General features: G+C 40.2%; 1 long non-coding RNA gene across 1 annotated transcript; it reads left to right on the top strand.

Moving 5' to 3' along the window:
• Positions 1-2,312: 2,312 nt before the first annotated feature.
• Positions 2,313-35,699, top strand: LOC141573855 (uncharacterized). Its single transcript, XR_012500183.1, has 3 exons — positions 2,313-2,407; positions 7,349-7,448; positions 35,056-35,699. It is a non-coding gene; the product is annotated as an uncharacterized LOC141573855 (long non-coding RNA).
• The last annotated feature ends 36,390 nt before the right edge of the window (positions 35,700-72,089 follow it).

The following is a 72,089-nucleotide window of genomic DNA, read 5'->3' on the forward strand; positions in this document are numbered from 1 at the left end:
ACAGTTTTAAAAAAAAAATTCAGGATTAACAGGCTTGTGAGCTTCGGGATCTGCAAGGCAGCTTTCCCTTCCCATGGTGTAAGTCAAATGGCAGAAATGAAATAAAGCACTTCATGTACCCTCCGGTGTTAACAGGAAAAGGTGAGTCTTCTTGACCTTGTTTCTTCCTGGGTAAAATGAAGATAATATGTCAGGAGTCGACAAGCCAATTTAGGGCAGGAACCATGTTGTCTTGTTCACTGCTGAATCCCAGGCACCAGGAAGGCTGAGTTTAACAAGTGAGTGAATGAATGAACTGTAGTTCCCCCAGAGTTACCATGTGGGGCAGTGTGGATTAGCAGCTAAGAGCATAGACTCGAGAGGTGAGGGTACAGCTCAAGTGATGGGGCGCATGCTTAGCACGCATAAAGTCCTGGGTTCAGCCCCCAACACCTCCTCTAAAGTAGACAAATAACCCTAATTACCTCCCCACCCCCCACCAGAATTACCTTATTATCTCCCTGCCACCAAAAAAAAAAAAAAAAAGGTAGAAGTGGCCAAGAGCGTAGACTCAGGCTGGAACACTTGTGCTGGTTTCTCGCTTTCTACCTTGTAAAAGTCATTTAGCCTCTGTGTTTATCAAGTTCCTCATCAATAAAATGGGGATAATAATAGTACCCACCTCGTAGAGATGCTATGGGGATTATTGAATCTGCTTGAATTTTAGAACAGCCCTGGCTAATAGTAAGTACTATGCATCTGCCAGCTCTTTTCATAATTACTGACAGATGTTATTATCAACCAAAGAAGTATTAGTTCTTTGTAAGGGAAATGCATGTTAGACCATTTCATTTATCATTTTCTGTAATTCAGGCTTTTTCCCTCTAAAATACCATTTTCTGTCTGTGCACTAGTAAATCACAGGGCTTTCCAAATTTCATCTGTCTGAGTTCTTGTCATGATGACAATACTGCAGAGTTTTGACATTTTTTAGGGACTCCATCTGAGATGACAGCAACCCTTCAAATTCAGAAGCACTTCTCTAACTGACAACATCTCGCATGAAATGAAGTTTGTAAAATGTAAGAGCTTCAGACGCTAAATGATGCCATAAATGCAAAGATGTTATATCTAAGCTCTTTAAATAAATCCTGTCATTGAAATAAAGGAAATACTATATTATAGCGCTCTATGACTTTGTTACCTTGCTATCCGTTTATCTGACTCTCTAAGACAAAAGAAAGCAAAGACTGAGATTGATCATTACTACTGTGTGGTACACGTATTTGTGGATGAAGACCATACTGAAATGCACTGTCTAAGATATTAAAATGGACACTAAACAGCTGCTTGATGCACATGCATGAACAGAACAGGGAGCTGGTTGCAGGGAGCAGACACTGAGCTTCCTCGATCAGAGACTCAGCATAGCAGTCCAGCCCAGCAGTCCACATGTTTTATATTTATATCCCAGCAAAATTAGCAGTGAGACTCTGAAATGAACTTTGGGGACACTTGCAAACAGCTGTCATGATTACTAATGTGGGACACCAGGATTCTACAGTGTTTAGTTGGCATCTGCACACAACCATTTCTTTTCCACTAAAGCCTGTTGTAATTGCTGGTTCCACATCCAGGCTGAGGAATCATCTCATGTGGTGTTTGGGAGGGAGGTAAGTGGAGTCAGGACCCATGCTAAGGCTGGGTGGGTAATAATCTAGTTCTAGTACAGGAGAAAGGAAAGTAGGTCAGGTGGGAAGGAGAATGACTGGATTTAAATTTTGTTTCTTGAGTAAGCTAAATATATAACATCATGTCAAGTTTCTTTATTGTTTATATTCCATGTGCTGTCACCGAATATCTACTGAATTGTGGGGACAAAAAAGCCTGGGTTTTAGAATTGACCCTGCCCCTAAACAGCCAGACTCCAGGTTCCTCTGGGTGTCCAAGGAGGGGGCTGCTGCCTCCACTGAAGCAGTTTGGGCACTTGGGTGGCCTAGTTTTTTTTGCTGTGGAAGACTGGCCCGGTTGTAGGACATTAAGCATCTGCAAGGCCCTCACCAGGTACCCACGGTGGTCCCAGGACTGTAACATCCAAGTGTTCCTTTCCAGCCACGTATGCAAATGACCCTCAAGGGGTTAGTATTAATCCTCGGTGAGAATTATGAAAAATTATATGGTACCTCCATCCCTTCTGGCAAAGGAGGGCCCCTTATTTACAAATGACCACAAAGTGTTAGCACCGCATTTTATTAGCAGAACATGTGAACACGTGGTGACAGTGACGCTCACCTGTTTGCTTCTGCTTCCCAGTGCAACTTCAGCCTCCATCAGAGGACCTCAGCTGCTCCAGCGAACAGGGCCTTCTGTACAGGGAATGTGCTCCTCCTCGAAGCATAGACAAGAAGCAGCCCTTAGATCTCATCAGGTGAGCTGTTGTGGAGAGCACTCCAGTGGGAAGGGCTCAGGGTTGCCCTCATGGCTTCTGAGTGTGACAGTCCTCCAAGAGTGTTACCAACCAGGAAGCTCACAGGAGCTCTGAGCTTTGTTGCCCCAAGGTTTACTGGAGGCTTTATTACAAAGACATGATTTATTGGGTCACTACTGACATGGCTACCCCAAACACTAACTGTAAGTCAAAGCCCTAACATTTGATGGTCTCTCCTGATGGTCAGTCACTTGTCACAAAGCTCAAAGCCCCACTCCTCTAATCACATGGTTGGTGTCTCTGGCTGGCCAGTCCCCATCCTGAGTCATCTCATGAACACAAGCCATCCAAGGGTCCACCATGAATAGTAAAGAGACTCCTATCTTGGGAAATTTCAAGGCTTTAGGGGTTGCCGTCCAGGAACTGGGAACAAAGACCTACCAAATTCTTCATTAAACAGGAGTAAATGTTAGGTTTCACTTAAATTATAAAATAAGAGAAGTATTCTCACTGCTTAGCTGTATCTGCTGTTCGACACCGTTTCACTACACCACGTGACTGTAATGTCGCTCTCAGCATGTGTATTCTCAGAGCATCAGCGCCGGCTGCTCCCCGGGAGCTTATGCTGTTTGTGCAAGGCTGCTGGGAGGAGGGAGGCCAAGGAAAACTGAGCAAACAAAAATAATCGGGCTAATAAGGAAACAATTTCAGATTGAAATGAAGGAAATAATACAGTATTGAGATGGGAGACTTGGGGGGAAGTGAGTCAAGAAAGCGATCTTTGAGTAGGTTACATGTGAGCTGAGATGGTGATAAGGAGGCTGGACTTTGAGGATCTGGGATAAGTCACCCCAGGAATAGAGGCAGCTTGTCCATTGCCCCGAGGCACAAATGTGCTCAGCAGGTTTGAGGAGATACTGGAGCCAGCGCTGGTGAGAGTGATGAGACGCGAGGTTTAGAAGGGCATCAGGAGCACAGAAAGTAGTGTAGACTCTAAGTGCAGTGAGAAGCAGTCATGATAGTTTAAGCACTAAGGTAATTTTCTCTCATGTTTTGCAAAGATAATGTGGAGAATGAATTGCAGGGACCCAGGAAGCAGGGAGGCCTGGTAGGAGGCTCTTGGAGTGGGCCAGATGAGAGATGGTGGGAGCCAGGGAGAATGCGTTTGGGGAGTGGAGCTGACAGGATGCAGTTATGGGCTGGCTGTGGATGGTGAGGAGAAGAGAAGGGTCAAGGTAGCCCCAGGTCGGCCTGGAGCCAGGTGCCTGATCTTCCTAATCTCAGTGCCCCATTCAGATGCCCACCTACTTGGGCAAACCTCTTAACCTTCCAAGTGAGGGTTTTAAATCATTGAAGTCTTTTTGTTTGTTTCACATTTTATGGAAAGATTCAAACACGTACAGAAGTAGAGAGAACAGCACAGCCAGCCTGTCTGTATCAGTCACCCAGCTCCAGAATTATCAACTCAGAGTCACTGTTGTTGCATCTTTCATCTCCACCTCCTCCCCTCCTCCACTTCGTGATCATTTTGAAGGCAATCCTACATAGCTTAACCTTTCATTAGTGAAATGACAAGGTCTCTTTCAAATACAATTGGAATATTCATTTTTTTTTAGGGTTACAAAATAATTCCCTGATTGTCACAAAAATACACTTTTAAGCAGTTTTGGGGTTGAAATCAGGATCCAGACTAAGTTCACACATTGCAGCTAGCATATCTCTCAAGTGGGTTCTAATCTATAATTTTCCTGTTTCTCATTTTCCTTGAAATTGCTGAGGGATTTCTCTATTTCCTGTTTGGTTGATTTCATTTTCCCCTGTGGTTAGACTTATTTCTCCATCCTATGTATTGGCTTTAGCTAAGTGATTTGATCCTCCCCTAAAAGCTTGATCTGATTGAGGTTCAACTCTGTGCAAGAATATTTGTTATATGAAGTTTTGTACTCCTGTCATAAGGTACATAATGTCCAGTTGATTCTCTTTTTTGTGATGACAGCAGCCAATAATGATTGTCACCCGGGATCATTATTTCATAAGGGATTTTATTTCATGTGGTCATATTCTAATTTCCTCCCACAATTATCAGCAGGATCACAGTCATGAAGAGGCACTTTCTCATTAACCCGGATTATCCTGTAGAACAGTTTTAAAAGAGGAAGTTTATATATTTGTAAATATTTAAAGTTGATACATTTTTCTATTGTTTCTAATGTTTTTTTCTAATGGAGGTACTGAAGATTGAATCTAGGACCTTATGCTTGCTGAGCACACACTCTGCCACTGAGTGTACCCCATCCCCCTTGAGATTCATATTTATATGATATATTCCTTCTGTTATTTTTGTTTTATGTTATACAGAATTTGATGGCAGGGCAATGGGTTTGATGGCTATTTAATCATTCTTTATGGGCTTTTGGGGTTGGTGTGTGTGTTTGTGTTTGTAAAGAAAACAATTTTCCCACTATTTTAAGTATGTTTTGTAAAGGAAATTATGTTGATCTGTTCCCTTCTCCTGGTCCATGTATTCCCTTGTTGCTTCCCACTAGTGGCCCCTTGAGCTCTGTGACAAGACTAGCATGTCGTTAATCCAGGTTGAAGGAGATCTGAAGAGATTTATTCAAGGAGATGAAATTTGTAGACAATGAATTGGAAAGTATTGAGAAAGTTATTCATTAGGAGAAGGTATGGGGTTGAATTGTTAAGCGCAGAGAAATCTAAGCTATGAACCACCAAGACAATTATTAACTCCAGGAAAAACAAAGTAGGGAATAAAAAAGTAAGCCTAGCAGACAACTTGCTACAGCTGTGAACAGTCTGTACAGAGTCCTAATAATGTAAAGCAAGGATACTGAGCTGATCAAAATTATAATGTATTTGTATCAAAAGGTTGGAAGAATGAAGGTTTGGGTGTGTAGAGGAGATGTGGTTTGAAAGAGAGCTTAATATTCATTTTCCAAAATAGAAAGTTAAATAGGTGATACATAAAGCTGAAAAAGTCAGTAGGCTGTGTTACAAGGATATTAGTCAGAGATAGGGAGTTTTTATTCCAAGAGTCAGCAGTAGGAGCTGAACATTGTTGCTTCTGACCAGGAAATGGGGCGGTTGTTGGGAACTGCTCCTTTTTACAATCGGTGTTCGAGAACTGTTTGAGTCTTTAATGAATGTATGGTATAAGTTTGATAAAAAGAAATCAAAGCTGAATTTTGAAAAATTGATGTTAAGAATTGGGGTGTTTTTGACAGAGAGAGATAACAATCAGACAAAACTACATTTGAAGGGATCCTCATTATTTCTAGCCTTTCAGGAAGGACTAGGGGGCAGACATCTGTTTAAGGTTCAAAAGTTCTTTCTGACATTCTTGCCGACATGTAACCTTTGGAAGTAATGAACTCTCCGTCATTGTAAATATGCAGGCAGAGGCTGCCTGACCAGCTCTCTAACTGTAGCAGGGTGTGTTTACCATTGGCCAGTTGGAGCAAGTAACTTCTAACATTCTTTCAGTTTTGAATGTGGCATTTTCAGGATGGATAGTTGATAAGAATGTATTACAAAAAGCTTAACAAGAAAGAGTCCAAGACATCTCAAACCCATTGCCAGGGTTTTCTCTGCCAGACACCATCCTGAGCCTGCCATCTGTGAGCCAGGCCACAAAGACCAGTCACATGAGAATGAACACACTTTGTCCCTCCTATCTGATTTGGCATCGGGCTCAGCCATTTTCCCCATGGAATGGTCCACGCCCAGGTCTCTGACGATGGAGCTGGTCTCACAGCAGCCCTGTGAGCGCTGGTCCAGCCCTAGGGGTTCCTGCGTGAAGTTTCTCAGGACTCCAGGCTGTTCTCAGAGCTGAGTCCCCCCTAGGCTAAGCCCTCGGAGCTCATCTCAGCTCCAGACTGAGCCGGAAGCTTCCGAGAGAACTCAGAGCTGAGGAAAGTCACAGGTTTTACCCAGCACTGCCGCGTCAGCAGTGCTCCAGCTGAGGGAAGTATCAGCAGCAGCAAACACACCTGAGCCGCCGCCTCATTGTTCCGCCTCATCCCTAAGCCCTCTGTGTCTGCCTGTCTGTGTCTGTCTCCCTTTCAGGACCAGCCTGGCACCGCTTCGTGCCCTGCCTCCTTTCTTCTAATCTTGCCTCCCTGGCCTGTTCCGTCTACTCCAGATTAACTGAGTAACATTGAAGGGTTTTTGAAACCTAGGAACAGCCGACGTGCTAGATACAAAGAATACAGGGCAGTTCCTTACTCAGCCACATCCCTCCTGCCCTCTTCCGTTCCCACATGAGTTTTATAAATATTTTGTCAGAGAGACATTGCAGTCCCAGTTGTTATCATTATCAGCCATTTCCTTATTATCTGTGGTTTACGATGCATTTGCTCCAGGGAAGTTCCCGAGATAAGGCAGACGCAGATGACTGAGCCAGTAGTTGAAGTCCACTTGTGTCAAGCCTGTTAAGAATGATTTTTGGTGGGATTTGTTGAATGTGCCAGACTGTCCAGTGAGTGGTGATGATCCCCTGCATCTGCTCCGGAGTCGGCCTCGTCCCCTCCTTTGCTCTGTTCTCATTTATCTCTCTTCAGCAGGTGAACCAGTGATCTGTGTTTCTATGATACGTAAAATACTTCTTATTTCACGGTAGAATTTGGGGGCTGCTGTGAAAACGCATATGTTTTAAGTGTGAATTGAGTCAGAGGTTTAAACTTAAAGCCCCCTTGATTTAGAATCAGAAATTAGTATGATGGAAGGAGGGTATAACTCAGTGGTAGAGTGAATGCCTAGCATGCATGAGGTACTGGGTTCAATCCCCAATGCCTCCATTTAAAAAACAAATAAATAAACCTAATTATGCCCCACCAAAAAACAAAGAAAAAAGAAATTAACATGAGGATGAAGCTACAGACTGAATATGTGTGTCTTCTGAAACTACCTTCTGTCTTTCTGCAGGAAATTCTACGGAGAGAAGGTCGGAATCTACTTTGCTTGGGCTGGGCTATTACATTCAGATGCTCCTCCTGGCAGCAGTCGTGAGGGTGACTTGCTTTCTGTATGTATATTTTAATCAAAATAACTGTACTTAGAGGTAACTTCTCTTTATTCCTTGTTACGGTGCTTACTTAACTTAGAATGACATTCTCCAGGAGCATCCACGTTGCTGCAAATGGCCCTATATTGTCAGTTTTTATAGCCGAGTAGTTTTCCATTGTATAAATATACCACTTCTTTAGCCAGTCATCCGTTGATGGACATTTAGGCTATCTCCATGTCTTGGCTAATGTAAATAGTGCTGCTATGTATATTGGGGTGCAGCTGTCATCCTGAAGTAGGGTTCCTTCAGGATATATGCACAGGAGTGGGATTCCTGTGTCATATGGCAATTTTATTCCTAGTCTTTTGAGGAAACTCAATACTGTTTCCACAGTGGCTGCACCAAACTGCATTCCCACCAGAAGTGTCGGAGGTTTCCCTTTGTCCACAGCCTCTCTAGCATATGTCATTTGTGGATTTTTGAATGATGGCCATTCTGACTGGTTTGAGGTGATACCTCATTGTACTTTTGATTTGCATTTCTCTGATAATTAGTGATATTGAGCATTTTTTCATGTGCCCATTGATCATTTGTATGTCTTCCTTGGAGAATTGCTTGTTTTGGTCTTCTGCCCATGTTTGGATTGGGTTATTTGGTTGTTTCTTAGTAAGTCATATGAGCTGCTTATATATTCTGGAGATCAAGCCTTTGTTAGTTTCATTTGCAAAAATATTCTCCCATTCTGTAGGTTGTCTTTTTGTTTTACTTAAGGTGTCCTTTGCTGTGCAGAAGCTTGTAAGTTTCATTAGGTCCCATTTGTTTATTCTTGCTTTTATTTCTATTGCTTGGGTAGACTGCCCTAGGGGAAGATTTCTGAGATGTATGTCAGATATTTTGCCTGTATTTTCTCCTAGGAGGTTTATTGTATCTTGTCTTATGTTTATCTTGCTGAAGAGACTATCTTAATTCCATTGTATATTCTTGCCTCCTTTGTTGAATATTAGTTGACCAAAAGTATTTGGGCTCATTTCTGGGCTCTCTATTCTGTTCCATTTGGCTGTATGTCTGTTTTTGTACTAATACCATGCTGTCTTGACGACTGTAACTCTGTAGTATTGTCTCAAGTCTGGGACAGTTATTTTTCCAGCCTCTTTCTTTTTTTCTTCAGTAATGCCCTGGAAATTCTATGTCTTTGATGGTTCCATATAAATTTTATTGTGATTTGTTCTAGTTCTATGGAATATGTCCAGGATAATTTGGTAGGGATTGCATTAAATCTGTAGATTGCCTTGGGCAGTGTGACCATTTTAACAATATTGATTCTTGCAATCCAAGAGCATGGGATACCTTTCCATTTTTTAAAGTCTTCTTTAATTTCCTTCACCAATGGTTTATAGTTTTCTGTGTATAATTCTCTCACGTCTGTGGTTAGATTTATTCCTAGATATTTTATTACTTTGGGTGCTATTTTAAAGGGGATTGTTTCTTTACTTTCTTTTTCTGTTGACTCATCATTTGTGTAAAGAAATGCAACTGATTTTTGAACATTAATCTTGTAACCTGCTACTTTGCTAAATTCTTCGATCAGCTCTAGTAGTTTTTGTGTGGACCTTTTAGGGTTTTCTATATATATTGTCGTGTCATCTGCATATAGTGACACTTTTACCTCTTCTTTTCCAATTTAGACCCCTTTTACTTCTGTTACTTTCCTGATTGCTGTGGCCAGGACTTCCAAGACTATGTTGAATAGGAGTGGTGATAGTGGTCATCCTTGACTTGTCCCAGATTTTAGTGGGAATCTTTTGAGGTTTTCACCGTTGAGTGCTATGCTGGCTGTAGGTTTGTCATATATAGCTTTTATGATGTTGAGATACGTTCCCTCAATACCCACTTTGGTGAGAATTTTTATATAAATGGGTGTTGAATTTTATCAAAAGTTTTCTGCATCTATTGAGATGATCATGTGGTTTTTGTCCTTTCTCTTGTTGATGTGAAGTATTACATTGATTGATTTTCATATGTTGAACCACCCTTGTGTCCCTGAGATGAACCCCACTTGAGCATGATATATTATCTTTTTTATGTGCTGTTGGATTTTATTTACTAGTATTTTGGTAAGGACTTTTTTCATCTGTGTTCATCAGTGATATTGGTCTGTAATTCTCTTTTTTGGTGGTGTCTTTGCCTGGTTTTGGTATCAGGGTAATAGTGGCTTCATAGAATGAGTTTGGGAATATTCCTTCTTTTCAATCTTCTGGAAGAGTTTGAGAAGGACTGGTATGAGTTCTTCTTTGTATGTGTGGTAGAACTCCCCGGTGAAGCTGTCCAGTCCTGGACTTTTATTTGTAGGGAGGTTTTTTATTGTTAATTCAATTTCATTCCTAGTGATCCATTTGTTCAAGTGGATAGTTTCTTCTTGATTCAGTCTTAGTGGACTGTATGTTTCCAGAAACTTGTCCATCTCCACAAGGTTATCCATTTTTTTTCCATGTAGTTCGTCATGATATTCTCATATGATATTCTGTATTTCTGTTATTTGTTGTAATTTCTCCATTTTCCTTTCTTATTTTGCAAATTTGTGCTCTCTCTTTGTTCTTCTATGTGAGTTTGGCCAGAGGATTGTCGATTTTATTTATTCTTTCAAAAAACTAGCTTTTGGTTTGATTGATTATTTTCTCTATTTTTTTAATCTTTATTTTATTTATTTCCTCCATGATCTTTATTATTTCCTTCCTTCTGTTGAATTTTGTGTGTTTTTGCTCTTCTGTTTCTAGTTCTTTCAGCTGGTGGGTTAGATTGTTTATTTGGTATTGTTCTTCTTTTTTGAGGAAAGACTGCATTACCCTAAACTTTCCTCTTAGCACTGCTTTTGCTGTGTCCCATATGTTTTGTGTGGTTGTGTTTTCATTTTCATTTGTCTCAAGGTATTCTTTAGTTTCAACTTTGATTACATCATTGACCCATTGGTTTTCTAATAGCATGTTGTTTAATCTCAATGCTTTCCTTTCTTTCTCCTTTGTTTCTCTGAAGTTGATTTGTAGTTTCCATGGCATTGTGGTCAGTAAAGATGCTTGAGATAATTTCTATCTTCTTAAAATTGTTGAGGCTTCTTTTGTGACTAAGTACATGATCAATCCTAGAAAATGTTCCACACACATTTTAAGAGATTGTTTATTCTGTTATGGGGGATTGTAATGCTCTGAAAATATCCACTAAATCCAATTATTCTCTTGTATCATTTAATTTCTCTGTTGCCTTATTTATTTTCTGTCTGGAAGATTTGTCTAGTGATGTTAATGTGGTGTTAAAATTTCTGACAATGTTTGTATTCCCATCAATTTCCCACTTTATCTCTGTTAGTAGTTGTTTAATGTACTTAGGTGCTCATGTTGGGTGCATATATATTAATGATTGTAATATCTTCATCTTGTATTGATCTTTAATCATTACAAAATGTCTTTATTTATCTTTCTTTATGGCCCTTGTTTTAAAGTCTATTTTGTCTGAAATCAATACTGCTACACCTGCTTTTATGGCATTTCCATTTGCATGGAATATCCTTTTCCGTCCATTCACTCTCAATCAATATGTGTCCTTCTCCCTAAAGTGTGTCTCTTGTATGCAGTGTATTGAAGTTTCTTGTTTTATTATCCAGTCTGTTACTCTGCCTTTTGACTGGAGCATTTAGACCATTAACATTTACAGTAATTAATGATAGATGAGAGTTTATTGCTATTTTGAACTTATTTTTGCAGTTGATTTGGTATTTCTTATTGGTTCCTTTCTTCTTCCTTTTGTGGTATGGTAATTTTCCTTTGTATTGTATTTAGTTTTTGTGACTCACTTGTAAGATTTTGGCTTGTGATTACACTTTTTTGTAAGTCTGTTAACCAATTACTGTAACTGTGTGTACTAAACAGATATTAATGTAATCTCAAACCCATCCTACTGAGAACAAGATTTAAAAAAAAAAAGAAGAAAGGAAAAATACTCTCACAGTCATGAATTCTCATTTCTGTAGCATCCTGCTTCTTTCCTATTTAGAGTAGACCTTTCAATATTTCTTTTAGCATGGGTTTAGTGTTGCTAAATTCTTTTAGTATTTCCTTCTCTGTGAAATTCTTTCTCTCTCCTTCTATTCTAAAGGATAGCCTTGCTGGAGCAAGTATCCTAGGCTGCATCTTTTTTTTTTCATTCAGGACTTTGAATATATCTTGCCACTCCCTTCTGGCCTGTAGTGTTTCTGTAGAGAAATCAGCTGAGAGCCTTCTCTTGTAACTCACTCTTTGTTTTTCTCTTGCTGCCTTTAGGATCATTTCTTTATCCTTCAGTCTGGCCATCTTGATTTATGATATATCTTGGCGTGTTTCTCTTTGGGCTCTTCCTGTTTGGGACCCTCTGAGCCTCCTGTGCTTGGGTGTCTGATTCCTTCTTTAGGTTTGGGAAGTTTTCAGTCATGATTTCTTTAATTCCCTTTTCCATCCCCTTTGTTCTTTCTTCCCCTTCTGGAACCCCTATTATGCATAGATTGGCATGCTTTATATTATCCCATAGGTTCCTTATATTGTTTTCATTGTTTTATATTTGTTTTTCTCTCAGCTGTTCTGATTGGGTGCTTTCTGTTGTCCTGTCTTCTAGGTCACTTATTCATTCTGCTGCATTATCTAGCCTGCTTTGTACAGCCTTTAGGTCAGATCTCATTTCAGCCAATGAATTTACCAATTCTACTTGGCTCTTCTTTATAGCTTCTATTTTGTTTTTGATATATTTTATGTCTCTAAAGACTATCTCTTTTAGTTCCTTCAGTAATTTGATCACTTCTTTTTTGAAATCTTGATCAAGTAGGCCATCAATGTCTATTTTATTGATCGTTCTTTGAGGGGATTTCTCTTGCTATTTTAATTGGCAGGACTTCCTATGCTTCTTCATTCTGCTCATATCTCTCTGGCCCTGTGGCTTAAGGAGTATCAGTTATCTATTGTGGTCCTTAAAGGAGTTTATTTATTTATCTAAAGCCTATGTGGGAATAAAACTTAAAAGAGAGAGAGAGAGAATTTTAAAAGAATGGAGGAAAAGAAGGTTTGAAAACAGTGTATAATCAATAATAGAAGAGCAAGTTGAAGCAGAATAGGAATCGAGTTGAGATATCTTTTAAGAATCTTAATAAAAAGAAGAGAAAATTCAAAATACAGTATTTGAAACCTGTGACTAATAAATAACAGATCAAAACCAAGAGAATTAAAAATGAAATGAGAATTGTAAACATATAGAACTGTTTAAAAATAAAGATTAAAAATTTAATAGGAATAAAACAGATATAAAAAGATTTTAAAAACAAAGATGTGTTCTCCTAGAGACTGTGTGCTCTTAATGGTTTTATTGAGAGGCCTTTGTGTCTTCGCCCTGTTTCACAAACTCACCTTGCTCTGTTTGCCCCCTTGTCTGTGCTGCTCACAGTGTCTGTCGGCAAGAAGATTGCACCCCTCCAACACTGGGTCAGGTGATCCTCCCCTTTGTGGTGGGTGGGTGGGTCACTCCCCCTCCAGATGCTGCAGTCAGTGCTGGGCCAGTTGCTCCATATGTGGGCTCAGCTTCAAAAGTAACAGCTTTATGGAGATATAATTCACATACCATAAAATGCAGCCTTTGAAATTGTGCATTAGTGTTTTAAGTACATTTCAGGGTTTTGTAGCCATCACTCCCAAAAGGAACCAGTACCCTTTAGTAAGTCACTCCCTAAACTTCCATTCCCTTAGACCCCAGCAGCCACCACTCTACTTTCTGTCTCTACGGATTTGCCTGTTCTGGACATTTCATATAATAGAACCATACAGTATGCTGCCTTTTTTGATTGTCGTCTTTCATTTAATGTGACGTTGTCAAGGCTCATCCATGGTGTAGCATATATTAGTACCCAAAGTCCTTTTTGTGTTCAAATAATATGCCATTGTTATAAATACACCACTTTGCTTATCCATCCATCAGTTGATGATGAATAATTCTGCTGTAAATGCTCATGGACAAGTTTTTGTGTGAACACATATTTTCAGTTCTTCTCAGGATATATCAAAAAGTGGAATTGCTGGGATGTATTCTACTTTTAACATTTTGAGGAATTGCTAAAGTAGTTTTTAAAGTGACTGCACCATTTTATATTTCCAGTAGTAATGTATGAGGAGTACAGTTTCTCCACATCCTCATCAACACTTTTTATTACCGGGTTTATAGATACATATTTATATATCATATATCATATATATTTGTCATCCTATTTGGTATGAAGTGGCATGTCATTGTGCTTTTGATTTCTGTTTCCCTAATGCCTACTGATGTTGAAAATCTTTTTATGTGCTTATTTCCCATTCGTATGTGTTCTTTGGAGAAACATCTATTCAAACTCTTTGCCCATTTTAATTGTATTTGTCTTTGTATTGTCATGTTTTAAGTCTCCTTTGTCTATTCTGGATAAAAAGTCCCTTATCAGGGAAAATATTGGAAATATTTTCACCCATTCTGTGGATTGTCTTCTTACTTTCTTGATGAAGTCCTTTGAAGCACAGAAGTGTTTAATTTTACTGAAGTACAGTTTACTTGATATATTTTCTTTTGTTGTTTGTGCTTTTGCTGTCATATCTTAGAAGTATTTGTACTTCAAAATCCTGAAGATTTTCTCATTGTTCATTTTCTAAAAGTTTTATAATTTCAGGTCTGTGATTTATTTTGAGTTAATTTTCATAAATGGTGTTAAGATAAAAGTTCAGTTTTCTTTCTTTCAGGTGTATGTTCAGGTGTCCCAGCATCATTTTTGTAAAAATTACTTTTTCCCCATTGGATTGTCATGGAACCTTTATGAAAAATTAACTGGCTACATGTAAGAGTTTGTTTATGGACTCTCAGTTCTTTTCTCTCAATCTGTTTGTGTGTCCTTTATGCAAGTACCACACTGTATGGATTACCATTTTGTTACTGAGTTTTGAATTTGGAAACTTCAAAACTTTGTTCTATTTCAAGATTGTTTTGACTATTCTGGGTATCTTGCATTTCCATAGTTTTAGGAACAGTTTGCTCATTTCTCCCAAAAAGCCAGATTTGCATTGAATCTATAGGTCATTTTGAGGACAAATGCCATCTTAACAATAATAAGGCTTCTGATCCATGAACACAGAAGAGCTTTCCATTTATTTTAGGTCATTTTTAACTTCCATCACTAGTATTTTAGTTTTCAATATACAAGTTTCAGACATTTTCCTCAGTTTTCACATATTTTTCTTAATATTCCTAAGTATTTTATTCTTTTTGATGCTATTGTAAATGAAAATGTTTCCTACATTTTATTTTTAGATTATTCACTGCTGTTGTATAGAAATATAATTACTTTTTTATATATTGATTTGTGTCTTACAATTTTGGTCAAACTATGTTGTTAATTCTAATAGTTTTTTTTTCTCTCTCTCTCTTTTTTCTTTGTGGATTCCTTGTGATTTCAATGTATAATATCATGTCATCTGGAATTGAAATAGTTTTATTTCTTTCTTTCTAATCTAGAGGCTTTATTTTCTTTGTCTATTTGCTTTGACTAGAACCTCTAGTGCAATGTTGATTTGGGGAGGAAATAATTCAGCCTTTCACCATTATGTATGATCTTTGCTCCAGGTTTTTCATAGATATTCTCTGTCAAGTTGAGGAACATCTCTTCTATTCCTAGTTTTTATCTATTATTCTATTAATATGGCATATTACATGAATTGACTTTTGTATGTTGAAGTGCCTTTGCATACCTGGATACATCCCACTGAATTGTGGTCTATTTTATATGTTACTGGATTGGATTTGCTTGTATTCTGTTGAGGACTTTTGCATTTATATCCATAAGAGTTAGTCTTTAGTTTTCTTGTGATGCCTTTGTCTGGTTTTGGTATCAGTGTGATACTCGTGTCATTGAATTAATTGGGAAGTGTGCCCACCTCTTTATTTTTAGACGAGTTTGTGAAGCATTTTTTTGTTTGTTTGTTTTTTGTTTTTGTTTTTTCTTTAAGTAGTTGATGGAATTCACCAGCAAAGCCATACGGGCCTAGCATTTCCTTGTGGGAATGTTTTGGATTACTATTTCAGTCACTACTTATTGTAGGATTATTTGAGATTTCTATCTCTCCTTGAATTAGATTTAGTCACATATCCTTCTAGGAATTTATCCATTTCATCTAGATTATCTCATTTATTGGCTATACAAGTATTCATGGTATTCCCTTATATTCCTTGTTATTTTTGTAAGGGCAGTAGTGACATCCTTCCTTTCATTTCTCATCTTAGTAATTTGAACCTTCTCTCTTTTTTTGTTCAGTACTAGCTAAAAATTTGTCAATTTTCTTGATCTTTTCAAAGAACCAACTTTTCTTTTTGTTGATTATTATCTGTTCTTCATCTATTCTCTATTCCATTTATTTCTGCCTTTACTATTTTGATTAGAATATTTAATTCATTTACATTAATGTAATTTCTAATCAGGTTGAAGTTACATCTGCTATCTGCTTTCTATATGTCTTTTTATTTCCCCAATGCTCTATTACTACACTTTTTTGTACAAAGTAGGCATTTTCAAGTGTGCCATTTTAATTTGTTGTTTATTTTATCTTTTTCTTCTCCTTCTCCTCCTCCTCTTCCTCCTCCTCCTTCTCCTCCATTGCCCTGGAAATTATTATTAACATCTTGTTTTAAACAATCTAGTTCACATGAATGCCAACTTAATTTCAATAGTACACAAAAACTTTGCTTTGGTATCAATCTTTTCCCTCCCCCTCCTCATGCTGTCACTGTCATACAAGTTACACCTTTATGCATTTATAAGTGCATTTACACTGTTTCATAAGTATTGTTTTATGTAGTTGTCTTTTACATCAAATAGAAGAAAACACGTACATGTAATACTGTATTTATACTGTTTTATTTTCTTACTCATGTAGTAGTGCTCTTTATTTTTCAGGTGAGTGTCTTTTCATTTACACCTGCTGGACTATCCTTAGTATTTCTTGTAGGGCAGGCCTGCTAGCAATGGATCCTTTCAGATTTTGTAGGAGTGTGTTAATTTCTTCTTTTTTTTTTTTTGAAGAATCATTTTGCTGGCTATAAAATACTTGGTGACAGTATTTTCCTTTTATCACTTTGACGATACCATCCCACTGCCTTCTGGTCTCCATGGTTTTTGATGAGAAATCAACTGTCTTACTGAGGAGCCTTTGAATATGTTGAGCCTCTTTTCTCTTTCTGCTGTCAAGATTCTTTCTTCTTCTCTTTTGACACTCTTAGTCTGATATGCCTATTTTCGATGTCTCTATGTTTATACCACGTGGAGTTTGTTGAGCTGCTGGGATGTACAAATTAATGTTTTCATCAAATTTGGGAAGTTTTCAGCCATTATTTCTTTATATACTTTTTCTACCCCTTTTTTTCTCTCCTTCCTTCTGGCGCTCACATTATATGTGTATTGGTATTGTTGATGGTGTCCAACCTATCTCTGACACAGTGTTCATTTTTTTTCATTCCTTTTTCTTTCTGTTCCACAGACTGGATAATCTCAGTAGTTTTAAATTAACTGACTTTTTCTTCAACAAGTTCATATCTACAGAGAAATCTCTTATTGAATTTTTCATTTTAGTCATTATATTTGTATCTCTAGAATGTCCAGTTGGTTTTTAATGTAAATTTTATCTATTGATATTTTCTGTACAATGAGATGTTCACATACTTAAATTCTTTAGGCATGGTTTTGATTAGCTCTTTGATCATATGTGTAATTCCTTATTTATGTCTTTGTCTAGTAAGTCCAGTGCCTGGGTTTCCTCAGGGAGTTTCTATTGACTACTTTCTCCCCTGTGTTATGGCCAAACTTTTCTGTTTCTTTGTACATCTTGTAATTTTCTGTTGAAAAGTGGACATTTAAAATATTACAATATGGCAGATCTGAAAGCCAGATTTTCCTCATCTCCAGGGTTTATCGTTGTTTCCATTGTCATTGCTGCTGCAGCTATTTATTTAGTTACTTTCCTGAACAAATTCTGTAAAGTCTGTATTCTTTATCATGCATGGCCATGAGATCTGTATGTGTGCAGAAAGCCTAGTTGTCATCACTGTAATAATGATTGGACAGTGAATTCTTTCAATGCCTGGAGCCAATCGTTTGAGCTGTTGCCAGGTGGCTGTGTGCCTGTGTGCTGAGGGATGCCCTAAGCACCGGCAGGCAGTCTGCAGCTATTCTGTAGCCTTTAGTTCTTGCTTATGCAGAACCTCAAGTTCAGCCAGAGTTGAAGGCTTAAGATTTTCTCAGATCTTTCCTTGCCATGTGCCACACATGTGTACGGCCTTCTACAATTCTCAGAATTTTCTGGAGCTATTTAACCCTACCTCCACCCCCAGAAAGTCTCAAAACTCAATTTTGCCTTCTAAGTTTCCTAGTCAGCATCTAATTAGCCTGTACTGGTACCACTGCATCAGGCAGTTGTAAAGTTACTCACTGCTGATTGTTTTCCACAAACACTCTGGGGACAGGCTGTTTGCACAGCATGAGTTTGAGATAGGTGAATTAGTGACAGCTCTCTGGGGGCGGATTTTTTGGGTAACTTCAAATCACTTCTGCCCCTTCCTTGATTGTGAGACTGTTGCTTTTAAAGGCCACCATTTAGGTGAGGATACGGGGATGGGGGTAGATCAAGTTACGATATGACAAAACTGACTATCTTTATGGAGATTTAGCTGTTATTTTTTCTCAAATAAACATTCCCCGTATTGCTGGAAGCCTTGGTTAAATTTCCAGAGTTCTGCAGAGGTTAATTTTGACAAATTTTGCCATTGTCATTGCTTAACAGAGGAGTAAGTTTTCCAAGATTTTTACTCAGATATTGTAGAAGTGTATCCCATTTGCATTTGTTTTTAACTGAGTTACTTGCAAGAGTAACTAATTCTACAGCTCCAGCCCCATTCACATAAGAGTCCATCTGCATGGCTTCTCCTACAGGGAGAAGTGTGCAACCTGTTGTCCGTTTGTTGTTTTACTTATTAAAGTGTAGGGGTTTTTAAGAATATGCTCATGAATAGCCCTTTGTCATTTTTACACTTACAAATCTTCCACTAGTCTGTGGCTATTTTTTTCCCTTTCTTTTAGTTGTTTTAATGAAGTTCTCAGTTTTAAGGATTTTCAGTATAGCAATATGTGGATGCTGATTACACGGGTGAGGCATTTAACTACTGTCTAAACCTCAGTCTTTGCTCTGATTCACTGTCTAGAACATCTGAACATATCTACTGAACCCCATATACCAATGGACACTGACAGTCCTAATTAAAAAAATGCTTTTTAAGTAAAGCAAAAAATATTATCTTTGACACTGGAAAAGACAAATTTCAAATTTACTAGCTGATCTTGTTTTCTGTGATCATTAGCTACATCATGTTTATAGAGCCGAGAGGCATATTGAGCTACTGATTTTATTTCATTGGATTTTAGAATGTAGAACACATTTCAGGACCACTTATAGCACCATATGTGTATCTTTAAGGATATGTACATATGATGATGTCTTTATTATAAGTACCTTATTTTATTTTAAGTACCAACTGCTGTGAACCTCATTAAGGAAACCTTGGAACTGCGGGACTGAAATTTTTCACACCACCACCATCCAGTAGCATCTCTTTTGCACTTAGATGTTGTGTGGCAGAGTATTTTTCTGCTCCCTAGAAATGATCAATGTTGAAGGGGGAAAAAAATCCCTCTTCTAATAAATAAAGTCCAAATCACATATTTATCTGAACAATGGCCACCATTTTAGTCCACACCAATCCATCTACTCATACTGACTCAGAATCCTTAACACAGACAATCCACAACTGTAGTCAGGGTCCTCAGCCCACGTTGTATCCCCTCCCCATTCTTTGTTGATTCTGACCTACTTTTGTCCAACACGTCCTGCCAGCCTCTTCGCTACCTTACTGCAGTTTATAATTTTTACCTTTGAGTCCCAGGCTGTGCCTAGTGATTTCCAGAGAAACGCGAGACACCTGGCTCATCAGGAGGGGTGGGGAGGATTTCAGGAATCTATTACCCAAACTCACTTGCAGATCAGTAAGTGGCTGTTGTGAGCATTCCTTCTAGATCTCTGCCATGCCCGCTGCATCCACCCCAGCAAAATAACGTAGCTCCTCCACCCACCTTTGCCTCCATTCATCTGGGTTTCTGCTTTAAGTGACACTCAGAAGCTGCTGATGGGCATTATATATATATATTTTTTTTTATTTGAAGTATAGTCAGTTACAATGTGTCAATTTCCGATGTACAGCACGATGTTCCAGTCATTCATATACACATATATATGTATGAATTCCTTTCCATATTATTTTTCATTAAAAGTTATTACAAGATATTAAATATAGTTCCCTGTGCTATACAGAAGAAATTTATTTTTTTAGCTATTTTTATATATAGTAGTTAATATTTGCAAATCTCAATCTCTGATGGGCATTTTTAAAGCCACATCTGGAACCCTTGTTGCAGAAGAGTCTGAGAAATATATTTTCAACCTCATAGCATTTTGGTTAGGAAGTTGGAATAAAGGCTGAGCTGGCTCACCTAACTTGTCTGCCTTTGTGAGTAAAGAGGTCTGGAGATTCAAGGCCCAATGAAATGTCCCAGCCCTTCAGTAGCAAACTCTTAAAACAACCAAAATGCTCCCATCTGCCAGAGTATGACTTGTCCTTAGATACTGCTGGCCATAACCACCAACGCTGTCTAATGTATCGTCTTCGTCTGGTGCACACTTTCTTTAGATGTCTAATATCCTGATTAAGAGGACAAGCTGGTTTGGATTCCCAAGGTCACAGGCAGCCTTCTGCCTGACTTTGGTGTATATATGTTCATTGAAGAGTCCTCTCTCAGATCAGCTAGAGCTGCCTGGTGTGTGGCTTGCCAGAGAATGTGGGTATATTGCTCCCCACCAGAGTCCTACCAGTTGTTTTATTGCAGGAAGAGAGAGAGCAAAAGAGACAGAACAGAAAGTTCTTGTCCAGCCTCAAGCACAGTCACCCCTGCCCAGGGCTCTTGCTCTGGGACACGAAGAAGTACAGGTCAGCATCAATGTGGCCCTGGTGTACTCCAAAACATGGTGTGGTTTTACTGGGCTATCTGTGTCTTTCATGGACCCTGCAAAGTTCTCCCCATTTGTGAAATGGGGTACTAAGGAACTCCCACCCATGCCTGTAGCTCCCAGGGTTTCCACCCTTATGGGTTTTGAGGATTTGCTGGCAACTCATTCTTTTTCACCAGGTCATTTCTCGGTTACACGGCAGTCCTGTGACTTCCTCATCAGAACTACTCCTTAAGTTTGGGATTCAGTGAAAGATGCCATTCATGTTCAGGGAGGAGGAGGAAGACAGCACAGATCAGAATTGCTGTTTTGCTTTTTTTGTTGTTGTTGTTTTCATAAGCCGTCTCCAGTTGTCGAATAGACCCTGAGCAAATGAATGACTGTTACACTCCCATTTGAAGGATGAGGAAAATGACAATCAGGGAGAGGAGGCAAATATCCTGAGGTCCCAAAGACAAAAAGGGATGAGCACAGAATAAGATCCCTGCAAATTTCTTGGCTGTCATCAGCCTTTAAGTCAGTGACAGAGTGCAGTGTGTAGTAGTAAAGTTGTAGCGTGCATTTAGAAGGGTGCAGATATTCTTGTTTTAGTTGATACAATCACACTGTTTTGTCTGGGACTCTGAAAAAGAGAAATGGGTTAGAAAATGTTGGTTTCTCATCCTTGGTCCTTCCTCACCCTCACAGATATGGACCCTTCCATCTGTAGCTGGAATAATACAGCCCCAGCCTTCCTGTCTCATGAGATCAGTACTCATTCATTTCATCCCTGCCCACCTGTAGGTGATAAAGCACAGCATGATTTTCATGTCCTGCTTCACTGATTCTTGTGAAATTAGGTGTTTGAAGATAGGAAGTCATGAAAGGAAGCTGCTTTTTTTAAATAATGTGCAGTAATTTTCTTAGCAGTGTAGGAAATTGAGGATTTTCTTCATTGAAAATCAATAGAGATTTCAAGAATATCTGTATTTCTGATGTGTAGATTAAAATGACAAAATCTAGAGGGATTACAGAAACACAAGGAAGATACAAAAAGTATCTTTAAAGAGCTTTCCTAAGACTGGGCTTGTAAAGAGACTGTTAGTTGACAGAGACCCTCTTCTCACCCATAGTCCCTCTCCTTAGGTTGCAAAGGGCCAGCGTTTCCCCTGTGTGCAGTCCTGGTGCTTCAAGTGAGTTGTGGGGTAGGGCGGTGCACATGGTGCTGCCTTCAGTTTGACCATCCTAAGTAACCTCTAACAGTCAAGGGGCGAGTGTGATGCAACGGCATGAACCATGTGCCATGCTCTCCGGGGTGTGTGCCCATCTCAGCTCATCCCGGCTCAGGTGACGGCAGAGCAGAGAGTGGTGGCAAGAGGTCAGCCATGAGTAGCAGGGAGCACCTGTAGTCAGCTGGGACCCAAGAGGCTAGGAGTTCCAGGTGGAAATCCCAGGACTTCCCACAGCTCATTCATGCAGCTTATACTTCTCCAGCACCTGTGATGTGCTGGTGCTTCCTTTGTGAACAGAACCAAATCCCTGTCCTCCTGAAGTTGATGTTCTAGTGGAAATAAGAAATGATACACACAGGAGCAGATCCTGGTCAGGACACATGAGTGCTGTCTATTTTGGAGTGCACAAGGTGAGATCCTTTGGGAGGGAATGTATGATACAGGAAAATGTGGGGGAGAGGATGGCCATATCCCAGGTCATATTTGGGTCCCTGGGATGCACCTCACCAAGTGTGGGTCCTTGGTTTGCCCAGCAACGAATTCGAGAGCCACAGTTCAGTAAAAGTAGATTTATTCAGAGAGATATATACATCATAGACAGAGTGGGCTGTTTCAGAAGGCAACAGAAAGGCCATGAGGCATGGGGGTTGGGTGCTCCAGTTTAAAGTAAAAGTAGATACACGCTCCACAGACAGTGTGTGGGCTGTCTATCTCAGCAGAGAGAGCAACCACGAGGTGTGGGATTGTTAGATTTTATGCACTCAGTATCTTCATATGCTAATAAGTGGGAGGAATATTCCAACTGCTTTGGGAAAGGTGTTGGGATTCCCAGAAATTGGGCCACCACTCACCCTTTGACATTTTATGGTCAGCCTTGAACCTGTCCTGGGACCTGTGGGAGTGCCATTTAACATCCTGCTGTATTTCGGTGAGTGTGTATTGAAGCTCAAGATCTACTGGGAGTTGACTTTTCCACCATCTTGGTGCTAAAGGCTGTGCCATTCCTTTATTGGATTTGCCCGTCCCCTTCCTTCCTTTCTCATGAGGGAACTCTGGACTGATTGCACAATTGCAGAGCAGGGGACACAGCGGAAAGAACTTCATAAGTGGAAGGTGGAAGGCAGTGTTGGCAGTAGAATTCTCAAGTCAATTACAAAGTAACGGTCTTCTTTTTGCTGGGGGTACATGGTGTCACATGAGGGAACTGTGAGCCTTGGATACTGTAGTGAGTGGGTGGCTCACTGTGTATACTGTGTTGCTTCTTAGGCGGCCGGAGGACAGTTGGCTTATAGGTGACCCATTCCCTCAAGCAGGGGTCTCTTTGGGGATTTTCTGCATGTGAGGGTAACATGGGTCACTTGGGGGGCAGGACCAGCCATTCACAGCTTGGTCCACAGTCACCTAGTGCCCTCAAGGCTTTCACCCCATGGATGCGTCACCTCCCCCTGGATGGGGACAAGGGCACAAGTGGTGGGGCAGCTTCTCAGTGGTGGAGGCATTGCTCTCCAGACCCAACACTCAACAGCGTGGACCCCTGGTGTTGGCCACAGTCTTGGCTAGATGAGGCTGTTCGGTAGCTGAGCTCATGAGACGCGGGTGCCATACTTCCATTCTCAACAAGAGCTCTAGTTTTGAAGGTTCTGGTTAGACAGCCACAAATACTCCATAGCCCATAAACAAAGAACTGTCTCCTTCACTCGGGGAAGGGCACACAGAAGGAGAACGGATCATCCCGAGAGCAGGAGAGGCCAAATCCGTCCTGCCATCAGGGATCTGACAGACGAGCCAGCTCAGTTCCTCTTTCTAGTTGTTTACTTGGAGGATCTGGGGTATTTGGGTGACCTGCAAGTGTCAGGAATTAGTACACGAGGGCTTTGTAGATTTTCTGGTCCGGTGTTAACTCACCCCTTTGTAGCTGTTGTGCAAGGAAACAAAACTTGGTGGACCACAGGCCATGGCCTCTGCTCCCTGGTGGAGCCAGGGGATTACAATGTTAACTACGACTGCAGGGGCATCATTTCTATGTTGAGAGGCCAGATGGCCTTACATAACTCTCATGCTGGATGTCTAAGTTGCAGAGGGAAACTGGATTCCATCCAGCTCTCCAGCCAAGGAGGATACCAGAAGTGGCCTCCGCCAACCACTGTGAGCTCTTTGCCTCCACTGACAGCAGCATCTATAGCAAAAAGCTGGGCTGCCACCTGCGTTTCCGAGTAGACATCTGAGTACCCACAGCAATGGCCTCGTGAGGGTTGGTGTGCCCAAGGAAGCTGTGTGTGAGATGGAGGGAGCAGTGCCTTGGTCAGACAACGGGCCGGCAGGCAGGCAGTGACATCTGTGCAGCGCAGGCCCCATGGATATGAGCCAAAGGGAGGCGGGTTTTGGAGCAGGGAGCCTGGGCAGTGCCGTGTTATTCGTAAGAAGATCCTGGGCTCGGGATCCACGAAGTCATTGGCTTGATTCCTGACCTAACCTTCATCTTGGGCAAATGTTTGAAGCTTTCTGTGACTCTGTTTCTTGGTGTCCCAAATGGGGACAATAGTAGCAATTACCTCTGAGAGTCAGGATTGCCTTTATAGTTGTCATTTCATTACACTCACAGCAGCCCACGAGCACTGTTCTAGGTCCCCCAGTTTACACGTGCCAGACGGGTAACCTTTTAATCAGTAATCACGCAGCTAAGAATGGTCAGAACCAGCATTGGAATTTGATCCCTGTGTCCAGATTATTTCTATTCTCACCCAGTATTACTGGAAAAGTAGTAAAGTCAGAACAAACACTGCTGGGAAGTGGGTGCTTGAAACATGCTTGTCATTGGGGAGTGTTGAGTTCACGTTCCTCACAGCCCATCCGAGGCTCCCTGCATCTCCGGCTGCCCCTGGTGGAGTCTGCAGGGCTCTGGGCAGCTTCTCCTTGATCTCTACCCCCAAGGCTCTCTGCTCTCTACAGGTTAATTCTCAACACTGACTGCTCAGTAGAGCCAATGTCTAAAAACAAAAAAAAGGTGGGGAGTGTATGGCTTAGTGGTTGAGCACTTGCTTAGCATGCAAGAGGTCCTGGGTTCATTTCCAAGTACCTCCATTAAAATAAATAAAGCTAACTACCCACCCAAAAAAGGAAAGTATTTAAAAAACAAAAAACAGTACAAAGGCCCCACTCCAAGCTGGGGCACACTATGTTATAAAGGCTCCCAGATGCTTCCCATGTGCAGGAGGGTGAAAGCTAGCCCTCTACAACTCTTCTCGTGAGCTTGTCCACTCACACCCATTAGCCTCTTGAAGCAGGGAAATTACTTGGCTCAGGCTAGAACTTTCTCCCGATTTCTAGACTTTTATTTGCCTACTGGACATCTCTCCTGGAGCCCACAGGCACCCAGCCAGAACTGAATCAGTTGTCTCCTCTCACGACTTGCCCCTCTTCCTGCCCTTCTTGTTTTAGGAAATGGCACTATAACTTAGGACACTGCCAAAGCCAGAAAGCTGGCCGGCATCTTTGACCTCTTCCTGCCCTTCCATCACACCTGTGGCCAATCCGTCCACCTGCTGAAATGTTTTCTTCTCTCTCCTCCTGGCAGGGCCTCAGCAGGCCTTCACATGAACCTGCCAATAGGTCTCCCTGCCCCTATCTTGTCTCTTTCTAGATCACTTTGCATGTCTCCTCTACCTTGGAGGCACACAGAGTCCTGTGTGATGTGCACCTGTGATCTCTCCACCTGGTTGCCTCACCTGCCTCCCACACCCTGTGATCACTTCTAGACTATTTGCAGTTCCTGGAAGTGACCTGGCTCTCTTTGGCCTCCCTCCTTTGCATGTGCAGCTCCCCAGGGAGAAATGGCCTTAACATTATACCTTCACCTGATCACTTCTAGGGCATCTCAGAACTCACCACAGTGTTTCCCTCCTCTGGGAGAGCCTTGGATACAGTTCCGGCTCTCTGCCCCGAGCACCAACTGCTGAATGTTATCCAAGCCCTCTTAACACGCCTCCTCAGCCATCATTTCATGATGAGTCCTGTGCACCTAGAAGCTCCCAGAAGCAGGGACTGTGTCTTTTTTCTCTTTATTCTCAGAGCATGGTAGAGACTCAGATATAATGGTGGAGGGAACAGTGGTTATTCTGGAATTTCTCTAGAGTTAGGGCCTAGGGGTAACAGTCTGGTTGGAAGAAGGGCTTAGGGGATTTACCCTGAGGCCACATTTTTCAATAAACATTTCATGTTGTTTTTGTCTACTATTTGAAGTTACGAGTCTTAAAACAGATTGACGATTTCTAAAAATTACTTTACCGAAGATTGAGGAAAATGGCAGTTTTCCATATTTAAGAATATTATTTTAATTTTGTGTGACTGGGGTGGTGGAAAATAGAAATGCAAGGGTTATTAAAGCATTGTTATCCCCTTCCCCACCCTCAGGTCCTTTGGACAGAAGAGACAGGGATGTGAGGAGAAGGCTTGGAGGGTGGACCGTGCACTGCTTTTAAATTGTGACAGTTACTTTTACTTTTTTTAATTTTCTTTTTTAATGGAGGTACTGGGGTTGAACCCAGGACCTTGTACATGCTTAGCACGTGCTCTACCACTAAGCTATACCCATCCCCCTGATATTTGTGTTTTTAGTGGGCATAATGTGCAGGTAGCAGGTACTTTAGCATCAGACACAGTCACCTGCGTCTGACCATCACGTTAATACCTTTTTCATGAGCTAGAGAGCTAGTCTGTTTCCAGAAGTTCAATAAATAATCTACATTTTCTTTTTTCTTAAAAAAAAGGCATTAACTCATGTTTCTCTTTAGTATCGCCTATAAATAAATGTGATTTTATTAACCGTTTACCAAAGTGTTAAAGGTAATAAATATTAAGTACAGGTTTCTGAAGCATCAGTCATCACTGAAGATCCACATTCTGCTGTTCTCTCTCTCTGTTAGTCACCTTACTTCTGGAGTTCTGGAAGCGGCGCCAGGCAGAACTTGAGTACAAATGGGACACGGTTGAGCAGGAAGAACAAGTCCAGCCAGAATAGGAGGCGCGGTGTCCCCACGTGGAAACAGATGAGATTACCCAGGAAAAGCGGGCGCTGTTTAGATGCACTTTAGTCTGTTTACTTCTGGGCTTGTCAGCCTTGGCTGCATGTTGGAATCACCAGGGGACCTTAAAAAATGTTGGTGCCTGGATTCCATCACTGCTAACTCGGATGGTACTTAGTGGCCAGGGGTGCATTCTGGCATAGGGAAGTTTTTAAAGCTCCTCTGGTTATTCTAATGTGCAGCCAAGTTGAAGGAGCACTGCCTGGAATGGTGTACACAGAAGAGAAGTGTGGTCCTTCATTCATAGTAACAGTAAAAAGGGGGAAAAGAAAAAGTCTGGTATAAGTGTATAAGAAAAGAGGCATTGACTTTTATCCTTTCATAACACCAATAAATAAATGCAAAATATAAATTAGCTGCTATGACATAGATGTAGGAGGAAAGACACATTGGTTTTTATAGTTGACTCCCATTTTTTCACATGTGCCTTCATTATTGCCGCCTCCTTTTCATCGTAGTCTAGGTGCCCTATTGTCTTTAACTAAGTCCCGGTCACTGCTCCCACTTCCGGTTGGGATGTGCACAAAGCAGCATGGCTCTCATCCTAAAGTCAGAGAAAGGGTAGGAGAAGCAGGGAAACATTTGTTGAGATGCCATCAGAGTTTGAGCAGTGTTTGAGCTAGGCATTTTATATAATTGGAAATGTAAATTTATTGCCGCCACTCCTGCTGCAAAATTAAAAATATAAAACTATATATCTTTGTATCAACATTCCAGAGCTATGAAAAGATGATTTTTTGAGTCATCTGTATGATTGCTTCTTTCCATCAGCTGAGATAATTTAGAGCTGATGGTACTTGCAGTCAGCAGCAGCAGGACAGTATGTTGTGAACATGAATAACTCTTGGAAAGAAAATGCTTTTACTAGGAGCATCTGAAAATGTCTCCAACTATAGATTTAATAAATTGAATCACAGATCTACAGAATGTTGGCACTGAAAAGTTCTGGAGGGAGCAGGTAAAACTCCTCTTTTTATAAATGGAAAAAAATGAGGTTCAGCTACCAATAGAAAGTGACATTTGTCTTTTACAATGTAATAAGCTTCTAATAATCCCCATTATGAATATTTCCCATTGTTTACAACTGAAGATGGGGGTCAAAGCATATGTTGGTAAAAGACTGTACATTCAGAGTTGAAAGCTGAAACTTAGACAAAATTAGATGTTCATAATGCTTTTGAGTCCTGAAAAACAAAAACGTATCATATTGGCAGCATACAAAAAATACTGAAGAAAAGTTTTTTGGTCATTTAAACTGCCAATTTTAAATTTAAAATTGCCAGCTAATAAGTTTAAATTTTCATTAGAACATGCTTGTTGAAAAATTGAAGATGAAAACTCATTTCACTTTATCGTTCTTCCTTATTTAAAAAATTGCCTAATATTTTTTTGTTTAGTTTTTTAATTGAAGCATTTTACTTTACTTGCAAAAGTATGCTCCATTGTTTAGAGAGGCCAGCGTTGTGGTAGTGAGAGCTTGGGAATGAAGATGCCTAAATTCATATTTGAACACAGCAGCTTGCTTCCTGAGTGATCTTGGACAACTTAACTTCTCTGTGCCATAGTTTCCTATAAAATAAAAATAAGAGTGTTGCTTCTTCATGACTGTGGCAATGACTGGTCGAAGTAATGTACAGAATCTACTTGGAAGACTTCCTGGCACAGAGGAAGGGCCATGTAATTAGGGACAGCTATTAGTATACTATATCTGTTTTTATAATCCAGGTAAACCTTGATTCTTACTGATTTCATCTCTTAAAAAAATTCGAAATATAAACTCTAAAATGTAAACTCTAAAACTTCATAGTTGTAGCTAATTAACACATAAAGCTCAACCAAGAAACACACAGTGGAGACCAGTTAGCTGCCGACACCTGTGAAACATTCTGTCCTGCACGGACTCTATGCTGTCACTACCGTCACTTCTGAAATCTAAGGCAAGCTCAGGAGTAGAGCTTTACAGCTTGGCCTCGTCAGGTACCCAGACCCCCAATCTCAGACCATGGCAGGGAAACAGTTTACTGTTCACATATGCATTTTCAAAAAACAGTATTAAAATGAACACTGTACGTATTTTGTTGTTTGTTTGACATCGTTAACAGAAAAGAAAAGAACAAAAAAAGGAAAAAAACCCATGCAATTACAAATAATGAGGCTATGTCTGAAAATTATTTTTTTTAAATTATATTTAGGATTTATTGACCAATTAGGAGAAAAGTCATTTCATTGATGTAATCCCTTGATTGACTTAACTTGTTTTTTTAATTAGGAAGAAGAGAGTTTTCCATTTACCACCTGGGGAAAGTTTATACATATAACCCTTTGTGCAAGTGCTCTTTTTCTGGGTAAGAACCTGCCACAGACTTTTTAAAATCTAATGTGAAATCCTGAGAAAACTGAAAAGCTGGGAACTATGAAGTCTCATAGAGAAAACTTTTTCCAGAGAACATCTGAGCCAATGCAGGGCGCCACTCTGTAGGTTCCACAGTCTCTTCTGCTCACAGTGCTTCCCCCAATTCTTTTCACCTCATTTGTTCAAATCAGATCAGTGGTTTAGGATTCTCCAGGGTCTGATTAAGAGACCAGATGGAGGCATTAAGATTTCTAAAATTTTCCAAGAGTAAATTCCAAGGTAAAATATCTAAGAATAACCTAAGAATAGGATAGTAGGAACTATCAAAAAATAAAAGTAAAAACTACTGAAAGATATAAAAGATGCTTTAATCACATGATTCTAGATTAAAAGATCATATCTCCAAAATATCAGAAGTTATAAAATTGATTTGGGGTTTATTGTGAATAAAATCATATTAGTAATATAATAATTAATAAGATAATGAGACTTTTAGTAGTTCAAGAATAACCAGATTAGAAAATAGGACATGAAGTCCAGATATGGGCTCTGATATCAATATTAATTTAATATAAGAGATGGAAGGCATTACAAATCAGGGAGATAAATAAAGGTTATTCAGTGAATGGAACACTCGTTAGCTACTTGGGGGGAAAAGAAAAGATTGAAATCATACAGTGAACCATATATTGTGATAAATTCCAGAAACACTTAAAAAGTAACACAATTAGAAAAAAACTAGAAATAAATATGGATGTTTACACAAACTCTAGGTGAACAGCAAGTTTCTGAGGAAAGTATACAAAGATTTCCATGCATCAGTAGCATCCTAATTTTAAACAAAACACCAGAGGATGTTATTTGTTTACAAATCCAACAAGGGGCTAATTCCTTCAATACATAGAGAGTTCAGATTACTTCAAAGGTAACATCAAAAAATCTCAGGAGAGTAGAAGGCAGAGAAAATGGACACACATTCACAAAGGAAAAATAGATGTCACACTCCAATGATAATTCACTCAGTGCACATCAAAATGATGTAGTTTTCCACCTCTCAAGTGACACAGCTCTGTTTATGAGGATGAAATGCCAGTGATCACCAATCCCATGCCTAGGTTACTGGATATTTTTTGTGAAGTATGGTTGATTTACAATGCTGTGTTAATTTCTGGTGTACTCCTCAAGCTTTCTTAGAAAGCAGTCTGGCAGTTGATATCAAGAGTCAAAAATATTCATATGCTTTAATCAACTAATTCAGCTTTGAAAAACTTTTAATCAGGAAGTATTTCAAAATGGCAGGGAAAATTCAGTACGGATGCAAGTCACAGACATACTTTTATATGTATATATATATATAAAATCTCAGCCAAAATATTCTTCCAAACGTTCACAAAGTAGAATAGTTTGCAGCCATGAAAAAGTGTGTCCATGAAAATATTTTATGACATGTCAAACTGTTATGCTTACAATAGGCTTGAGAATAAAATTAATATATAAAATGATTTGTAATATACAAACAATGTACCCTTCTGAAGGAATTATGTCTATAGGTAGAAGCATTTTTCTTATTTTATTTTTTATTCATTTTCAGAGTTGGAGTCCTTTCATTGTAGGTGACAAAATCAATTTCCAATGTGTTTAAACAACACCCAAAAAATGGGGATGCATGGGATTTATTGGTTCCTGTAAATGAAAACCTCAGATCTGAGGTCTGGCTTCAGTCAAGGAGAGATACTGTAGCCCAGATGATGTCAAGGGCTGGTCTTGTCCTGTCTTCATTCTGTGTCCAATGATGTCTCAGCATGCTGCTTCTAGGCACTCAGCATCCCAGATCATCCATCCAAACCAAGAGAGGTCTCTTTGGCAGCTTCCTCTCTTGATAGAGGAAGCTTATCATTCACATGGGCACAAGCACGTATCTCCTCACGTAATAGTGGCTCTTACTGGGTTATTTGCCAATTCTCCAATCATGTGCGAGGCCAATACAATGAGGGGTATTATTTGTCTTAAACCAACTGAGATCTACCTCTGGTGCTTCAGAAAGAGTGGGTTAATCGAGCTTAAATCACAGGACTAAAAACAAAAGGGAGGTTATTTATCCTAAAGCAAATTCTGGGCCCTCTTCTAAGACTGGGGACAGATCCAGGACAACAGTTCTGTCCAGTACTGAGTACTTTCAAATTTTCTTTAATGAGCAAATGTTAAAATTATGATCAGAAAAGATGATAAATAAGAAGAAACTTGAGGAAGGAGAATGGAAAGCTTTCCTGTTTCATAAGAAATATTGAACCCATTAAGTGCTTGGAAGAAAAATGGAAATGTGTCAAGTTTGTAAAAGTTCTGAAATGAATTACAATTGATTTCACAGACCATGTAGTAGACAGTGCTCTACAGTTAGTGTGTCTTTGGGCTCTTTGAGTATTTCAGTTCTTTCACTTAATAGTTGCTTCATTTGGGGCAAATTGCATCATCTCCATGTGGCTCTATTTCCTCATCTGTAAAAGAGATATAATATTACCTTCCCAACAGGGTGATTGTGAGGATTTAGAAAAATAGATGTGTGCTGAAGCAATAGTAAGCATTTAAAGAATCTTAACTATTAAGATTACTTAATACATAATTAAAAAATTATTATGCAGACTTTTTAAAAATGCATAGTATTTAAATGGCCTATATGTGCTGTACAAGAGAGGAAGGCTTAATATACCTTCTATAATACATTTTTCACAGCCTTAACTAATTTTCACATTTAATCACACACACACCAAAAAGTTATTCCTTTCACAATCATGAAGACTTACTGTGAAGAAAAGGATGATGAAAGAGAGTAGAGGAGAAAATAAAATGCTTTCTCTACAAACTGATGGCTTAAAAACTAAGAAAAACACCTTTTTAAGACTTTGGTCACCATATTCATAGCTAATACTTAGGTAGAGTTTTTCACATGCCTGTGGTTAATGTTCTAATTGTTTTCACAATTAGTAAATCATTGACTCATCACAATAGTCCTATAAATTGCTATTATTATCCCCCCATTATATGGGTGAGGAGATTGAAGCCCCTAGAAGTTTAAGAAATTTGCACAAGGCCCCACAGCTAGCATCGGAGCTGGGATCCAGATGCAGGATTGTGGCTCCAGGAGGGGCTTGTAAACACTTCCTCTGCTCTCCCTTGCAGGTGCAAGCCAGCCTCCCGCTGTTACTGTAAATAACATGATGTGGTTCACCTAGTCTTGAAATTCACATTCTTTGTAGCTTTCTCTCTGGGGCAGCCATCAGGAGCAGCCAGGGACCATGAGTACATGCTTCTGGACTATGACCAAGAAGGTAGATGGAAGGAAAACAGTTTAAAAATGGGACCTTTAATGTGCATTCTTCAGTGGGCAGAAAAATACCTGCCTAGTGAGGAACTGAAGCCTTACCAGCCACGTGCAAATTATGCTTCAGACACTCCCGTTGCCCTTGAGTCCACACAGTCAGAACTACAATGGATCAGGGACATGAATCTTGTGCAAATGCAGGGAGTAGGAGTACCTGCCATTTTAAGATCTCAAGGAGTATGAAAAGCATGTGAAGCTTTCATCAGCAGAGACCTGCTGTCACTTCCACTATTTCCCTCAGGGCATGTCCACAGCTTCACTGGTCCTATTCAGAATGAAGATGACAGCTAGCACCCGCTGACCCCTGAATCAGTGATAGGTTCTCCCTTGAAAGGAAGCATATCCCCTTCTTGGGTTACAACTAGTTCATAACCTAAGTAATTCTATAGATGTAGAAGGGATACTTTCATTGGTTCTGCTATCACAGACTTGTCTCCAAAAGAACATGCCACCAGTTACTCCATTTTCAGCCATTTAAAGATATACTTAACAGGCTTCCTTCTTTAGTGCAGTTTTAGGTTTACAGAAAAATTCACAGAAAGTGGAGTTCCCATATATTCCTTATGCCCTGCACACAGCTGCTCCTGCTGTCAGCATGTTACATTAGTGGATGCACTCATTCTTTTTGACATCCTTCATTCCTCCTCCCCTAAAATTTAACATGCCTGATATTCACGTCTCTTGTGGCATTTACATGCGATTTACATCACTTCTCAGGTTTATGTGAGGTTTACAGCACGTGCATGTTGTCTGTTTAAGCATAGATTGGGGGCAAGTTTTCTGTGTAAAAATACGATCATTAGTGAGCCTTATGCTGCTGGGCTTTTGGGTTGTCAGGTCCTGTTGACCATTGCTTCAGTTATTGGGATCATTGTCTACGGACTTTCAGTGTTCATTGTATTTTCAGCAGAACTTCCCAAGAACCTGAATGGAAGAGACCCAATCCAGAAGTACCTGACTGTGCAGGTGGGCCACGCCCATCACTGCTTCCCTCATCAGTTTTATCATCATCGTGACCCTGAACGCCATATATGAGAAAGTGGCAATCAAGATGACTGAGTCTGTTAAGCTCCTTCTGCAGCTGAGGTCATTTCTACACCAGTTTTAGAACCAGGTCAAAACAGAGACTTTATCTTTTAGGCACTTCAATTCCAGTACATTACAGTCTTTAGAAAACTTCAAGTGTAAACGTATTTTCTCTAGCCTATATGAGAAGTGAATTAGCTGCAGCTTTGCATTAGTAAAAGGGACAAAGAAAGCTTTAGAATGTCCAAGCTCTGTGTAAATATGTCAGTGCTTAATAATAATTTCAATTACATTAGATCATGTACCCTATTGTTGAAAGTAAATAGTCTCTTTATTGCAAATAAGTGGAAGATGGTCGTGGTTCCAGTGGCAGATTTGCTTGTGCGTTACGGAGAGGGCAAGTAATCACAATGTTATGTGTCCTCCCCCCATGCTGTTCCTGTTAGCGTAGCTCCATTCTCATCAGCTGTGGCTTCTATAACAAATGTTTCTTCTCTCTGGCTTGTATCCCAGCCAGCGGCTTAGCGGCCCTAGTTAACTGCTTCCCACACAATGCATGTGGCTGGGTCGTTCTCCCAGTTGTCTGCTCAGTGGTCATCTTCTGAAAACACTAAGACCAATTCAAATTTTGAACTAGGAGGATGTTTTATGTTCCCCAAATGCTTCTAGCAAGTTGCCCCGTGTTTTGTTTGTTTTCTTCAATAGTCCTACCTTCCTGCCGTTCAGGGAGACAAGAGAATTTCATTTAGCAGGATGTTTAGAAGTAGCTTTCTTTCAACTTACACCTGACAGAGGACAGTTCTTGCCCATTGGATACTGTTGTGCTTATAAATTTTAAGGAACAGGTGACTTTGTTTTTTTTTTTGCCTTGTGTGATATTGCATTCATAGTGGGAGAAACTCTTACAACAGTGTGTACAGTTGGAATTAACATAGTAGCTATGTTAAGGAATTCAAAACAGCTTATATGAAAAAAGTGTGAATTGTGTATATATAATATACATATTTAGCGTGTTAACTCATGTGTCCGTGGCTTTGATTATGGTCTCAAAGCTGTTCACAGTTTTACAGACTTAACTTTTCTTATTCTAGCTGCAGAGATCCCAAGGACCAGACTGACTGTGGGAACAACCTAGCCATGAAGGTGTTCTTCTTCCAGTTTTTCAACTACTACTCCTCGTGTTTCTATATCACATTCTTTAAGGGCAGATTTGTGACTTATCCTGGAGATCTGGTGTATTGGCTGTGAAAATACAGAAATGAAGACGTGTGAATACAGCTTTGTGTTCGGACAGTCTAACCTGTTTCATGTTTTCTCTTAGTTGCCCAATGAAGAGTGTCTTTACTCTCTGTTCCTTAGATTTTTTTAGGCATAAAATAATGACTTTATTTCATGTTAGAGCTATCTAAAATTTAAATGAGATTTTCTTTCTAATATTCCAGTGTGACCCAGGTGGCTGTCTCCTTGAACTGATGATGCAGCTGACAATAATCATGGGAGGACAGTCCATCTGGAATAACATACAAGAGGTGTTACTTCCGTGAGTACTAAGTCATGTGATCTTGGGGTGAGAACGGCCCACCCATCCAAGTAATTTTCCTGCATGCCCATCTCTAAAACAGGGGAGACTCTCTGCTTATTAAAGCTCTCCAGATAAGATGATCCAGCCAACAGTGTAAACATACCTCCTGTTTAATAATTATGTTTAAATATCTTCCTTTTTATGTTTAAATTAAATCCTCAAGTGCTATAGTTTCTGCTTATTAGCCCATCACTGGGGACTGACTGATCAGAGCCCGTTGAGAGATGGCCCTTTTTGGGGCCGTGAACTAAGTTTTCCCACAACTTCCTGCAACTTTCTCCTCCTTTTATACATGCATTTAAAAATCCATAACAGGAATTTGTTGAGTGCCTAGTATGTGTTAGTCACTGTATTAAATGTTGTACATATATGTGTGTGTGTGTGTACAATTTAATCACCCAAACAATCCTTATTCTTATCTTCCTTTTCAAATGAAGATCCTGTGGCTTAAAGAGGGTAAATGATTTGCCCAAGTTCTCATTGCCAATAAGAGACCACTGTGGGACTCAGATGTAAGACCCTATCTCACGGAATTCATGTTCTTCTAAGAACAGAGACTCTCTTGGTGTCCTAAGGCACAGGGCTACATAATGTTTTAAGAGACTCTTGTCTAAAATAATAACTACAGAGGTTTTGACTTACTGTTCTCTTCCTAAAAATGAGAAAAGCAGATGTTAGCAAAGGTCACACTGTCCTTTGGATTTTCACATAAACCCAATCCCATATCAAAGTGGACAGTCCAGTGTTATCTGCAATTTCTGAACATTTCAAGGAGCTTAGTGTATTTGCTTTCTGTTGTAACAAGTATCCCCAAATGACATGGTAGTAGGAAGAAAAAAGAAATAGTCTCCACTAAACAACACAAATTTAACCTTGTAGGGTTCTTGAACGCAGGAGCCTGCTGAAGTCAAAATATTGGCACGGCTGTTTCTGAAGGCCTCAGGGGAAACTGTATCTTTGACTTTTCTGGCTTCCAGAGGCCACCTACGTCTCTTGGCCTGTGACCTCTTTTCCTTCTCTCAAGGTCAGCATGGTTGTGTGCCTCTGACTCTGATCCTGTGGTCAAATCTCCTCTCCTCTCTCCCCTCTTCTGTCTCCCTCTTCCTACTTTAATGACCCTGGTGATTACAATGGGCTCACCTCTATAATCCAGCTCGTCTCTCTTAGAGTAGGCTGGTTAGCAACGTTAACCGCATCTGAAACCATAGACCCCCTTTGCCAGGGAAACTGACCTCTTCCTATTTTCTGGTGATAAGGACATAGACATATTGGGGGGGAACATTTTTCTGCCTACCACACTAAGCTTTTTAAGATAATTTCTGGCTTTGAGTTTCTGTCCTCATGAAACTGTTGATATCTCTTCTGTCTTGCCTTCCACAAAAGCATTCTGCTCCTGGCCAACCTAACTGCATTGCTCACCACTCTCTGTGGTGTCCCTCAAAACCAATTACACAAGCAGGTCTTACTGTTGTTTGGAGCATGGAGGAGAAACTCAAACAACTTGAATTTTGAAATAAAAAACCTCCATCATTTTAAAATCTTCCATGCCACTATAAAAATAATTATTTTTTAACTTCATTTTTTAATTTTTAAACTATTTTAAACTTTGTAACTTTTTTTAAACTTTACTTTTTTTCTTATCATCCTTCATTGTAAGCTCCAGAAACCTGCTATTCTGCCCAGCACATCCAACTTCCCTTTCATTGTTTCTCCTCCCTTCCCTAAACCTTCCTTCTCTCTCCCTTATTACCAAGTTTCTGTCCATTCTCTTTATAGGGCAGTTAAATTATTTTTTCTTTCTTTCTTTCTGTTTTTGCAGAGTGAACAACTTTGTGTGTCAGTGTGTCCTTCCACATTTCTTCACAAGGGCTTCATCTTTCAGGTTCAGTATGGATTACTGGGGCCTGTCTCTAAACAAAGGCATTTCCCTTGTCCCCCAGCTCACCACACCCCTCAAAAAAAAGATTCTGATCTTTGCTGTGAAATGAATCTTTTTTTCCCTACTGTGCAGTGCACAGCTCTTACACTGAGCCCACAGTCAGATTTTTCCAGAGGAGTAAATGTAGCTCATGTGCAAATAATACTATTTTTCTCTGTGAAAAGAAATAGATCAGATAGAGGAAATACTAAACTCAGGTTACTCAAAAGCATTTCCTTAAGGAAATAGGTTAATTATTTAACACTAAATTTTGTTGAATCTGGTTGTCAGTGAGCTATTTTAACCAATCAAGGAGAAGGATATATTTCCTAAATTGGTACTGAGAAATTCATGTGAAATGAAACTTGCTCACATGAACTAGTTTAAAGTAAAGGATGCATTATAGTATCTGTGGTCTGTTTATTCTTTTGCTTAAGTAAGCTCATTGTTGTAGGTTCCAGTGAGCTGAACTTTGCCTCCATGTATTTCTACTATGGGCTAAAATATTTAGGGAATATGTTTTGAATTATAATTCCCTTGTTTGAAAACCAGGAATGCTGAGTGGTAGCCAAGTTCGAGGGTGGCTTGTGTTTTCCTCACTGCCTCTTCTCTTTGTATAAGGTGCCAGTCTCCTTCTTAATTTTTCATATTAAATCCTAACATACCAAATATCTATCAGTAATTCTTGCTATGCCAAAACTACACCCATCATCAGAAATACATAGGAAGGGAAAAGAAAACTTATCAAAGTTAGCGACTATTTTCATGCTATTTAAATATGTCCAAAGGAACATAATGAAATGAAATAACTCACCTGCCTACACCCTCCAATTCCATGTGGGGCTCTTGAGTAGGATTCTGGGAGCAAATGAAGAAGGACAGTGAAGCCATGATCCAGGCTCCCACTGGGGTCTCCCCAGCACTTGGATCAGCACCTGGTATATAGTAGGTCTCAGTCCAAGCCAGCTGATGAGTGAGTGACTCACAGGCATCGAATGCATAATATCAGTGAATTAACAGCATTATTTGTAGGACTCAGAGAATAAGCTGAGAGCCCTGTGGCCTTCCCAGCCTCACATACTATTTTGATATTGGGATCATTTCTGGGAATGTTATTCTGTACTTGACAAAAGGCTAGTATGACTCCAGGGTTAAGCAACTTGCCCTGGATAAATTTTAGGATAAAATATTAAGAAAAATAGTTAAATGCCCAAAATGGCATAGCATTGTCCTTTGACGTTTAGATAATGTATGGCTGTAATTTTCTTACTTTATGTTTTCTACATTTTCCACCGCGGGTATGCACTACTATATAATAAGAAAATCTCTCTTCTCCAGATATGATTTGGTTAGAGGATGAGGCAGAGACATATAATAAGAGAATCTTAAATACATGTGTCTGTAATTCACTCTTTAAATTCAGGAACAGGAAACTCAGGAATGAAATAGATTCAGAGAATCAAAGATACTTGTATTCAAGATTAGCAAGTGGGAGTGTCCTCAACAGAAATGGTGATTATCTATAATGCAGAGATTAAATGTGATAATGAAGGTACAAAAACAACATGAAGTAGAAAGTGCCACGTGGCAAGCACTGAGTAAAGGGAAATTTACTATGATTATGCTAATCTGTGGTCAATTCCCAAGCAAATGATTTTGTAACCCCTGCTAGAGGGAGAAAGCCTCCAGCCTTGGCCAGAGAGGGGGGAGGATCCAGTGCCTGTATTTTTTAAAATGTCTACAGGAGCTTCGCATGTGCAAATTGATATCCCTGCACAAGAACCATAACCCAACAGAAAACCTAAAAGACCGAGGACAATGATGGGTAGACGACAGCCCAAGGTTTTCTGCAACAGATGAGTGATTCCACTCAGGAAGACTGAGAAAGAGGGTCAGAGTCTTAGCTAAGGACAAGCAAGTCGGGACTTCTAATATGACCTAATACCATCGGCGGGGGAGAGCATTTCAGCACAAGAAGATATTGCCAGATGAGTTAGCATGGAAGTTTCATCCTGGATCCAAACCGTGATGGATTTAGGTCCTGGAGGGTAAAAGCCCTGTTTCCGTGGGACATGGACCGGATTCCACAAGAGGCTGAGACAGGAATTATGAGGCAGAGAAAAATTCCCCCAGGGGACTCCTGAGTCTGGGTGCCTGGAAGGGTGATGGACGAGCGCGGTCCCAGCTCCACCCGCACCGCAGGGCTCCGAGTGTCTGTGGAGCTGCGCGCTCCAGGCTGGACCTCAGAACTTACTGCAGTGCTCCGGGCTGCGGCCTGGGGAGTGGCGTCAGGAGCAAGCTGTCCCCGTCATTCTCGTAAGTGCTGCAGTGACCCTCACCCTTGTGGCCACGGTGTTCCCAAGCCAAGGGTCTAAGTGACTTCAACCTTATTTACAGGTGACCACAGCCGGTTAGCCTGTGCTGCTCAAAAAGAAGATCCCATATGGGGTTTTGATGTGTTAGGGGGTTTGCTAATACCTGGCCTGCTTTGAATCGTTTCATCCTGACAGCAGCCTGGGCAGGGGAAGTTTCATCTCCCAATTTTATTTCAACTTTTTTGTTGAAAGTATAGTTGCTGTACAAGATTGTGTTAATTCTTTGTGTACAGCATAGTGATTCACATATACATACATATATATATATATATATATATATATATATATATGTATATATATATATATGTATATGTATATATATATATTCCTTGTCATATACTTTTCCACTATAGGCTATTAAAAGTTATTGAATGTAGTTCCCTGTGCTATACAGTAGGATCTTGTTGTTTGAAACAAAAATTATTACACAAAGTAACAAAGGAAGCAGACTAAACCTAGCCATGTATACGGCACAGTTGAGTTTTTCTCAGGATTTAAATGTGGTTTTGATCTCCAGGATCTCTTTATCAACTTATCATATGTAAAGTGCCTGTGGAACACTTCTCAGAAAAATGTTTAAAAATCGTAAGATTTAGAGAATAAAGAAGGAAGATAATTATACTGAAAAGCAGGTATCAAAATATAGAGATGGGCATTTGTGATACAGTAATATCTGAATTATTGGAAGGACGTGTTGAATAAGCGGATCCAGTGGTGGGTCTACTGACCGCAACATTCTGCCACAGCAGTGAGTGTAAATCAACTTCTGAGATCTGCAACAATTGCATTTTGAATGTAAATAAAGTTAAATAACAAATAAGCCATGAAGTGTGGATTCAGATTCAGGGGTATCTCGAGTCCATATCCCCACCCCTTCACAGAGCTCCCTGCTCTTCCCCTAATGTCATTGAAAGAATTGGGGAAAGTTTGTGAAGCGAAGGGCATGTTCCATTGCAAAGAAATCTCGTAGCAACCCTGGGAGCATGGCCAGGGAAAGCTTAACGCTGAGATCAGAGGCAGTGGGAAACCTAGCAGGGGCAGCTCTTTAAAAGTCACATCATATACTCTGTGTGTGTCCACGTGTGTGTGCATACAGACGTGTGGGCATGTATGATGTATACACCTGCCTTTCGTGTGAAGCCGCCTCACTGTCCAAATTTGAAATCCATCCAAACGTGCAGTGCAGTCAGCCGAAGCTCTGCCAGATGCTAAGTTGTCTGTTGTTGCTCTGTCTCTTCTGCTGAACTCCACGAGTAAACCACGCACCAGCTGTTGCTTTCAGGGACAACAGCCCTGTAGGCTACATGTCCATGCCTTTTTTCACTGCCAACCCCGAATTCCTTTCAGGACAAATTGCCATTTGAAAAAGGGGGAAGAATTCAGTTGTCCCACAAGCCTCTGAGTGAGGAAAAAATATAACCTTATAGACAGCTCTGTGGGACAACATCCAGAAGGGGGCAGAGCACTGGGCTGCGAGTCGAGGCTGTTTATTTCAAGCTCTGCACTGAATTTGAGGTGGCATGTCACTTCTTTGGCCCTTGATTTGTTCAGCTTAAATTAGGGTCTTGGACCTGTTCGATCCAACGTTTGACTATCACTTTTCTGCTCAGTGATCCTCCATGGCTCCACAATTCCTTCAGAGGGAAAAATGCCCACATCCTCACGGCAGCCTCTAAGGCTCCACCACCCAAAACCACCACTTATTTCCTATTCACTCTGGCCCACACCAGCCTCCATGCTGTCTGTCCAGCTTGAGGGACCTCAAGGCCTGTGATCACTGTTCCCTCTGCCCACCCCTTTGTCTCCGTCTTTGCCTTATTCAAAGGTCACTTGCCCCATCCACACTCCTCCCTACCACACATTCCTCGCCCTCCTTTATTTTCCTCTGCAGCACTTATCACCAGCTCACAGACCCTGTATTTCTTTCTTTTACTTATTTTGTCTGATAATTTACAGACTGGAAAGGCCTTGGTGGATAATAGCAGAGAAATGGGGGAAAAAACAAATGAGGGTAGGTATCTTCTAAAAGCTAAAGTGCCTACCTGAAAAGGAGGTAGGAGACAAAGTAGTAGTAGTCGTTACAATTTTGGTAAACCCAAGGTACGTATTCAGGACTAGTTTTCACAATACTTGAGGGTAGGGAGGCAGCAATAAAAAGAAATTTATCCTGAAAACAAGAAATTAAATTCTTGGGAAGATGATGTGTTCAGCTTGAAATGTCAGTAATACTTTTATGACCTTGGTCTGATAATATCTTGCCTTATAATTTGATCTGTTTGGCAGCTGGGTCATGAATCTAATGATGCCACAGTTTCGGGAGCAGAACATACCACCCCACGACGGGAATGGGACAACCATCTGCATCCCACGGGCAAACTGGGGTTATTTTATGAATACCCTGAAATGAGTAAGTCATCAGTGGAGATTTCTGTGCTGTCGGTTATACTAGAATATGCTTTCGGTCTCAGAAGCATCGGTTACCGAGCCAAACAAAGACCTAGCATACCGAAACGGAGCCCGCTTTTCTCAATTAGATGCAATTATGCAGTTAGGCTTTCAAATAGGTTGCCTGTGTATATCTTTGTCAATATTTATGTTGTACAAAGCTGAAGGTTTACTGCCAAGGAATGAAATGGAATACTCATTCAGGTAAGTCTCCATCATTGATTCTCAGATCCTTCTGGTCATGTCGTCTAAGGATGAACTCAGAACCGTTACTAGATGTGACTCAGCACGTGCTGCAGCCCGTGTGGCACAGCTGTTGGCTGATATCCTTCTAAACAGAGTCATGTGAGCCCGCCAGCCTGTGCAGAAAGCCCGCAAGAGCATCCTGCCTCATGGCAGCAAGGGTCACAGGGTCAACCCTTCCACACCTCACACCTGCCTTTGACATTATTCCTATTTCTTCTGGCAGATGGTTTCTGCCTGGTTCCTTGAGTGAACTCATGGCACATCACTGGCTTGAATTCAGGATGAATTTGCTGATTTGGAGTATTGGTAGAACACAGATCCCCTCCTTCTCCAATGTCTTTGTCCATTTCTGTACATTTGCTTGGCCTTTTTCTCTTTGTTTGAACTTGGTTTTGAGCTCTCGTTTGCCTTTAAATTGTTGCATCTCAAAATAGATTTCCATAGGAAACTTCATCTTTTCTATTATGCATGGCGCACTTTTATCTACTAGAAGGCTGATGATGTGCACGTTTTGTATCTGAGCCCTTTCAGCTCACCACTGCCTTGAATTACTTTTTTTTTTTTTAAGCTTAGGAGACAGGAAAGTATTTTGGTCAATAGGCTTTGCATTTATGCATGCGGGTTCATGTCTGCAAGACACCCCATTGGGCTTCCTGTTTATAAGTCTACAGAAAGAGGTAGTTTTCTTTTTCCTAAATTACATGCTATATATATAATAATTGCTTTTAAAATATATAATATACATAGAAACGCATCTGATTCCCTCGGTGAATGAAAGGTCATTTTGTGGCATCTTCAGTCAGCTATGCTTTGTGGCCTGGTGTCTGATTTGAGTTTCATCTTTGCTTTTGTTGTGCTTAGTGACCAGGTTCGATTAAGGGTGCAGCTCCTGTCCCTGGTGTAGAAATTATGTTCGTTTTTTCTGCTTATTTTCAAAAGGACTTTAAGCCAATGACCTGGTATTCCAAAATGAGTCATAATTGTAAATATTTCTTATTGGGGCTATTATCAGCATTAATAATAACAACAACATTCTGAGGGCAGCATATCATTTGGTATTTTAACACACACGAAAAAAGCCTTGGAAAATAGTTATTGTTCTAGTTAAGTCAAATAAAGGTCATTGAAAAGAAAAGTTGTACGCTTTTGGGAGAAATTGATAGGACTTTTAGAACTTTATAGTCTCATTAAAATACTAATTAAATAATTCAGCCTAACTCTACCCTACATAACAGGATGGAGTAACAGCTATTCTAGAGAGATTGTTCAGATTTATTCGTTTTCCTATTCTCTAAATAATCCCTAACGAATTAGAAATTTCACTCCATTTTTGAGAGTAGGCAGTCTGTTATTCTGTATTCAACGCTGGATTGAAACTTATTTTGTGTTCTTTTCGTTCATGGGAGATAGGATTTCCAAGTGCTTTTTGAATTATTTTTGTTCCTCTCAAATAAAGTGCCTTTGGTGGTGATCTCCTGACCTCTGTTTCCTCCTCCCAGTTTTCCCCATGATCATTAATGACACCCCACCTGCCTTTTTAGTTATGCCTCTTAGCTGCTGAAGGGGAAGAGCTTCTGAAAGATGACCCTGGAGCCCTCCACCCTTGCTTCTTTAGGCCTCGCACCAAGCCACCATCCCTAGTCTCCTTCGCCAGAAGTATCTTTCTCTGCTTTTCTGCCTGGAAGGACTCTTGCCAAGCCTTGGCAGCAAACCCTCCACTTTTTAGAGATTTTCTGCTCTCCTCTCTAAGCATGAATTGCAGTTGATTCTTGTCTTGATGGTGCGTGATCATGTCAGTGTCCATTGCGCTCCCCGGCAGGACTGATCCTGTCGGAGGCAGTAGTCAGGCTTTTCATCTTCCCGTGCATGTCTGGAGCACCACAGCCTGGACCCTGGTTCTCATACGTGTTTAAGTGACTTGAGCTTGGAGTTTCAACGCACTCACATACAACTGTTAGATGACTTGGTGGTAACATTGCCCCCAAGGCCCCCACAAGGTTCTATAGGGCATATGTTTTTTTCTGAGTGAAATTTCTCTTTTATTTGTTCTAGTGATTTCCCCACTGTCCTTTGAGATTATTGGAGTAACCCTGAGTTACTAACCACAATAGCTCACCCCCACAAGCAAAAGATCCTGCTGTTTAAGAACTCAGACACGGGACATAAGAGAAATAATCTATCAGTCTTAAAATCTGGAAGCCATAAGATACCGTTTTGTACTTAGAGCACCCACAGCACAAACACCAGTCTCTGAAGAACTTGGCGCTGCCTTCCCAGAGGGCGGGTGCCGTAAGTGAAATGCAGTGAGTGATGAAGTGAGAGCTCTTCGTCTCTGGTACTGCCTTTTCCACCCTTGCTGTGTTAACTTGATCTTCCCTTCATATATTATGTTCTCCATTTAATTTACTGCAGTTAATATCAGTTGTTCTTCAACATCTCCTTGCACCCGCCCCTTCCATTCCCTCTCTCTCCATTGTTATCCCACCCACGCCTCTCCTGCGCTCTCCAGGACCAGGCCTTTCTCCCCCACGCCCTCACCTCTGTTCTGTCTGCCCACCACCTGCACTGACATTTCCTTAACTCCGCAGAATGAACTTTCCAAAATGGCAGCTGAGTAACTGGGGGGGATTGTAGACCTCTCATCTCTTTACTGATTCATTCGTTTATCTATCCAACAAACACTGAGCATCTGCTATGCCAAACACTGTATAAACTGCTGGGGAGACCAAGACAGGTAAGACTTGGTGTCTGCACTCATCAGGCCAGGCAAGACTTGGCGAGTAGTTGATGGATTGCTAAGCAGGTGAACACAAATTGGACTTCATAGAGCTGGAAATATTTGAAGTGAATTTTGAAAGGTGAAAGGAAGTTAGCTCTCTAATGTGTGGTAGAGGGAGTGGACACTTCATGCAGAGAGGTAGAGACATATAAGAGTACACGGCATGAAGCGGCTAGGCCAGACTGAAGAACAACATGTAGGGCTAGAACAAAGTATCCATAGGTGGGAATATCAGGTGCACAAGGCCACTGTCACGATTGGTCTTGTGTGATTAGACTTGAATGTATCCTTAAAGAAACAGGGCTATTGGAATATATGTAAGCAAGAGAATTGCATAATGATTATGTTAAAGTGGATCTGGTTATACTGGCAGCAGAATGGAAAATAACATTTTTGGGGGGAGGCCCATATTTTGGGGGGAAAGGATATTTCGGGGACCACCCCAGGTAATCCAGACAAGTGGCACACGCCTGCAGAGAGGCCTTGGGAAGAGGGAGAGAGACGTGGACGGCAGAAGTGGTGACTGCTGCAGAGGGGACTACAGGGCCGGGCGGTGGGATGCAGAGCTGCTGAGGTGACTTTCCAGTGGCCCATCTGGAGAGCGGATCTGCAGGGGGAGTGTAAGGGGAGGAGATGCTTTCGAGGAGATGGTTCTGTGTGTGGCATTTTGATTGCAAAATCTCTATGGAACATCTGAGGGGTGATGCCCTTTGTTAAGCTGGATTCAACAGTCAGGAGCTCAGAGGAGCTGTGGGTGAGGCCGTGGGGGCGATTCATTCCTGCCAAGTGGAGGATTGAGGACGAGGCCCTGGGGAAAAGGGCCATGTACATGGCACATGGGAGAAGAGAAATCCACCAAGAGAAAGAAGAATAGCAGAGCAGTTGGGAGAAACTAGTTGAGGCAACACAGAGAAGGCTGTAACCTGGCTTAAGAGGGATTTGAACACTGACTAAAAGAAGCATAGTGAGAAAGGGGGGGTGTGTGGGGCAATAAAGCAAGAGCTAAAGCCCACATTTAATTGCCAAGCCTGGGGAAAAGAAGGAGGAGGAGTATACTTAGGTAGACTTTAAAAAACAGATCTGTGTGTATCTGTGTGTGTGCATATGTGCACACACACTATTCTGTCTGGGCTTTTTAAATTTATTTAAGTAAAACAGAAATTAAGGGGGGAAAACATCCCACTGAGAGGAAAATATTTGTCCACGGCAAAAGCTAACTGGTAATCAAATAAACACGAGCTGAAAATGCTGACTAGTTTGAAACACGCAGCCACCGGCAGTGCAAATCCTGTCTCAGTGCTGCGATGAGGGCCGTGGGGGATGCAGGGATCTGAGCCCTGAGGAGTCTTCAGCGCAGGTACTTCTCCAAGAAACTGGACTTTAAAGGGAAGAAGAAAGTGTAGAACATATCAGAGAGCAGTACAGGGCCGTGAGAGAGGGTTGGGCGAGGGTTCGTTTTGTTTTACAGTGGGCGTTTCTGGCCTTGCTGAGTTGCTAGGCCTTTGCTCTTTTTGGTCTTTGTTCCAAAAGCTTTTTAGAAAGTTCTTCTCGCTTGAAAATCTGAACAGATTAAATCATGTTGGGTTATTTCTGGTGTTTTATTTTTTAATTAAAAAATTATCTGGAATTTATTTTAATGTCATAAATGAGGACACTCTACCAGGTCTTCCAATGATTTAGCTAATTACTGCAGAACTTGAATCCACTGATTTGAAGTGTCAGTTTTATAATATTACTAAAATCTCATAAATATCCACGTCTATTCTTGAAATGTAATGTATTTCATTCATACTCTCAGTGCACTATTTCTATACTGTTTCCATGACCATAGAATAATACCTCCTAGAGTTGGTCCTGTTTTATCCTTTTCCAGAATATCCCTAATACTACAAATTCAAACATCCCTCCTCATTACTTTATTTGTATATATAGGTATATTTCTGGAATACATTTAGGATCACCTTTCAGATTTTTTTCTTAAATCCATTTGGGATTATTAACTAAATTTGCATTCAGATACTAAATTTATTTTGGAGAAAAAATGTTCTATGTCCCCCAAATTTGAGTCTGCCAACTGAAGAGGGTGGTGCATTCTACTGTTCATTCAATCATCTTTTTTTTTTCTTTTTTTAAATCATTTATCAGAATCTCCTTAATATTTTTCATTAATTTATTTCTGAATAGTCTGTGCCTTCTTTGTCATTATAAAATGATATCTTTTCTGGGTTTTGATCTGGGTTGATTGCTAATAAACTCTTAATTTCTGGCTTCTCTTGAATAAGAAGGAGATCGGACACTGTGAGGCCCTATTTCCAATATGATGATGGTGAGCATTGCGTTTCTTTAGGATGCCCACTTGCCAATTTGCCAGTGGCTGCACCCACTCCAAGCATTTCTGCTACTTACCTGCCCCCGTAGGCAGATGAGCTCATGTAGGGTTAGGTGGGTTATGGACACAGATACTGACATCAATGCTGCCATGCTGCTGACCCTGTGGCGTCACTAACTCTGGTTCTTGCTCTCTGACCTCCCTGAATATGACAGCTCCTTTTGGGCTGTGGACCTGCTGCATCTTTCCAGCACTGTCGGCTTTTCTGCAACACACCCCTGCCTCTCAGGTCAGAAGCAAATGTCAGCTCCTCCTACCCATCCACCCCAATCACGGTCTTGCCTTTCCTGGCCAGAGTGGTCCCTACCCCTTGACTGAGCAGTAACCATAAAGGGACTATAAATTTGCCTCTCATCCACTGTCAGTTACATACCTGTGCTAGTTTACTTTAAAGGTCTGCCAGTTAGGAGGGGAGGGTCTAAAAGTCTTTTAGATCTCTGACCTTATCATTTCTAACCACTCCCCCACCCTATGGAACAGCTTACCACAGATCTCTGTTGCCCCATCTGTAGCATTGCCCTGTAAATTACAGAGAGAAAAGAACTTCTAAGCCACCACCATAACTTTGACTTCCTGTGACCACACAGACCATAGAAATATCAAGATAAAAATTCCTGAAGAAGAATAATTTGCTTAGGAAGACACTTTATTTGCATACCTTTCTGTGACTTGTAATAACTTCATAGACTCTCTGAATGTGCTGCACTCACCTTCCCAGACTCAAGGGAGCTTGCTCACTTGCCTATATTCAGTGTATTTCTTCCAACATTCTCTATGCATAGCTTTCCCAAAGGTACATTTCTTATTTCTATTTAAATTGTTAGATACATCCACAATATTCTTTTTTTAATCCTCAAATACAAATCATCTTCCAAGATTGTATTATTTCAACACTGAGAGTGAATAATATGCTTCAAGATTCCCAAGTTTATTATGAGCAAATAATTATGGTTGGTTGAAGATTTTTAAGTATGTTATTCCTACTAAGGGTATATACGTGAAAGAAACAGGTTGTAATGAGTCTTCTTCCCAGAGATTTTATATTTGCCTTTTGTTTGGATTCTTTCACTGTTGAATATTATTATTACCATGAACGTCTTTTCTCTTTGGGATTTAGTTCACCATTTTCCCCTCTCTCTTTACAGGAGTAAAAGAATTTATGTTGTCCTTCCATCCATCCACCACTCCATGTTGTGTGTCCATTCCTTCAACAGGTATTCAGTTTGGGTTCACCACCGTATATGTGGCCTCTTTCCAGTGGCCCCTCTGTTGGCTCTGGAGAACAATATATTGGAAATCAGAGTGGGTACGTGGAAACTTGACTACCCAGTATGGACGCATTGTGCCAGAAAAAGCCCAGAACATCGCAGCGTGGCAGCCCACCATGCAAGGAACAGCAATTCTGGCTGTGGTGGACCAATGTGAATAAAAAGGCTTCATTGGGTGAAGAGTTAGAAAAGTCCAAATATGCATTGGCGTTGTTTCCTAAGGAATCTAGTGTTGGGTACTGTTTAATATGAGAGGGAGATGCTAACACTATCATCGTTATAAACAACATAGTTGTTGTAACTGTAATTGTTATTATTTTTAATATATTTTCTTTATAATTATTATTTGTGACTTACAAGACCCTTACAGTGGCAGTTGTTAAGGAGCATGGCCGTTATACTGTTGCTGAAGTGTTAATTCAGTAGAAGCATGGTAATAGCATTAATAAGTACTCACTTTTTTGATCCTCACATTAACTATAAAAGTCACCCAGCAGTGCTTGTATAATGGAGATAGAAATCTATCCATTTAAGTGTTTGTAGAAATTAAAATAAGAGCAGACATTCCACCGCATTTGACCATATATTCCAGACTATCAGTTTAAAGTAGGAACTACCTGATGAGGCCATAGAAACCCTTTATGCATCCCCAATCATTCACTACCTTCCTTGTCCCCTGGGGCAGTGGTTCTTCCAGAAGGTGGCCCCATCTCTCCTCCCCACCCCACTCTTGGCCTTTGCTACAAACTGTTGGTCATTAGCTAAGCATCCTCATGTCCTGCATGTGTCTGAGCTGTGAGGGAACAGAACTCAGCTGTTTACAAACTGTATTGACTATGACCAGTCTGAACAGCCTCTCTCCTTCCCTGCCCACAAACCCACAGGGCAACAGGGGGCTCACAACCACAGCGATTCCCATGCCAGCCCATCAGGGAACCTTCTTCCCTAGAAATATTCTTACAACCAGAGATGTTTCCTCCCTTACTTCACTGCCAGTTTCACTCCCAGGTTACAGTCCCCAACATAAGGCTATCCCAGTTTGAATTTCTTAATCAAGTCGCATTGACCCTGAGTACCTGGCATTTTCCTATGAGCACTCATAGAAATAGAACAGGGCCAGGCAGTGGCTGTGGGCCAGGTTCCTGGGTGAGGGGACTTGCTGGGCGCTTCAGGTTCTGTAGCCTGGCCCGAGCTTAGCTCCCAGCACGGCGTCTTCCCATCTGCCTGATTTCGGGCCAGGCTTCAACAGTTCAGAGTTTCATTTTATCATCTGCAAACAGAATAATCCCCTGCTGCGTATTTTAAGACTGTTATGTACCACAAAGGGTGCTTAGGGAATTCAGTGAGTCAATGCATGGAAGTCACACAACCTGGTCCTCAGGGAATGTTAGTTATCTTCATTATGCACCATCGATAAAATTGGCTCACAGACTTGGCCAGGTATCAAAGCTACAGGCACAAGAATTTGACAGTGTGTTACTGTCTGGATCATAGTCACAATTTTACACAGTAAAACAAGATACCTGGGACCACCCAGCTGTCAGCCCACCCGACTCCCCACCCCAGGATCCCTCAATTTATCTGATTTGCTTGCTACCCCTACTTTTTGGAGAAAGTTGGCAAATCACACACAGTCAATGACTGCTAGGTTATGTACATTCCCATTCACTCAAATTGCCCCATTTTCAGTATCCACTGTGCTGCAAAACATAGACTAATGTTCATAAAAATGACAGCAAGGCCTTTCCCGTTCCACAGTCAGAGAACTACGAATCTGTCATGTTTAATATGCCATGTGACACTAAGCAAAGCAGGAAAACAGGTTTCTGTGCTTTTAGAAAGTTTTTAACAATGACGTTTGAAACTAAAAGTGTTTTTGTTTGGCCTTCAGCTAACCAGAAAATTCAATTGACTCCTATTACCCATTACTCAGGTGTCCTGGTTTGATTGTATTAGGCACTTTTTCCTCATCTCCCCAGCATGGCTTTGCTCCATCAGCACAGATGGAGTGTCTCCAAGGCTGCTCCGTGTGCATAGGCGTGTGTATGCACACATGTGCACCCACTGATTGGTGCCACTGATTCATATCCAGGAGTTGTTCTGTCTTATAACTCAAGCATTGCTTTATTATATCCTAGAAAACTGCTTTTAGATCATTGATTGAACTATACACCATCCTTTTGCCCACATTAGGAAGTGACATCTTCCAAGACACAGGTCCTGTGTGCTTGTATATATGTATAAGTAAGAATTAAATATGTATGTCATCCCCTCACATATTTAATTTGTGCCTTCCCAATTGAATGTGCACAGTAAAATCTAACATCCCATAACAGGAGAACTTTTAGGAAGTAAGAAGGAATTAGCCACCATGGAGAAGACAGGATATCAAGCAGGAGTTTGGTATAAAGTCATTTATTCTAAAGCTGCTCTGGCTCAATAAATAAGTGGAATTGACATTGTTGTATCATGGCAGAGCATCTGATATTGAAGACCGATTTTAATTTACTTTGATATAAGTGGAAAATTGTGTCAGAACAGCATGGGAAATGAAGAACACTGCATCTATCTTTACTCCTGAAGTGTGTTTCAGAGCTGCTCAATTTTGAGGAAAATTATCTTGTCTGGAGACAATAGAATTATTTTCATTTTTGGAATTTTTGTAGCTCCAAGAAGCACATCTGCAGGTGATTCTGTAAAAGTCTAGAGTTGACTTAAATAGCAGTAAATTTTAGCCTATTGAAATCAGGAGATGTGAAATATTTTTGCCTACCACCACCACCACCGCCACCGCCACCACCAGGCAAGCACTTGTACACCCAGAGAGATTTCACATCAGAGGGAATGACAAAGCTGTTTCTGTTACTGAGGCCAAACTTGCTCTGCTCACTGCACAACAGTGATAAAAAAATAAATCAGGAGACAAGGTTTTGGGGCAAGGAATAGTAACTTTATTCAGAAAGCTGGCAGACCAAGAAGATGGGGGACTAATGTCCTGGAGAATCATCTTTCCCAAGTCAGAATTAAGGCTCCTTTTGAACTAAAAAGGGGAGGGGATGTGGTTGGTTGTGCAAATTTCTTGCTGCCGGCATTCTTTGTTCTTGCAGCCATCCATGTGGCTCAGGCTATTGTGTCCCTGTAAGCCTGCAACAAAACAAAGGTTATTCTCTATTTTGCAACTTGCCATCTCTTCGTAAGTGCAGAAGTGCTAACATCCTTAAAGGTCAGAGCCCCAAGAATAGGCTTTCCTGTAGGTTTTAGGCTAAAGGCAACGTTGTTTTACAAAAGGTGCAGAGCCAGCAAGATTAAGCCTGGAAAACAGGGCACAGTGATTCATACTGAAGGAACAGATTCAATATGGCGTCAGATTTGTTCTCAATTACAGTTTTAGTTAGGGGAAATTTTGCAGCACAAAATCCCCTCAGTTGTTTTTCTTGCTTTGCCTGAGATCTTGTTTGCTGGCTTGTGGTCTCATGGTGTCAAAACCGTATGTTCAGATGAATACTCTTAAAATCATATGGTGCACAAAACATATCTATTCTGCTTCAAAAAATGACTGAAACATTTAGCTTTGTTTATTCCCATAGAATTTGGATTGAATCTATTCTCGACTTTCTTCTTCTTCAAACCAGTTTTTTACTGGAGGATTTAAAGCCCAAATTAAAGAATTTTGGAGAAGACTCATGTAATTTATAAGACGTTTACATCCGAATTTAAGACTGACTCATATTTGTACTTTTAATCAAGGAACACATTAAACTTTGTTAGTCGATCATTTATGACGTTTTAAACTATGTCCATGTAATCTTTTGGAAGTTGAGAGGCTTAGACAATTGATATAACAAAACAGGTATCATTGCTTAACTGTGTGAATGAAAGAATCCCAGTATAGTTTCCTGAAAGTATATTTTATTAAAAAAAATAATGAATTCTTGCTCTCTAATAAAGCAAAAGACAGAAGCACATACTGAGTGTTTAAAATAAATAATACTGTGGGAAAAATTATCTAAGCAACTCAAGATAGTATAGAGAAAAAAGTATGAACTTGAAGGAAAATACATATTGTGCAATTAATATCTTATTTTTAAGAAGCAAATGATTAAAAAAACCAATTTTTAAATGATTTATCGAAAAAGGAGTTATACAAAGCCAACTTATTTTCATAAGTGTTACATAAAACAGGGCTATCTAAATCTATATTATTAAAGAATAAAATATATGAAATATATCTCCAAGGTTAATTGATTTTCATAATATTATAATTTTTGAAAATATAACTTACATTTACATATCCAAGAAGCTCTTCAGATAAACACAGTAACCTAGTATACAGTTATACCTATTCCACATAAAAAATGAAAAGGCAAGGATAAGGCCCTTGCTTATGAACTGCCACTGGACTTCTGGATATTCCTTTAGGTTAAAGACCAAAAGCAAAGTAACTTGTCTACTTTGAAGTGGTCGCTCAAGTTTTTAAGATATTCACTATCTATATCCAGTTACAGGAAAGACAAGTTTTCTGAAGTTTAAAAAAAAGAAATCAACTGCTGAAAACGAAATTCTGTAATGTTTCATGGCCATAAGTATAAAGGCTCTAAATTAATGCTCCCTTAACTGTTTTTTTACAAGCACAGGTCATGATCATCACTTTCAAATTCCATTTATGCTAGATGAATGAACGTCTCCCCACATGCTAAATTCTGAGAGTTAAGTGTGTGTGAAAGCCATCAGTCACATACCTTATTGAAAAAACACAGTTTCATTTAAGTGGGTAACAACACTACGTACATACATATGGGGAGGAACAAGTTCCAACTGGGAATTAAAGTGAAAACTGCAGGAACTTAAAATCGGCAGAGGAAACATACTGAGAATCCAGAGTAAGTGTTTTTACTGCAAACCATTTCCCTTAACCTAGATGAACGAACGTCTTTCCACATGATCAATTCTGAGATTTAAGTGTGAGTGAAAAAAGTCAATCACGTAGCTTGTTCGGAACACAGCTTCTTTTCAGTGGGAAACTACACTACATACATATATATGAGGAGGTTCTAGCTCCAAATCTGTTTTACAGTAAAAACTGCATGAAATTCCAACAAGCACTAGGAAACATACTGAAACCAGAGTAAGTGATTCTACTGAAATTCACTTCATTTGAGCTAGATGAACGAATGTCTCTCCACATTCTATGGTCTGAGATATAAGTGTGACTGAAAGAAGACATTCACTTAGCTCGTTAGGAAAACAAATTTCTTTTCAGTTGGATTCTACACTACATAAATATATATTTATTGTTACTACCTCGAACTCGGGTTTACAATGAAAACTGCATGAATTAAAACCCGGCATTTCGAAACAGAATGAGAAACAAGAGTAAGTGATCCTACAGCATCCAATTCCGTTTGTGCTACATGAAAGAATATCTCTCCAAATGCTCAGTTCTCAGGTATAAATGTGTGTGGCCATCAATCATCTAGCTTGTTGGGAACATAAAGTTTCTTTAATTTGGAAGCTACAAGACATACATATATATGGGGAGGTACAAGCTCCAACTCGGTTTTACACTGAAAATTGCATGAACTTCAAAACGGTACTAGGAAAAATACTGAGAAACCAGAGAAAGTGTTTTTACAGCAACAAATTTCCTTTGTGCTAGATGAACGAAAGTTTCTCCTCATACTCAGTTCTGAGAGATAATTGTGTGTGAAAGACGACATTCACATAGTTGGATGGAAAAAAAGGTTATTTTCATTTGGAAAAAACAGAAAATATATATATGTGGGGAGGTACAAGCTCCAACAGGGTTTTAAGGTGAAAACAGCATTAATTCCAAACCATCACAAGGAAAAATACTGAGAAACCAAAGTAAGTGTTTCTATGGCAACCCCTTCCATTTCTGCTAAATTATAGAACGTCTCTCCACAGGCTCAGTTCCGAAAGATAAATTTGTGTAAAAGCCTAACTTCACCTAGACTATAGGGAACATACAGATCCTTTTCAGTTGGAAATTACACTCCATACATATATATGGGGAGTTTCTAGCTCCAACACGGTATTACAGTTAAAAATTTAAAGTTCAAACTGGAAATAGGAAAAAGACTGACTAACCAGAGTAAGTGTCTCAACTTCAATCCATTCCCTCTGTGCTAGATGAACGAACGTCTCTAAACAAGCTCAGTTCTGAGAGATAAGTGTGTGTGAAAGCCGAACTTCACCTAGATTGTTGGGAACACAAAGTTTCCTTTCACTAAGAAACAACACAGCATGGATATATATAGGGAGGTACAAGCTCCAACTCAGTTTTACAGTGAAAAATACAGGAACATCAAACCGGAACTAGGAAAGAGACAGAAAAACCAGAGTAATTGTTTCCCCTGCAACCCGTTCCCATTGTGCTAGATGAAAGAAAGTCTCTCAACATACTCAGTTCTAAGAGATAATTGTGTGGGGAAGCCGCCCATCACCTAGCTTGTTGGGAACACAAAGTTTCTTTTTAGTTGGAAACTACACTGCATAAATATATACGGGGAGGTACAAACTCCAACTAGGTTTTTCATTGAAAACTGCAGGAATTTCTTACCAGCAGTAGGAAACAGACTGAGAATAGAGAGTAAGTGTTTATCTTGCAAACAGTTCCGTTTGTACTACATGAGCGAACGTCTCTCCACATGCTCAGGTCTGAGAGGTAAGTGTGTGTGAAAGCTATGCTTCACCTAGCTTGTTGGGAACACAAAGTTTCTTATCAGTTGGAAACAACACGACATACATATTTATGGGGAGATACTAACTCCAAGTCGATTTTACAGTGAAAACGGCAGGAATTTGAAAACGGCACTACGAAAAAGACTGAGAAACCAGAGTTAGTGTTCTACTGCAACAGATTCCTTTTGTGCTAGATGAACGAAAGTCTCTCCACATGCTCAGTTCTGAGAGATAATTGTGTGTGAAAGCCGTACTTCACCTAGCTTGTTGGGAACATAAAGTTTCTTTTCACTTAGAAATTACACTGTATACATATATCTGGGGAGTTACTATCTCCCGCTCGGTTTTACAGTGAAATCGGCAGGAATTTGAAAACGGCACTAGGAAGCAGAGTGAGAAACAAGAGTGTTTCTCCTGCAAAACTTAACTTTTGTGCTAGATGAACAAACGTCTCTCAACATGCTCAGTTCTGAGATATATGTATGTGTGAAAGCCGTCCTTCACCTAGCGTGCTGGGTACACAAAGTTTCTTTTAAGTTGGAAACTGCACTATATACATATATATGGGGAGGTACAAGCACCAATACGGTTTTTAAGTGAAAACTGCAGGGACTTCAAACAGGCCCTAGAAACATACTGAGAAAACAGAGAAAAATATTTTCCCTGCAACACGTTCCATTAACTAATAGGTGAACGAACGACTCTCAACATGCTGAGTACTGAGAGATAATTTTGTGTGGAAACCGTCCTTCAACAAGCGTGTTGGGAACACAAGATTCTTTTCAGTTGGAAACTACACTACATACATATATATGGGGAGGCACTAGCTCCAACTCGTCTTTACAGTGAAAACGGCAGGAATTTGAAACCGGTACTAGGAAAAAGCATGAGAAACCAGAGTAAGTGTTCTCCTGCAAACCATTCCTTTTGTGCTAGATAAACGAACGTCTCTCCACACGCTCAGTTCTGAGAGATAAGTGTGTGTGAAAGCCGTTCTTCACCTAGCTTTTTGGGAACACAAAGTTTCTTTTACTTTGGTATATACACTTCATACATATATATGGCTAGGTACTAAATCCAACTCAGTTTTACAATGAAAAGGGCAGGAATTTGAAACCGGCACTAGGAAACAGAATGAGAAACCAGACTATGTGTTTCTCCTGCAAACTGTTCCCTTCGTGCTAGATGAACAAACGTCTCTCCACATGGTCTTTTCGGAGAGAGACGTGCGTGTGAAAGCCGTCCTTCACCTAGCTTGTTGGCAACACAAATTTTCTTTTCTTTTTGAAACTACGCTACTTACACATATATGGGGAGGTACTAGTTCCAACTCGGTTTTACACTGAAAACTGTAGGAACTTCAAACCGAGAGAAAGAAAAACACTTTGAAAGCAAAATATTTCTCCTTTTTCACGTTCCCTTCGTGCTAGAGGAACGAATATCTCTCAAAATCCTCAGTCTGAGAGATACGTATGTGTGAAATGCGTACTTTACCTAAGTTGTTGGGAAGACAAAGATTCTTTACAGTTAGAAATTTTACTAAATACATATATATTTCGGGAGGTTCTAGCTCCAACTCTGTTTTCAGTGAAAATTGCATGAACTTGAAACTGGAACTGGAAAACAAACTGAGAATCCAGTGTAACTGTTTCTACTATTACACTTTCCCTTAGAGCTTGATGAACGAAATTCCTCCACTTGCTCAGTTCTGAGAGATACGTGTGTGGGAAAGCCACCCTTCACCTAGCTCTTTGGGAACACATGGTTTATTTTTAGTTCAAACTACACTGCATAAATGTATAAAGGGAGGTACAATCTCCAACTCGTTTTTTCATTCAAAACTGTAGGAATTTCTAACCGGAACTAGGAAAGAGACTGAGAAAACAAAGTAAATGTTTCTCCTACAACCAGTTCCCTTTGGACTACATGACGGAACGTCTCTCCACATGCTCAGTTGAGAGAAAATTTTTTGTGAAAGCCGTCCTTCAACAAGCTTGCTGGGAACATATAATTTTTTATCAGTTAGAAAGTACACTATATGGATATATATGTTGAGGTACTAGCTCCAATAATGTTTTACAGTGAAAACTGCTGGAACATCAAACCGGCACTAGGAAACAAACTGAGAAAGCAGAACAATAGTTTCCACTGCAAACCGTTTCATTTGTGCTAGATGAACGAACGTCTGTCAACATGCTTTGTTCTGAGAGATGTTTGTGAGAAAGCCGTCTTTCATATATCTTGTTGAGAACACAAAGTTTTTTTCAGATGAAAAAAATTATCTACATATGTATGGGGAGGTAGAAGTTCCAACACGTTTTAAGTTTGAAAACTTCATAAACTTCACACAGGCACAAGGAAACAGACTGAGAAACAAGAGAAAGTGTTTTCCCTGCAACCCGTTCCCTTTGTGCTGGATGAACGAACGTCTATCCACATGCTCAGTTCTGAGAGATAATGTTTTGTGGAAACCGCCTTCACCAAGCTTGTTGGGAACACAAAGATTCATTTCCTTTGGAAACTACACTACATACATATATATGTAGAGGTACTAGTTCCAAATATTCATTACTGTGGCAACTGCAGGAGCTTCAAATCGGCACTAGGGAACAGACTGAGAACCAAGAGTAAGTGTTTCCCCTGCAAGCCGTTCCCTTTGTGCTAGTTGAACGACCGTCTATCCACAAGCTCAGTTCTGAGAGATAATTCTGTGTGAAAACCGAACTTCACAAGGTTTGTTGGGACCACAAATAATCTATTCAGTTTGAAACTACAGTACATACGTATATATATGGAGGTACTATCTTCAACTCGGTTTTAGATTGAAAACTGCAGGCACTTCAAGCAGACACAAGGAAACAGAGTGCGAAAACTGAGTAAGTGATTTTCTTGTAAACGTTCCCTGTGTGCTAAATGAACGAACGTCTCTCCACATGCTCAGATTTGAGAGATAAGTGTGTGTGAAAGCCGTCCTTCACCTAGCTTGTCGGTAACACAAAGGTTCTTTTCAGTTGGAAACTACACTACATACCTATAAAAGGGTAGTTAATAGCTCAAACTCGGATTTACAGTGAAATCTGCAGGAACTTCAATCCGGCACTAGGAAACAGTCTGAGAAACCAGAGTAGGTGTTTCTCCTGCAATTCGTCCCCTTTTTTCTAGATGAAAAACTTCTCTCCACATGCTCATTTCTCAGATAATGGTGTATGAAAGCTGTCCTTCCCCTAGCCTGTTGGAAACACAAAGATTGTTTTCAGTTGCAAACTATACTCGATACATATATATGGGGAGGTACTAGCTCCAACTCGGTTTTACATTGAAAACCGCATGAACTTCGAACAGGCACTAGGAGACAGACTGAGAAACCAGAATATTTCTTTTACTAGAAACCACTCCCTTTAAGCTAAATGAACGAACGTCTGTGTATATGTTTAATACTGAGTGTTAAGTGTGTGGGAATTCTTCTATCTTCTATCTTGTTTGGAACACATTTTCTTTTCAGTGGGTAACTACACTGCATACATATATATGTGGAATTACTAGCTCCAACTCGACTTTACAGAGTAAACTTCATGAATTTCTAAAGGGCACTAGGCAAAGATTCTGAGAAACCAGTGAAATTTTTTCTACCTCAATCAGTTCCATTTTTGCTAGATGAAATATCGTCTCACCACATGCTCTATTCTGAGAGATAAATGATTTTGCAAGCCATCAAAAACCTTACTTGTTTGGAACACATTTTGTTTTCAGTGGGTAACTACACTACATGAATACATGTGGGGAGGTATTGCTCCAACTCGGTTTTACAGTGAAAACTGCATTAATTTCCAAGCGGCACTAGGAAACATACTGTGAGTCCAGGGTAAGTGTTTCTATTTCAACCCTTTACCTTTGTGTAGATGAACGAATGTCTCTCCAATTGCTCAATTTTGAGAGTTAAGTGTGTGGGAAACCTTCAATCACCTAGCTTGTTGGGATCACACAGTTTCGTTAGAGCCGGGAAATTCACTGCTTACATATATAATGGGAAGTACTATCTCCAAATCGTTGTTACAGTGAAAACTTCATGAACTTCAATCTGGCACGAGGAAAACATACTGAAAACCCAGTAGAAGTCTTTCTAGTAGAAACCATTCCATTTAAGCTAGATGAACGAACTTCTCTCCACATGCTCATTTATCAGATTTAGTTGTGAAGCCGTCAATCTCCTTGCTTGTTGGGAACACACAGTTTCTTTTATGTGGGGACTACACTACTTATATATGTATATGGATGTACTAGCTCAAACTCGGTTTTATCGTGAAAATTTCATGAACATCAAACCGGCAGTAGAAAACATACTGAGAAACCCGAGTACGTGTTTCTACAAACCCGAGTACGTGTTTCTACAAACCCATTCCCTTTATGCTAGATTATCGAACGTCTCTTCACATTTTCAATTCTGACACTTAAATGCGTATGAAAGCCGTCAATCACGTAGCTTGTTGGGAACACACATTTTCTTTTGTGTGGAAAACTAAGCTAAATAAATATATTTTGGGAGGTACAAGCTCCAGCTCGGTTTTTCAGTGAGAACTGCATGAATCTCCCACCGGCACTAGGAAAACATACTGAGAAACCAGAGCAAGTGTTTCTACTGCAACCCATTATTTCATGCTAGATGAATGAACGTCTCTCCACTTGCACAATTCTGAGAGTTAAGTTGTGTGAAAGTCTTCAATCAGCTAGCTTGTTGGGAACACACAATTTCTTATGAGTGGGTAAATTCACTACATTTGTGTAAATGTGAAGGTACTAGTTCCAACTGGGTTTTACAATGAAAATTGCATGAAATTCAAACCAGCACTAGGAAGCATACTGAGAATCCAGTGTAGGTGTTTCTACTGCAAACCATTCCCTTTATTATAGACAAACGAATGTCTCTCCACATTCTCAATATTCAGAACTGAATGAGTGTTGAAACCATCCTTCACCTACCTTGTTGGAAACCCAGAGTTTCAGTCCAATGGAAACTACGCTTCTTTCATATATATGGGGACTTTCTAGCACGGACTCGGTTTTACACTGCAAACCGCTTTTATTTGAAACCGGCTTTGAGAAACATGCTGACAACTCAGAAAATGTGTTTCTGTATATCACTTAACCTTCAATGCTGGATGAAAAAACGCCTCTCCACAGGCTTACTTCTGACATCTGAATTTGTTTTGGAGACGTCCTACACCTATCTTTTTGGAAAACCAGAGTTTCTGGTATAGGGGAACTACACTACTTACATATCTAAGGGGAGGCACTTGCTCCAACGTGGTTTTCCACACTAAATCGCTTTTACATTGAAAACGGCGTTAGGAAACATGCTGAAATTTTAGAGAATGTTTGTCTATAATACCTCTGCATTTTATGCTGCATGAAGGAACTCCTCTCAACATGCTCAATTTTCATAACTGTATGAGTGTGGAAGCCGTATTTCACCTAGCTTGTTGTAAACCCAGAGTTTCAGTCCAAGGTAAACTACGCTCCTTCCATATATATCGGGACGTACTAGTACGAACTCGATTTTACACTGCAAACCGCCTTTACTTGAAACCGGCTATGAGAAACATGCTTAGAAATCAGAGTAATTCTTTCTGTATGTCCCTTAACCTTCAATGCTGGATGAAGGAACGCCACTCCACAAGGTCACTTCGGATATCTGAATGTGTCTTGAAGCCATTCTTCAACTAACTTGTTGGAAATGCAGAGTTTGTGGTATAGAGGAATTAAGCTGCTTACATATCTAAGGGGAGGCACTTGCTCCAACTTGGTTTTCCACAGCAAACCGGTTTTACATTGAAAACGGCGGTAGGAAACCTGCTGAGATATCAGAGAGTGTGTGTGAAGAATACCTCTGCATTTTATGCTGCATGAAAGAACGTCTCTCCACATGCTCAATTTTCAGAGCTGTATGATTTTAGAAGCGGTACTTCACCTAGGTTGTTGGAAAACCTGAGTTACAGTTAAGGTAAACTAAGCTGCTTTCATATATATAGGGACGAACAAGCACGAACTCGGTTTTACACTGCAAACGGCTTTTAGTTGAAACCGGCCTTGAGAAGCATGCTGAGAATTCAGAGTAAATGTTTATGTATGTCACGTAACCTTTAATGCTGGATAAAAGAACGCCTCTTCACAAGCTCACTTCTGACATGTGTATTTGTGTTGGAGCCGTCCTTCACTTAACTAGTTGGAAACCCAAAGTTTCTTGTATAGGGGAACTACGCTTCTTACATATGGAAGGGGAGGCACTCGCTCTAAAGCGGTTTTCCACAGCAAACCGCTTTTACATTGAAAACGGTGTTAGCAAACATGGTGAGACATCACAGATTGTGTGTGTAGAGTACCTCTGCCTTTTATGCTGCATGAAGGAACGCCTCTCAACATGCTCAGTTTTCAGAAATGTATGAGTATGGAAGCCGTACTTCACCTAGCTTGTTGGAAACCCAGAGTTTCAGTCCAAGGTAAACTACGCTGCTTTCATATATATGGGGACGTACTGGCACCAACAAGGTTTTTCACTGTAAACCACTTTTATTTCAAACCGACTTTGAGAAACATGCTGAGAAATCAGAGTAATTATTTCTGTCACTTAACCTTCCATGCTGGATGAAAGAACGCCTCCCCACAAGCTAACTTCTGACATCTGAGTTTGTGTTGGAGCCGTCCTTCAGCTAACTTGTTGGAAACCCAGAGTTTCTGGTACAGGGGAACTACGCTACTTACATATCTAAGGGGAGGCACTCGCTCCTAAGTGGTTTTCCACAGCAAACTGGATTTACATTGAAAACGGCGTTAGGAAACATGTTTAGAAAACAGAGAATTTGTGTCTAGAATACCTCTGCCTTTTATGCTGCATGAAGGAACGCCTCTCAACATAATCAATTATCAGATCTGTATGAGTGTGAAAGCCGTTCTTCACCTAGCTTTTTGGAAACTCAGTGTTTCAGTCCAAGGTAAACTACGCTGCTTTCCAATATATGGGGATGTACTAGCACGAACTCGATTTTTTTCACTGCAAACCGCTTTTACTTGAAACCGGCTTTGAGAAACATGCTGAGAAATCAGAGTACTTGTTTCTGTATGTAACTTAACCTTCAAGGCTGGATGAAAGAAGCGTTTCCACAAGCTCACTTTTGACATCTGAATTTCTCTTGGAGCCGTCCTTCACCTAACTTGTTGGAACCCCAGAGTTTCTTGTATAGAGGAACTATGCTACTTACATATGTAAAGGGGGGCTCTCGCTCCAACTTCGTTTTCCAGATCAAACCACTTTTACATTGAAACCGGCGTAAGAAACATGGTCAGAAATCAGAGAATGTGTGTCTAGAAGTCCCTCTGCCTTTTATGCTGAAGGAACGCCTCTCCACATGCTCAATTTTCAGGAATTTAGGAGTGTGGAAGCCGCATTTCACCTAGCTTGTTGGAAACCCAGACTTTCAGTCCAATGTAAACTTCGCTGCTTTCATATATATGGGGATGTACTAGCACGAATTCAGTTTTTCACTGCAAACCGCTTTTACTTGAAACCGGGTTTAAGAAACATACTGAGAAATCAGAGAACGTGTTTGTACATCTCACTCTGCCTTTTATGTTTACTGTGAAATACTGGTTTCAAGAAAAATTACTTTGTTTAGTAAACTGTTTTGAATCTTGTTCCTCTGCTTTGATATGTAAATTGGGTAGTTCCCGTATTCCAGAAACTCCGGTTTTCCAACATGTTAGGAGAAGGACGTCTCCAACACAAATTCAAATGTCAGAAGTGATCTTGTGGAGAGGCGTTCTTTCATCCAGCATTGAAGGTTAAGTGACATACAGAAATACTTATTCTGAATTCTCAGCATGTTTCCTAATGCCAGTTTCTAAGGAAGAGTGGTTTGCTGAGGAAAACCGCTTTGGAGTGAGAGCCTCTGCTTAGATATGTAAGCAGCGTAGTTCCCCTAGACCAGAAACCTTTGTTCTCGAAGAAGCAATGTGAAGAATGGCTCCAACTCACATTTAGATGTCAGATGTGAGCATGTTGGGAGGCGTTCCTTCTTCCACCATTGAAGGTTAAGTGACATACTGAAACACTCACTCTGATTTCTTAGCATGTTTCTGAAATCCGTTTCAAGTAAAAACGTTTTGCAGTGGAAATGCGAGTTGGTGCTAGGACGTCCCCAAATATAACAAAGCGTAGTTCCCCTAGTCCTGAAACTATGGTTCCCAACAAGTTAGGTGAAAGACGGCTTCCATACATATACAGATTTGAAAATAGAGCATGTGGAGTGGCGTTCTTTCATCCATCATAAAAGGCAGAGTGACATGTAGAAACAGATTCTCTGATTTCTCACAGTGTTTACTAACGCTGGTTTCAAAGTAAAAGTGGTTTGCTTAGGAAAACCTCATTGGAGCGACTGCCTCCGGTTAGGTATGTAAGTAGCGTAGTTCCCCTAGACCAGAAACTCTGGGTTTCCAACAAGTTAGGTGAAGGACAGCTCCAACACACATTCAAGTGTCAGAAGTGATCATGTGGAGAGGCATTCTTTCATCCAGCATTGAAGGTTAAGTGACATACAGAAACACTTACTCTGATTTCTCAGTATGTTTTTCAGAGCCGGTTGCAAGTAAACGCGGTTTGCAGTGTAAAACCTTTTTGGTACTAGTGCATCCCCATAGATATGTATGTAGCGTAGTTTCCCTATCCCAGAAACTGTGGGTTCCCAATTAGCTAGTTGAAGGATGGCTTCCAAACTCATACATATCTAAAAATTGAGCATGTGGTGTGGAGATCTTTCATACAGCATAAAAGATGGAGTGACATTTAGAAACACTAACTCTGATTTCTCAGCATGATTCTGAAAGCCGGTTTCAAGTGAAAGCTCTTTGGAATGGAAAAGCCTCCTGGAGATTGTGCCTCCCCTTATATATGTAAGTACCGTTATTCCCCGAGGCCAGAAACTCTGGGTTCTCAAAAACCTAGGTGAAGGTTGGCTTCCACTCACATATGTTTCCAAAATGGAACAAGTGTAGAAGCATTCCTTTATCTCACCTAAACAGCAAGGCTTCATCTCAAGCACTTACCATGATTTCTCTGCATGTTTACTTGAGTAGATTTAAAGCTAAAAGCATTTTTCACTCAGTAACCTAGTTAGAGCTTATTCCTGCTGTTATATACATCGGTCGGGCAGTGCCCCAACACCACAGTTCTGTGTTTCCATCAGTGTTGGTGAAGGATGGCTTCCACACATTTTCGGTTTTCTCTCCTCCTCACTCTTCTTCTTAGACATCAATGCAGGTTGTGTATTGTGGAAGCCAAGGATTTTTTTTTCATTTAGGATCAGCCTCGGAGAAAACTGAGACCTGCTTCTGCTTCTTTTCCCTGCAAGATTTCCTCTTGGTGCATTACCAATCCTCAAGATTGAGTTCCTTTAACCAAGTAATTATTTCAAAAAAATGAGCAGGTTTCCATAGGGCCATTACTTCTTTTATATTCTTGCTTTTTAATACCTCTCTTCCATCTCTTTATCTCAGGTGTCTTATTTCTATGTCCTTTGGTTTGGGCTGATGGCTAATCAGCATTAGTGTAGAAATTGTTGCTTGATATTACTGATCTACATCCTTTCCATGGATATTTGATTTATCATTGGATTTTAGGGAAGATAGTTTCTTTAAAAAATTCTGGTAAGTAACTTGTGGGGGACTCTGATTCTGTTGGTCTAGAACTATAATGCTTAATTTCTAAATAAGTGATACTTTCACAGAGCTCAAAATTCCAAAGGTTTGAGTGCCACCACTGTCCCGAAGACTTTCAAACTTTTCTTTGAGGGCACTCAAAACTGAGTGTGTGTGTGTGTTTGTGTGTCCTTCTGGAGTTAGTTTAGCCTGAAATGAGCAAAGGCAAGTACCCCCCATTTTACACAATCAACAGACGACTTTCACAATTTGATACCTTTTAAAAATATATGAACTGTAATGTAGAATTTTACAAGAGGCAGTGACCTTCAGGACTGTCAGCAATGGAGGCAGAAGAGTTGGAGGGACAGCAGGTGCTCGTGCTCAGTGGTTGAAGTCACACAACATCCACGGCCACCTCTGGCTAATCTTATAGAGTGGGTGCTGTCTGCAGGCTTTCAGGGCTGTGCCCCCTCCCCACCAAACATATATATTAGGAAAAGTGGTGAGCCTCAGTATGAGAAACAATAAAGAATTAGTAGGGGAAATTGAGTTTATTGTTTTTAAAAGAAAAATTAGCATCCAGGTAGTTTAATTTCAGCTCCTAATAGACTGATGTGTTGACATTCACAAGGATGCGTAAACACCTGCAAGATCATGGGGCAGGACCGGAGACTCTGAAGCAGCAATCACCACACACAACTTCCACTGCTGTCCTTGACAGCCTTATAGAATTACTTGATTAAGAAAAGGCCATAGATGTTAAATATCATCATTTTGAAAAACCAGTTCTTTTGAAATCTTATATAATAATGTAACTGAATTGGATAAAGTAATGCTAAATGTGTTATAAAGTATCCAAAGAGGTAATGATTACTGAAATCACCACAAATTGAAGAGGACCACAGCATAATGTGCATATATATTTTAATGATCTGGAAGAATCAGCCCAGAAGTGTATTCGAGACATCTAGAGATGATGTCAAAAGTGGTTGTCCTTGGATAGCTTTTTGTGAATGTTAGAGTGAAGTCAGGGTCAGGTACACAAATTTAGTTTAAAAACAAAAGGTGAACCAGATTTCTTTTCAAAAATCTATTGTGTCTTGTTAGAAATCATCAAATCCAGGGTCAAGGGAAGGAAAAAAATAACCTAGTGACCACGTGACTGTTTCAGGAGCTGGTAGTAAAATGACGGTTGACAATTGTGTAAATTAGATATGATCTTGATGTCCAACTGACCCAAAGATTTTTAGTCCATGTGCCAAAAATATTTCAAGGAATAAATAGTGATCTATGTTTTATCAGGTCTGTTATCCCCCCTTCAAGCCTGCATTCTGATTGGGAAACTAAGAACTTCTACTGCAGGGAGGGGGATTTTCAAAAATGGAGTGCCCCCAACCAAGAAAATAAAGAAAATGTAGCCATACACTGTAGAGACACAGGGAGATCTGTTGAGCCAGATGACTCTTGCTTTATTGTCAACTAGTGGAGGTGCAGCTTTTTGATGACTTGGGTACCACGTTGCTGCGTTTCTCAAGGTATTGCCCACGGCTCTTGAGAAGCGATGAAGTGGGGCCAAGGAATTAGCCTCCGAATGCCCTTTGCCATGGATGTTGTCTCTATTCTCCACTTTTAAGCTTTAGCTTAGACAAGTTGCCGTGCCTTGCCAAGTGAGCTACAGACAGTAAGTACATCTTGAAGCACACGGCTCTTTCCTCCTCACTGCAGCAGAGAACCTCTGCATTGGAGCATCCTGAGATGTCATCGATGGTCATTTTTCATGTTAGGAATCAGTAAGGATGCTATGTCCACATGGATGAGGAGGGTAAGATTTCAGTCTCTAAAGTGGCAATGATGGGTTGACCTTGTCACTTAAAGAGGCTCACATCAACAAATGCGTGTCTGTTCTGGACCAAGAAGAAGCAAGTGTTTGAAAAAGAATAGCTTGAAAGGTCAGTGGGACATGTCAGGCATCTTCTTCATGTCCTCAAGTTCGGGTATTCAACATGGTTTTCCTATCCTGAGTGATACTGACAATTTGCCCTGCTCTGCGCCTCATGTATACCAAAGGCTTTCCTAAATAAAATATCTAGAAATGGTAACATTCTTGATATGTGTTAAACCGGGGGAGGTGAAGGATTTAAATTTAGTCCCTAATGTGTATTGATTTTTTTAAAGACATCAATTTTATAGAAACTTTTGAAGAATTAAAACGACAGAAAATTACAAAGCACCTTTTCCTTCTGGTAAGAAAGGGTTCTGTATTCCTTTATTGATGAATCTAACATAGAATCAGTACTAATATTTTTTGTATTGTACTTAGTGTTTACAGAGTGATTCACAGATATTCTTCTATTTCATCTGTGCAATGACCTCTGGAAGATAAGATTTCCTAGTTATGCTTTTTAATGTCTATTTTTAACTCTGTCTAAAAGCAGAATGATTGAGCCCCATTTGCTCAATTTAGAAGGCTGGACTGATTAATTGTGTCAGAACATTCCAGGAGGCAGAGGAAAGGAAGAGACAGGGGTTCTACACGATGGAAGCTGCTCCTGAAATGATTTGACCAGCAGTCTTATCCATTTTTCCCAACGCTGGAAACAAAACATAACCCAAGACAAGGAAAAGAGGGAGCCCATGTGACTCCAGCCTTGGCACGTAGAGTCACGGCTGTCCTTCTGTGCCTTGGAAAGGAGGATGCTTTGGGTCTCTGTTCTACAAACTCTGTTTTGCTTTTTCTCCACAGTGTCTTGTTTTACTGGCATATGCTGAAACTTGATTTATACTTCATAGCATTAAAACAAAAATCAAGATCTCTTTATCATTTATTAACTATTTGGTAAATAGTTTTTGGTGAATATTTAACTTTATTATTAGCTCTTACCATGGCAATGCACAACACTTAGTTCCCCAGATAACAGCAGTGGCTTAAACATGCTAAAATTGTATTTCCCTCTTACATAAAGAAGTCAAGCAATCGGTAGCCCAGGGCTGGTTTGCATAATGGCCCCTGGGTCAGAGAACAAGATGCCTGTTATCTTCAGCCAATCAACCTGATGGCCCAAAGTGGCTGCCTGAGGGTCAACCATCAGGTCCACATTCCAGGCAGCAGAGAGGAGGGAAGAAAGGTGCTTCAGTTCCCTTTTGGGATGGTTCTGTAAAGTCCCAGGTAGGTTTCCTGCTTTTATCTTGCTTTAGACAGAGGGCTGAGAGACAGCTTGCTATGAGGTAAGCTCAACTCAGGACCAGCCTTCTCCCTCGAGGGGAGGGGAGGGAGTGGGCGGGGAGGAACCGATCATCCTGCACATGGTGTAAGACACCACGATGAGCCGCCCGGGGCCTCTGCTGTCCGCCCATTGCTTTGGGCTGCACTGAGCGGTTGGTAACGGTTGAGATTTTCACGTAGAAGTGCGTGTATGCTTGAACAATTGCTCGGTTCACTTAAACTAGTGGCTACTAGAGCACGTTGGAGAACACATTTGTTCTCACCTTCTAGCCAGTGACCCTCCCGCCAGGTTTCTGTCCTGCTGTTCTTTTCCACGTTATTTTCCAAGACTTCCAGAGGAAATGTAAGCAGCCTGATGCTCAAATGCTTTTCTGTGTGATTCCCCTCTTGTTCTTTGAAGGAACAACAAATTGCCTGAAGAAGAGTGGACAAAATTCCAACCCTCCATTTCTTTAAAGCTCTGAGATTTGGTGTTAGGAAATAGAAGAAAATTCCAGAAACACCGTTAAGAAACATTATTTCTTTCAAATGTGATTTGGAACAGCAAAGGACAATATATTTTATAGAACAACTTTTAAGGCAACTGAATTGGCAGTAAGTTCACATAATGAAACTTCCAACAAGTCTTTATATTTCTCCTGGAAATTCCTTGGCTCTTGGTGTAAATTATTAATAATTAATATCAGCTTTCTATTCTTTCTCTTCCTGTAGTTGTAGAGTTAACGTGAAAATAGCTTGTTGTGTCACTGAGAAAGCCTCCTGGTCAGCCTTCTAGTTAAACAGCTTGTGTGCGTTCCAGTGGCAGGTGTGCCAAATAGTAGTTTTCAGGCACTTGAGGGATGCCCATCACACCAGCACTGCGGGAGCCTATTTCTCACCCACGACCATGTGAGACCCTACTTTCCTCCGCTGCCTCGCCCAGCCCCCCGCATTCTGGTTCTTTCTCATGACCCATTTTCATCAGGTTCAGCCCTGCAAAAGCAGAGCAAGTCTTGGTTTCTCAAAGACCAGGATCTTAGTTCTAGGCTTTCTGTTAAAGGGCATTGTATAAAATCAGCCAAATTTATGTGTCTTTTGAGGCCTCGGGATCTCTGCAATTAAAACAAGAACTTGAGTTGCAATACTATTCTTTTCCACTTCTGAGTTTCTATAACTCCACACAATAGCTTTTTTATTAATTAGCTAAAAATTTTTCCAGAGTATATTTTCCTAAGATTCACAAATATCTGTTACTTTATATTTAAAGATGCTATATTTAAGAAATGGAATAATTATTTACTTTTAAAAAGTAATTTAAGTCAAGAAATGTTTGATACTGAATGTTTACTATGAGTTCAAGTATGTAAGCTTAATTTTTGTGGTACTGTCGATAAACCACACAACGTGAGAGTTGTGGGTTAAGTTTTTATCTGGGGCAAAATGAGGACCAGAGCCCAGGTGTCAGCACCTCAGAGAGCTCGGAAGAACTGCTCTGAAGTTGAGGGGGAGTTCAGCATTATATGAGATTTCATTGAATGGGGAAGTGCAGTCAAGTATATGTTAAGTCAGAGGCTGCTGCTAGTCGAGGAACAGGTGTCTCTGTTAATGATTTTAGTGCTTTTCTAGATAGGAGGAGATGCAAGAATTTGGGCTCATAAAATTTCCTGAAAATGTCTAACTTTCTGAAAGATTTTCTGCCCATTTTCCCAGAGCACAGAGCGCCCCATTCCTGATCTCCACCCTGAACTACTTTCAGAGGGTGTTCAAGGTCAGCAGCTGCAGCGGCTCATGAATTAATCAAATCAGAGGCAGATGACAAGTGCCAATTTTTAGTTGACAATATGTATATATTGTAGGAAAAATGTTACTTTCCAACCCTACCCCTGTTTTACTTTTAGTTAGAGCTCAACTGATAACTGTTAGATGACTTAAGTCAGATGAGGGGTGAAGGAGTCGTCTCGTGAGCTGGCCAGTGCTCTATGTCAGCCTCCTTGATCACATTCAATTTTCTTTCTGTTCAAACAGCATGCATCTGATTTTATGAAGTTTGGAGCCTGTCCTGAGCATATGGGTTCTGGAGGTGGCCCTGTTCCTGTGGTCTTTGTTTATTCTGTGAATTATGGTGTGAATCTTTATGTGCCCAAGCTTCATCATAATTTCAAACTTTAAGGATTTAAATATGGGAGATGGATGCCAAGTTCTGGGAATAGATTTTCAGGATAACAGCCAGGATTCGTAAAAAGTAGGGAGAACGGATACAGCCTTTAAAAAAAAAAGGTATTTTACAATTTCTGTCAGATAAATTAAAGTCCTTGTTGGGATTCTATCAGGAATGTTTAATTGGGAGACCTACGTCCCATTTTCATGAAATAAAATAGTTTTATTATTTGTTTAGTGCCTACTGTCTAACAAATAAGTATCCCCTTTGCATATAGTTTTATCATTTAATCTCTACAAAGATTCCCTGGAGAACACACGTGTCACAGGTGAGGGAACCAAGATCATCCAGGGTAAGTGGCTGGAAGGCAGATGGGTTGAAGGGCTTACCCTCCTTCAGGCTGAGACAGAGACACCAAGGTTTATTGACAAGTGTGTAGCTGAAGTGGTTTATTTAATACTTTGCTTCCTTGATGAGTTGGATCTCTTGAAATTGTTTATGTCTGGCTTATCTTCCCCTCTCTCCTCTGCCTCTGGACTTCTCCTCGTAAGTAGTATGAATTCAGCCTGAGCTGATTCAGGAAAATCAGAAAATAAAAAATTAGCCCACACAAATGACTGCTTAGTCCTTGTAATTCAGTACTTCCTAAAACTCTCAGAAACGCAAGGAAGGTGTGTTACCTAGGGGACTGAGTGCATTTGAAGAGTGAGAAATGTTAAGTGTGATCTGGTAAAGGCGCAGGCTCTATAGACAAAGGTCCGGGTTTGGATCCTGGCTCCATCAAGAACTGGAAACATGACCACCTAGAGCCTCAGTTTCTTCATGTGTTAAATGGGCTGATGGGGCTCACCTCCAAGTGGTCAGGTCAAAATGAGATGGTACGAGTGACTCTCAGGCAGAATGCTTGGCAAATTGCTAGTTGCTCTTGCTGCTTTATAATGTCTTCTTAGGTAATTCCGTTGTCCATTGGCTTGAGAATACCTCCTCATTTGATTTAAGAAAAACAGCATGCCTTAAGAATTTTAAAAATAAGGAATGAAGATTTACTGATTAATGCTGGGTGTATTTTTATAGGTCATTTATTAAAAAAAAGTAGGAGTTCTCTAAAGAGAATTTATTCAGTGTGCCTAGAATATGATTCAGTTAAAAATGATTTTCCTTTAAATACTTTTCAGAAATTTTCTGTGATATTTTTCTTTAAAAGTACTTGAAGATTTCTGAGGAGGTTTTACATTTAGAAAAGTTTATTCTTGTAACAATTGACACATTAAATAATTGATTCAAACCCTGGACAGCATAAAGCCCTGGCTTTTTTTTTTTAATATATATAATTTTGGTGCTTTGTTCTATGACATTTTATTGAGTAGAATTATCTCCCATTTCCATTTTACAGGCAGAGAAGATGAGTCATACAATACTCACTATACAAGAGAAGCAGAAGCTGATTAATTTGGGCAGAAGAGTAAAAGGGTGTGGAGAAAAAAATCCTTGACTCGCAAACTGGACGCATTCTGTGGTGCTGTGCAGCTGAAACGGATTTGATTTTGCTTCTGGGTTGTCCTAGGTTTCGGCGCATGTGCCTGGAAATGTCTCTCGGGCAAAGATGCTTATTTAAGAAGGTTGTCATTGTAAATGTTCTTAAGAGGATTAAACAAATTCCACAGCAAATAAATGAACATGTTTGGAAGGTTTTCCACCCTCATGTAATTTCCAGAAAACAGACAT

This window comes from Camelus bactrianus, chromosome 18, assembly GCF_048773025.1.
Source record: "Camelus bactrianus isolate YW-2024 breed Bactrian camel chromosome 18, ASM4877302v1, whole genome shotgun sequence".
NCBI lineage: Eukaryota > Metazoa > Chordata > Mammalia > Artiodactyla > Camelidae > Camelus > Camelus bactrianus.